General features: G+C 45.7%; 1 protein-coding gene across 2 annotated transcripts; it reads right to left on the bottom strand.

Annotated features, from left to right (window-relative positions):
* Positions 1-15,048: 15,048 nt before the first annotated feature.
* On the bottom strand, positions 15,049-71,561 carry slc35b3 (solute carrier family 35 member B3). Of its 2 annotated transcripts, XM_039754034.1 has the most exons (11): positions 71,160-71,561; positions 65,955-66,043; positions 61,506-61,761; positions 56,504-56,625; positions 54,880-55,034; positions 50,045-50,152; positions 47,009-47,106; positions 44,887-44,979; positions 24,864-24,975; positions 19,636-19,705; positions 15,049-15,504 (listed from the first exon to the last, which is right to left on the bottom strand). In XM_039754034.1, the coding sequence occupies exons 1-11, from the start codon at positions 71,178-71,180 to the stop codon at positions 15,354-15,356; spliced, it is 1,275 nt and encodes a 424-aa protein (XP_039609968.1). In that variant the 5' UTR covers positions 71,181-71,561; the 3' UTR covers positions 15,049-15,353. The 2 variants fall into 2 exon arrangements, with proteins under 2 accessions (XP_039609968.1, XP_039609969.1); XM_039754035.1 differs by lacking the exon at positions 65,955-66,043.
* Between the last annotated feature and the right edge of the window lie 528 nt (positions 71,562-72,089).

Here is a 72,089-nt window from a genome sequence, read left to right as displayed (position 1 = left end):
ACCTCCATGGCACAGTGTGTGACAGCCCTGCCCATCTAAAAGGGGTGCTGGAGTTTAAGGGGTGAAATCACTCTGGGACCCACTTCTTATTAGCTATTATTTTTAAAGGCGGACATCCCAGCCTTACCATCCAGGTGACATCTGACTGGCATAATTCATTGGCAAACATAGCACCTGCCCACCTTCATGCCCCACTGGGCATCTAAAAGATGTGTTCGTGTTTAATGGGTTAAATCACCTTGGGATGTACCTTCAAACAGCAGGTCACACTGGCCCCTTGGGGTTCACTTCTCATTAGACGTTCTTAAATTCAGACCACCATTAAACGTTGACCCATCTGTGGCAATGCATGCCCTGAATATGCCTGTCTGAAGAGGGGGCTGATGCTTAAGGGGTTAATTTAAATTGGGTCACAATTCTTATTAGTTTTATTTTTAAAGGTGGACAGGCTGACTTTACGATCCAGGTGACATCCTACTGGCACCATTAATGGTCAAACATGACACGTGCCCACCTCCATGGCACATCATGTGATGAGACTAAAAGAGGTGCAGGTGTTTAAGGGGTAAACCACATCAGGTTGCACTTCCTAGGAGATGCTGTTAAAGGCGGGCAGACCACCAGCATGGCACAGTGTGACCAGACCTAAAGGGGGTTCTGGTGTTAAATGGGTTAAGTGACACTGCCATCCTTCAACAGAGAGGAGTTCTTAAAGTTATCAGTGCCACGTCTCAGTCTATCATGATGGTAATGCCCGCACTGGGCCTGCTCATCTGAAGGGGGCGCTAACGGGCAAAGGCTTAAATCATCTCGGGCTGTCTGGACTTTCTTGTCTTTTCTTTTAAAGAGGACATTTTGTCCTAATTTTGCAAGTGACTTGTGCTCAGTACAATGTGGGTATAACTGGCATAAGGCAACATATGTAGTGCCACACATAGCAAATATTGATTTGAAGCGGGCCTATGAAGGGGTCCAATCACATTGGCATGCTGTTCTCATTAGAAGTTCTTAATGACCATCATGCCACCTTAAACACTTGGTAATGCCTGTCTAGCCGGTGGCCTGTGCAGCACAGCATGTGATGAACCCACCGGCCCAGTGGAGGGCGCTGGTGTTTAAGGGGGTTGGGGGGTTCAGTCACTTTGGGCATTTTGTATTTAAGGTCTGAAAGAGTGCCAGACTACCTTGAAGCCTCAGGTGAGACTGACTGGTCCAATAAACACATTAACTGCTAGGCATGGCACAGGGGCACTTTTGGGGCAGGGGGGTCTTGAGGGGACTAAATCATTTTGGGCACTCTTTGAATTCAAGGTTTTTAAAGATACTCTACAGGTGAGACCTGTCTGACTCAGCAGACACTTGGCACAGGCCCACGTCTGAAGCAGTGGAGACCCCTTTTCACTCCTGTTTTAAGGACTGGTGGAATGTGGGCAGAAGCTGCTCAGATGGCTATGATGAACCTAAACACCCGGTGTGGGGTTTAAGGGGTTAACTGCCTTGATGATCTTTTGCTGTCCCTTTGAGGGTGACATTCCATCTTTGACATTAAGGTGGCATTTGTCTTTTCAAACATTCAGTGTTGCCCAGAATGTGTGAGCCCATTGGTGAGTGAAATGTGGGCACAATTTGAGCCTCTCGCTGCGCCCAGCTTGTCTTGCAGGTGATGATACCCATAATGCATTTGGAGTGAGGGGCTGTATTCTGAAGCTTTTATCACTAGGGGGCCTTCCACGTACACTGGGACAAAATGACTCGCCCATCCTTGTGGGCGCCCCCTAGTGGCCTGGTTGGTGTTCTCCATCATCCCATTGACAGGTGCTTAGCCATCACCTTCTTGTGGTCCCGTGTTTTTGGTTTCTTCTTCTCTGAAGGATGCCACCTGAGGTGCCCGCCGTTGGCTATCACCCTCTGTCAGTTTTGAAGTTCTGAGCAAATCCAATAGCGGGATTAGGATGAATGCTGGGATTAGGACAGCAGCCTGCACTTCCACTGCCACCCCACTCCGACCTGCTGTGCTGTATATAGCGCCTTTCCACACCACGTTATTTTTAGAGCACAGGGGTTTCTCTATTTTAAAAGAAGACGACGAGCTGAAAACGCAGCTCACTGTGGGCTAGATAATGAATTGGGGGCATTTTATATAGCGCCTTTCCTCAGTAACCCTCACCTAGACAAGCTTTACAGGAGACTCCACATCTTTACATGGCGAGTACTGGCAGGTGAAGTGACGTACTGAGGGGGGCAGCAGGTGGGCCGGTGTGTGTGTTATATAGCGCCTTCCCAAGTCCCTTACTGGCAAATTCAACATTATGTAAATCAAATTGTAATGAATGGCTTATATAGTGCCGACACGATGGGCACCCACTGAAGTGTGCAGCTGAAGCCCTGGGTACTGAATGGGCTCGACGTCAGCAGATGGGATTGAACTGGCAGCCTTGGCAACTAGAGGGTCTCACTGGCAGGTCACTGCTGGTCACCTTGTTAGATGCCAGTCTGGCAGACTGTGGGGAAGCTGCTGCTGTTCTCTGACAGATGTGGGTTCAGTGCCTGTGTGGTTCATGGAATGTGCAGACGTGCCAGCCGTGTATCTAATCCACTTCAGGGTCACAGCACTGGGCACAAACAGCCCTGCCAGCCCCTTGCTTTACCCACTTTTGAGGACGCCCACTCGCACACATGTGGGGTCGAGTCTGAGTCAATGATTAACTTGAGAAGTGGGTGGCAAACCCACATGGGCAACATGCCAGTTGCAGAATTTCAACCCAGGCCTGTGCCCAGTCAGTTTTCTGAACGCTCACCCTGGACTGCCAGATGTTTCTCTCTCTCCAGACACCCAGCCAGACCCCCGTGAGCCCCTTTAGGCCCTGGCAGCATGAGCACTGCCGTTAAGGGCCTGGTCACTTGCCCAGATTGGGCAGCTTACTATGCCACACACAGCTTTCCCTCCTCGACCTTCTATTGTTTCATATTGTCACATGCCCAGATTCATCTAATCCCCACTGTGCCAGCATCGCCGTCTAGAGGTTAGTGACCCTGTCTGCCAACTAAAGAGGCCGATTGTTCTTATTATGGAACTGCAAAGCAGGGATGATCACAGGAAGGAGCCTCGAGGTAGCAACCTGCATGGCGCAGCACTGGAGTCCCACTGGCCTGGCATCAGACCTGTCACAGCTCAGCTCCGGTCACTAATGGGGTTCTTCTTCATATCAGTTCTGTGTGTTAGTATATAGCGCCATTCACACCAGTAAAATGCTCAGAGCCCATGAGGCTCCTGTCAGCTGATGCCACCATGCCGTCTTCTTCTGACTGCTGGTGACCACAATGACTGAAGTGGCCATTGAGCAGCAGCCTGGGGTCTTTGACCGCTATGTCCCGGCCCACTCTTTCATTCCATGCCACACTCCCACTGCACCTTTGGTCTCGTGTCCCATCGCCGAGGACCCCCTCAATGGCTGACCACTGCAGCCAGCACTGATGAATCAAATAGAGGGTCCACATTGGAAAAGGCGCAATATGAGGCTGGCATGAATGACTCTTGTCTCTGCATATTCGTATCATGGCCCTCATAGACGGCAAATGACCGGTCGTGATGCCCATTTGATGGTTGGCATAGATGCTGATGTAAGTCTTCTTTTCATTCATCCAGAAAGGAAATGGTCATTGTTGAAAGGCATGCAGCATCTTCATTACAGTCACGATTGAATATAGCGCCTTTCATAGCACACCCATCGCAGAGCACTTTAAAAAATAAAAATAAATAAAACTGGAGACAATGCCTTGGCACAAATAGCAAGCCACAGGAGTCCATTACTGCTTCTGCTGTGCTCACCTCCGAGGGGCACACTGTCCCCACGTGTCCCGTTCAGGGACAGTCTTCACATGCCAGTGTCTGCTGTTGATGTGACAGCAAACGTGGGACAAGTGACTCTGACTGACAAAAATCATCTGGAAAGTCTGCAGCAATTCAGAAGCATGAAGTTCACACGGCCACCACTAGATGTCCACCTTTTCTGCTAGAAAGCTGCCGGCTCGCCAAAAGCGGAGCGCGCGCGCGGGCTGCAAAACGAGGAAGCAAACGTCACAGCACCTCGGGGGCGCGCACGCGCGGTTAAACGAGGAAGCAAACGTCACAGCGCCTCGGAGCGCCTCGGAGCTCGGCGCGCTCGACGCAGGTGACCCGCACTACTATCAGGCCAGCAGCCCGTTGGCGTAGCCTCTTCGTCTGTCTTTCTTATAGCGCCTTTCATCGTGGCTCCGAGTGCTTCTCATGGTAGTTGTTCGGTCTCTCGCATCGCGGCTCCTCTTTCCTTGTAACTTTGCGTTCCTCCTTCTTTCTTATCGCGCCTCTCATTGAGGCTCCTCTTCCTTTTTTTGTACTTTCCTACTTGCTGTGCATTTTATGGTTGTTGCTCATTCTTTCTTCTTTATAGCGCCTTTCATGGTGATTCCTCTAGCATGTCTCATAATAGCTTCTATTTCTTACGTCTGGCGCCTTCGACGGTGGTTCCTCCATCTTTTTATAGCACCTTTCTCAGTAGTTGTTCTTTCTTTCGTTCTTGTTCTTTTCATTTATATAGCGCCTCTCATAGTGACTCTTCTCTCTTTTTGACTTTCCTACTTATGGTAGTTTTTCTGTCATTCATTGCTTCTCATGGTGGTTCTCTTTCTTCATTGTCTCCACCCCTTATAGCGCCATGTAAAGTCTCAACGGTGTCCCCTCGGAGTCCCGCTCTCTGGTCCTTCTGCCAATGTGTTGCTTGTGGAATTCAGGAGGTCCACAGGAAGCGCCAAAGGTCAAATCAGAGAGAAGCGTCCTGAGGCACGAGCTGCTCCAGGTCTTGTTCGTCCATTCTCCATTAATCCATATAGCGCCTTTCATTGGGTGCCCCGTCCCAAGGCTCTTTATAAAGCAGAAATTGACTGCGACATGTCAGGGAGATGTGAAGCTTGTCACAGAGTTCTGGAATTGTCCTGGCATCAGCCTGGCATGTTAAACAATCAACACGAGAGGGCGGGGCTTCAGCCTTGATTTGAATGTCAGGATGAATAAGTCGTCAGGCAGGGGACGCCACGAAGGTGGACAAGAGAGCAGCATTGTGGGACTTTAAGCCGAGTCGACCTTGACTTCCATATAGCGCCTTTCCCCACATCCTTCATGACGAGGGCTAACGAGAGAACTGGCACTGATGGCTGTTCTTTTTAGTCTTTCTAATAAAAGGCACTATATACAACAAAACAAAACACCAAGCAGGTTGGTCTTGAACTCCTTCAGCTCTTCAGTGCGCTCCTCTGCTTTAAAAGCTCAGACGTGGCATCCTGCCCTTCCCTCAGCGACTTCTCACAGTTTGCCTGCAGGGCGGCGCCCTCACACCGGGGTCACATTACGCCAGTGGTGTCTCTGTCTTTGGCGAGGCCTGTGCCCGCTTCATCGGTTTGTTCATCCCTGATGCTCCAAGTTGACTGGAGGTGCACCACCGAGCCGTGGAGTGCTGAGAGGCTATGCCGTGATACTTAGTGGTCAGGCCCAAGTGACCTTGACGCGAGCGGTCAGCCGCATTTACCACCCCCACACCCGCCTAACGACCCCATAATTAAAATAAAATCCGCGTCAGCGGCGCTCGTTGACACACAAAGCCAGCGGGTCGGCCCTCAGATCCTCGCTCCCCAGCCGCTGTCCTCCTACACAAACGAACAGACGAGCGCCGCTGAGGCGTTAAATTGCTTTGCATTTGCTGCCGCAGACCCTCGACTCGCTGCTCGTGATCATTTAAAGCTGCCGTGTTGTTTGACGCTTTAAGAAACGAGCCCCTGGCACCTGCCTGCTCAGCCCACAATGCCCACGTGAAAGTGGGCTTTACTCACTTCCACAAACACGCCACACTTTGGAGGGCACACGTGGGGTCGCCCCCTTGTGGCCAAGTGCTGGAACTGTAATGAACAAGGCTTGAGGGTCCCACAGGAGGACCTGCCTTATGATATGAAGGTGCCAGTTGAAATGGTTTCTTTTTTGGAATGAAGGGCGCTATATAGATCAAGTTTCAGACAGAAGCAGCTAACAAGGCACAGCAGTCGGTGGGCCCCCTTGTGGCTAAGGCAGTGAACTGTAAAGCCCGACACTGCGGAGCAAGTCACTTCACACTCACTGTAGTACAGGGCACCTTGGCATTGGGCTCACTCCAGGCACTTTATAAGAGAAGGGTGGTCTGACAGCAGACCCCCCCCAAGTGACTCACATGGTAGGAGAATGAGCCTCAGTGTCCTCGGGTCCACTGGACAACGTTCATTATTGAAAGGTGCTACAGAGAGTGACGCCCACCGTGTGACCCTGAGCCAGCCACTTCACCCCACCAGCCTCACATTTCAAACCTCCTCTGAATGGAGTTGACCGTAGAAAGGCACAGCTTTAAATGAGAATGTCACAGGTCACCAGGTGGGAGTGTCACCAATGGAAGCACCCCGAGCTCTCACAGGTAACATTCTACAAATGGCAAGGAAAACTGATCAAAGTCGGCCTCGGGGACAAATGGACATGTCACTCACAAAGCCGACTGCTGTCTGGAAGTCTTGGACGGCAGATCAGCACTTCCTGGGAGCGACGAGGGGGCTTTGCCAGTCCACTCTGATTGACGCGTGTCCTGCACCGGCCCTCATATCAGCAGTCGCTATTGGCTTCTCAGCTGACCTCACATTTCCACGTCACACAGAGAGGCTTTGGCATGCGACTCAGTCATCAATGATCCTGCCGCCTGTCCTGTGGTGCATCTCTCCAGGTCTCGGACGTTCAGACATTCACATACAGGCATTTAGAGAACGTTTAGGGTCAGGGTGATGGGCCGAGTGTCACAGCTAGGATGGGACAAGGCTGTGAAATTCAAACCCAAGAGCTCAGTTCTTAGCAGGCGCCGTAATCCAAATGCACTCCTTTGAGAGAAGACCACTTCCTGTAGGCCCGTCTGAAGCCTGACTTTCTGTGTGAGCTGCAGATCCTGCCGACTGCTCCATTCATCTGCTCTAAGCAGCCTATGAGGCTCACATTGACTTACACGGAGTACCCTGGACTTCACCTCCAGAGCTCCACAGCCACGGAGATCCTGCTGACTACGCTAGTTACCCACCCTCTGCAGAGTTCAACCACAACAAAGGTTCTGCCGACTACGCCAGTCTGTCTCATCAGCGATCTGACAAGGGTGATTCTGGAGAGACGCAACCGGGCAGATCAAAAGAACTGCAACAAAACCAGGGTGCAAATGACACATCTGATGTTCAACAAGAGGGCGGTGCTCAAACAGGAAAGTTCTAGAGAGGTGGACAACCCGCAGGTCAGATGAGGAAGTGCACCTGCAGTCACCCGACCTTCTAACCTATCTGTGAAGCCACGCCCCTGACAACGTGGGATGTGGACCTAACAACAGCAATCAGTAAAAATTCAAAATGTTGGGCAAAAGAGTCTTGAAATATGAGGGGAGTCGGGGAGCAAACTGCAGAAATGAATTCTCTGGCTTAAGAAACCCCAAGACGAGTCCAAGATCAAACAACAATGCAGAGAACAAAGCCCAAGTCGTGACCAGGTTATCGTCTCTAAGCGACCTGTGAGGCTCACGTGGACCATAAACACTTCGCACTTCACTTCTACACTCGACCACACTTGAGATCCTGCCGACTACGCCACTCATCTTCTCCAAGCGGCCTGTAAGGTTCAGATTTTGCCACTCATACCAGCTGCACATGTAACTCCCTCAGTTCAGTTCTTACCATCCTGCCCATTGCCTGCAGATACAGACCCCAGTGCACATCCTGCCAACTATGCCAATCATTTTCCCTAAGCCACCTGTGAGGCGGACACTCACACAGACTGTCAACTGCACACTGAACTTTCACGCCCAGATGTGACGACTGTGCACTTCATCTGCTGAGCTCCGCCACACTGGAGATCCTGCCGACTACGCCACTCATCTTCCCCAAGCGGCCTGTAAGGTTCAGATTTTGCCACTCATGCCAGCTGCACGTTCACCTCCCTCAGTTCTTACCACCCCATAACACAGACATTTGCTGCAGCGCCTCCTTTCTTTCCTCAGGACTGATCCCTGCCTTTTCAGTGCCCCCCTGATGAGTACAAATCGGTGAGACCCCAAGCCACTGCCTGAAGTCTTTTGTATATAGCGCCCCCCTATGGACAGTCACTTGACTGCCCACCAGGCTCTACAGGATTCGCCATGCCTTCTCCTTTCTCATGAGTGGTCACACTCACCTGCCCATCAGCCGTTTATAGCGCCTTTGTGTTCTCGTTCGTCTTTGAGCAGTCAATGAGGTCTTCTCGGTGCCCTCTTAGCGCCACTCCACACGAGTGTATTGCCGATTTCTGCACCGTTCGCTATTTTGGTTCAAGTGTCCACAACAAGCACTACTGACAGGTAGGGGGCGATAGCGGGTATCACACAAGATGGCCCAGAATTCCCAGCATGCATACCTCCAGTTTAAGGCTGGCATTGCCTTCCAGTGTCGGCCACACACACGCTGCAAACTTGAGTTTTCAAATCAGCTTGTCAACTGGGCATTAAATCTCGTGAATGTCGGCACAAGTGGCATTTGTCCTGAGGTGCCCGCCATGCAAGGTGCTGGCCAGATCGCCCTTCTGGATTCACACGCAGTGTTCCAGTGTGAACGCCGCTCCGTCCTCCCAGGTTGATCTCGGGTCTCTTTGAATGGCTTCAAACTGTCACCTTGGCACATCCGCAGTCTCCAAGGGACGGGGACAGTCGGGGCACCTGAGCAGCAATGGAGACGCTGATCCCGTCGCAAATCTGCCGTCTCAGTGGCGTAATTAAACGCGCGGCTTTGGAGGGGATTTGACACCAGCGGCGCGGGCCCAGAGGGCTGCACTCGCCGGGCACGCGGTGTTTAACATTCCGAATTTGTCCACAGCCGGTAATTTATTGGAACTCATCTGTAACGAGGCCTGGCACTGATTTATACGTTGATTTGAAAAATAAATAAAAGTGATAGAAACCTGCATTTGGTTTTAATGATAGACTGTTGCAGCGTGAAAAAGTACGGATATGAAACATTGGGAGGAAATTAGATATTATGCCCCGAGGACACGCGCAGCCAGCAGCCCATTAATTATTAGATATTTATTATTAAAAATTTCTCTTCATGAGTGACTGCCGAATATTCCTGCCGCTCGCGCTCGAGTCCTGACGTGAATGAAGTGCGCGCAGCTCATTTTTCTGTTGTTGTTGCTGGGCGCTGACAGGGCAAATCCGCACTCACACATTCAGCGCTCGAGCGCCCGGGCAAACACATGTGGCACTTGGGGTGGCACACAGCCACCTCTTTTTTTTTTTTTCTTCTCCATTTTCTTTGTTGGGAAGTTGGCGGTCGGTCACTTTGTGTCTCGTCCGCTCAGAGACTGGATGACCCCTGCTGACCCCACCATTGATGTCTCTCCACAGAGAATGAAACAAATGACATCTTCACCGTCGGCGGCCACGAGTGCCGCTTGGTGTGAAAGGGAGACGACGAGACTTGGGGGCCTGGGGGATTCTGATGTGACAAAGTACCAAGGGGCAGGCTGACGGCTGAATGGAAGGTAAAGCCCCCAAGTCCACGATACCCCACGTGACACCTGTACAGCCCAGGACACTTCAGTGGTCATGTCGGCCAACATGTCCTGCCACGTTCATTTGGTGGCATAGGTTGGACATGTCAGTTGACACTGAATGAGGGAGGTCTTCAACATGATGGGCAGTGCGAGGGGCACATCTGTGGCCCTGATGGTGAGGGCCTCACAAAGCATTCTGGGATGTTTAGCCTGAGCTCCAAGGTCCTGTAATACTCTCACATCCCATAATAAGGCTGTGTGTCCTGACTTAGCCTCTGGGCACTGAAGAGCAAAGTCTGCCATGGCGCAGAAGATGGCCGGGGTGTTCAAATGGATCTTCTGAGTGACACGCAGTGGCACAAACTGGAGGGCGGGAAACAAAAATGGCAGATTTGTGGCTGACTGGCAGGTGGGCACACCTGTCCTTCAGATCACGTTTCCTGTCCTCTTCCAATTTGGAGGCCTGGAGTAGGCAGCAGGTTGTGGCCAACACCTAGAAGTGACTCCATCATTCGGTGGGCTTCTTCATCAGCACCAGGCCTCAGCCCACCTCAAGTAGTCACAACCCTTGAAAACAATGAAGGAAGCGACTTTACTGACAACAATGTCCCCCAAGACAATACGCAACGTCACAGGGTGCCACATCCGAAAATCCAGCTGGACGCTGGCACAATGGCTGGAGTCGCTGCCTCAGGCAGCCCGGGTTCAAATCTCAGCCCCTGTGCTTACTACTTGTTCCCGATGGACAGCCTGGCATATACAAAATGCGTGGGCACCTCGTCCAGACTTGACCTCCTGCTGCTCGGACAGTCACATAACCCTGCAGAAAAGGAAGGGGCAGTCTGTGCTGTGAGTGAACCCAGGTCCCTGTAGTGGGGAGGCATTGATGGCACCCAGTGTGCCAACGCTCTGGCCAAATCAGGGCTGCTGACCGCCTGCCTTGACCTCCTTCAAAGTCATTAGAGACTGGGGCATCTCCCTTTGATGCTTGCCCACCTGCCAACAGATCTGTTTGAACCAACAAGAGGATGCCATGGCCATCTTGTGACACTCAGACCCTGGGCACACGTCAAGGGGACTGATTGATGTCAAGGCAGCCTGGCATGCAAATCAGGAATCAGTAAGCAGGATCTGCAAAATTCTGACAACCATCTAGGGGTCCAAGTGAAACAGCGCTGGGTATAAAGCAGAAACCAACCCTGCATGAGATGCCACCACACCACAGGGCACCAGAATCATATATGCCAGCCACGCATTAGGGAAGTCTCAATAGCATGAAGGAAGAGGCCCAACTGACCATGTGGTGACTGGTGGGCTCTCTTGGTTCACGTGTGCCCTTGCTGAGTCTCAGTCAAAGGACTTCCTGTGGCAAGCTGGCAAACCTTCGGGATGAAATCTCCTCAGCTGTACCCAGGGTGCCAATCCCACTCCTGCACAACGTTGCCCATTAACTTCATATGTAATTGTGGGATGTGGGAAGACAACCCAAAGAAAAATCCAGATGGGCACCGCGACCAGGCATGGCATTTGAACCCAGGACTGCACCCTGAATCACGCCCCCCCTGGCTGGTCAGTTTACTGCCTCTTGGGACATTGGGTGACTGTGCACAGCTGGCAGGTGGTCTCAGGTCAAGTGGGTGCCCCCCTTGTCTCTTGGATTTTTTGTTCACAGGCCAAGTTAACATCTGTCAGGATGAGTTGTGGGTGGTCTGCATATAGCGCCTTACAGAGTGTGAAGCACGACGGGTTGAAGACAGTATAGGTGCCAACAGGCCCTCCCTGCCTAAGCCTCAGCACAGTGACAGGTCACAACTTGTTACCATGGTGACAGACTGGCTGCATACCCAAAGACAGGTGGGTTCAATTGGCACTCGGCAAGCGCGGTATCAGCCACCTCCTTAAAGGGTACTTTTAGATGCCACCCAGTACTCACTAAAAGACAGAATGGCCACCCAGAGCACCCGAGGCGAGTTTCAAAACGCAAACACCCAAGGAATCGGTGGCCTGTGGCGGGGTGAGGGGTCCGCTCGGGAGCATCCGGGGAGAAGCAGCAGCAGCAGCAAAACGGCGGATGAGACGCGGCGCTCACGTCCAAGGACAAACGAGCTCTCCTTGGCAGAAATAAGCGAGGTAATGGATAGCCTGCCAGCCCTCCCTGCTGTGGCAATTTGGAGACGACGACATGTTATATGCCGGCCTATTTGCTGTTGTGATGAGCTGCAGACATCTCCCATTATTTATTACACAAGGCTGGAGAAAAACCGCAGAGGTCACTGATCCCGGGGAAGCGGGTGGCATTAATAAAGCGGAGAGCGCGAGGCGGCCGCGGCACAGCGCCGGAAAACAATCTGAGGAGGATCTGCCGCAGCCGAGGAGAACGGCGGGCCAAAGAGGGAGAACAGGGGCGTCTGCCAGCTCTAGGGGGCTAAAGGCATTCAAATCCACTAAAGCTCTAAACTCTGAAATGCACTGCTGTGAGAAAGGCGCTATACGAACATCCACAGGGACAGAGTGGGGAAGCGGGCAGACGACCACCCTCAGGCACATAACTTGAATGAGCAGCACCGTACCACCGCTGGCTAAAGCCCTGCTGACTGCCCACTAGGACCCCCATTCTCTGTTCTGTCTCATAGTGCCACTGGCCTGGACTGTCATATAACAACTTCCTGTCTGCAGAGGGTACCTTTGAGGTTAGCGTGAGGCGGGCATGGAGCTCAGCTATGGTAGAAACGGGGACACAGCGGAATGCACCGTCGGGGGTCCAAGTGTGTGACGTGGGGCAAATGGCCTTCAAAACGTGCAGAGCAGGTCGCCCACTCATTCACATCACATACACACAATGAACTGGGGGATGGCATATGCCCACCTCTGACTGGCAATCAGCACAAACTAAATGTGAAATGGCACCCAAACATCTGCCCTTAGAGAGACCCCCAGGCCGATATGGCTGTTCTGATGATCGACAGACCCCCCAAACCCCACCCCATCAGTGCCGCACAGCAATCCGATGTTTTCTTGGCTATCATTGGTCATTCTGAGCTCCTCCCCCTGCCTCCTATTTTAGCAGGCCATCGTGTGCTCATGTTGACTTGAATCCCCAGGCTGGCCACCGTGCCCACCACCATGCACGCTGGGACTCGCTGATGACGCCTTTCGTGCCAATCCTGATAAATCCCTGTCCCAAGACCCCCTCTGCCTTTGATCCCAGGGTCTCTCCTATCACTTTTATGGATTGTTTGTCATTTCTTTGTAGTTAATTTGGTTCTTTTCTTAATTTCGTTGTCCTTTGGTTTCAGGACACAGGCTCTGCAGAGCACCAGACGTCTACCGAGAGAACGTTCAGCTGCGGCTTTGATGCTCCACCACAGGATGGAAAGGGCAGAAGAATTCAAGAGCAGGAAAACTTCACGAGGGACAATCAGGAAAAGTCAGATGGGCCGTACAACAGGACAAACAAAACCAAAACTCAACGTCACATCAGAAACGGTCACACTGGGGAGTGAAAAGCAGTCCCATCACATCACGTCACGCCTAATGGACAGGTGGGTCTGTCAGTCCAAACTTACCTGCCAGGCCTGAAGGTCACAAGATGGCTGCCACGTTAGTAACAAGCAGGCCTGCTGCAGTTTGACTGACATGGCACTGAGAGGTGAACAGTGTGAGGCCGAGTCCCCAAATACCTACAGACATGGTGGGATATCGTGGGGCATGCCACTAGCAGACTAGATAGGTGACGCCCCTAAGCCCACGGTGCCCCAAGACCATGATACCCCTTATGACGGGCACTCCGTGCTGGTAAACTTATTCTCGACCAACACGTGTGCCAATTACAACGTCATTTCTAAGAAGACGCTCTTGTAGGCTTTCACTTCCACAGCCCCCCAAGATCCAAAAGCAGCTGGGGGTGCCCGTTGTTATGGAGACAAACTTCTTCAGAAGGAGCAGGCGGTGACACAAAGCCTTCACTCGGTCAAACCACTGCATTTCAGGTACCCCTCATTACTCAGAGGGTAACAGTCAGGCAGGACTCCGCAGCCCCTCACTGGACCACCAAATGACATTCGTCTTTGACCCACAATGCTTTGAGATGACCCCACAGGACACATTCCAGTACCATTTAAAAAGTTTTATGACTCTTGGCACCACCACACCAAGCCCCGGGTTCAAATAATTTATTTTCCCAAACAACTTCACACAGGTTATTGTCAAGCACACACACACACACACACACACACACACACACACACACACACGTGCACAATTCCTTCTTCTTCTTCTCCTCCTCCTCCTCCTTTGTCCTCCACTTCCCAACTCTGACTCCCCAAATGAATGTGAGTTGACTTCTTTTACACAAGACCCTGGTGAACATCCAGTGCCAGGGCGTAGCCCGTGTCCTAAGTAGGGAGAGCTTCTTTGGGTAGTGCCCTCTAGTGACACCCAGGGATGATGACACTGTTGCCCTCTGAGACTACAGGTGTCCAAATTGGGAGCTGACCACAGAAGCAATGCCACCTCCTGTGTTTTTCTAACCTGTCCCAGTCCATCCACTGCACTCCAACTGCCCCAAATGGGATGGGAATCACTAGCCATCCCAGCCAGGCTGCTTCTTCCATTATGGCCTCCTTGCCAGGTAAGGGCTCTACTCTGTCGCACTCACACCTTGACCAAGGTAAAGGAGCCCAGTGGAATGTTCATGGGATTGGCAGCAGTGGTCAGAAGTGCCACTGGACAGACACCAAACTAGTGGCATTCCCAGCGTCCCCATTTAAAACAACCACATCAGCTCGTCTGTTTCGATTCACTCGCCTGCCCCGTTGGTCTCACTTCCACCCTCACGCTCATGTATGTCTCTCCGAGTGCCCATTTCTCCAACATTAGTGCGACTCCAGGCTCCTGTAATTCAGATCTCTGCCCGAGGACTGATGGTCCCCATCAGCGATTCTGAAGATGGCTTTATCAAATTCTACTGCATGTCGCCATTTAACAGTGGAGCTTCATCGTTATGGATGAATTCTGGAGTAATTAATGTCTTACACCTTTAAATCTGCGTAGAAGCCGAGGAGCTCCTGAATTGACTCTGAAACAAAGCATAGCTGGCGAGGCACCACGTCTGATTGTGCAACACGAGCAGTCAGAACCACCAATCACACACAGGCACCATTTTTAAAGGATTTATTTGCACGTCATGTTTGCCTAAGATGGCCGCTTCTGGAGTGGCATCAGTCCCAGTGTTCATCTGTGTCTCAGGGTGCCAGCCTGTGGGCACCATAACTCAAAAACTAATCGCTTCATGCCAATGAAACTGGGCACAATCAGTGTGTTCGTTAAACGTGGTGGGCCTATTGGTTTAAACCATTCCCAAGAGTTTGGTAGTTTTGGAGCACACTGGCCAGCCACATTTGAAGGTCTGGTGGACCCTGAATGATCACCTCACATTCCAAAACATCGTCTCTTAAGTACTGGCCTTGATTTATTGTCATTAAAATAAGAATCATTTATTAAAAAAGCACCTGATTGTAGGAACCTGAAAAGTTAAATAAGGTGGGGATCTGTAAAACGTAACAAAGAAGAAAAGGAAATCACCTGGTAGGCTGAAAAGGGAATCGGCCCAGAGAGCGGTTCGAGAGAAGAAGCTCCCAGTGCCATCAAATCAGCAGTTTCATTTTCCTGTCACCCAAAGCAGAGAGCCGGTCACATCCACTCAGATCTTTAGGCTTTGTGTTCAGAGGCCGATGCCCAGGAAGTCCACGGTTTACACCGTCTGTGACAGCAGCCTCACCTTTGGTCCCGAAAAAAGTCTCTTCTTCAGTTCGGCCAACGACGGCAGCTTCATCCTGTCCTTGTTCTTGCTGTAGACATTCAAGAAAATGCCAAAAACAACGATGAGGCCACTCCATACGTACCTACGTGGAGAAGAGTGAAAGGGGGGTGTCAGGATAGCCAATCAAAGCCCAATTCAGCATTTGGGGCGTCAGGACAGCCAATCAAAGCCCAATTCAGCATTTGGGGCGTCAGGACAGCCAATCAAAGCCCAATTCAGCATTTGGGGCGTCGGGATAGCCAATCAAAGCCCAATTCAGCATTTGGGGCGTCGGGACAGCCAATCAAAGCCCAATTCAGCAGAAGTAATCAGCTGCCTCCCCAAATAGACACCAACATGGCAGTCAGAGCATCCTGACAGGTAAAGGGCGAGAAACAGTTAACACAATAAGCGGTGCTAAGGAAGTCACCAAGACGGGAAACACACATCAGGACGGAGGGTAAGAGAGCAGAATCGGGTCAAAACCAAAACAGCAAACCCTAAAATGTAAAAAGGCACAAAACGTCCAAAACCAAAAGTCAAAGAGCGAAACAAAATCACATGCCCGTCTTTTAACTCAGAAAACTGGACATGTAGAAGGAGGTGTCACCATGTTTAATATAACTGAGATGACAATGATGATGATGTCACCACAGGATAGAAAATGGGGTGCCACTGACCACAGCAAATTGCACAAAATGGTGCCAACTGCAGCTACTATAAAATGAACACTTCCACCCACCATGTCACCTCTTAATCTTCAGATTAAACTAAAAAGGTTCAACTCCAACCCCACAGTCCTGAATCAGCCTTGCTGTCCTCCTCAGGTCCTTCTCTAGATCTACGGTGTCATTTTATTCTAATATGGAGACCAAACCTTGACACAGCGCTTCACATGAGGCCTCGCCAGTGAGTTACAGAGGGGCAAAAAAGTATTGAACATGTCAACGTTAAATTCTCAGTAAATACATTTCTAACTAGCTGTCCCCTTTGGCTCCGCCCACGTAGTAGTGACACAGGACAGCGAGGAGGGTCTCACCCAGCTCCCTACTCCTGACGTCATGCTAACCCCACTCCACTTGGCCCTCAGCCTCTGTTTAATCGCTCCTGCAAGCAAACTGTAATTATTAATGCGATAAGAGTCGTCACAAAATCAACCGGAATGTTCCAGCAAATTCTGGAAAAAAAAAGGGATCTAAATCCATGAAGTAGTTCACTTGTTCGCTAGCTAAGTGGAGGTTCCAACACATGGCAAGAGGTAGAGCGACTTGAACAGAGGCTGGCACGTGAATGAGGAGGGCCCTGACCGCCTCTACTGGGCCTGCTGCGTGTCTCTCAGATTCACGTAAATAAAATCGGTACTGCATGAGAGAAGTCGCAAAATCAACCGGAATGTCCAAGCAAATCATAGAAAAAAAAAAAAAACCTGATCTAAAGCAGTTAAACAGTTCTCTTGTGAAAAGTGGACAGACATACTGACAGACGTTTCATTCTACCTGTATATACAGTGGGTACGGAAAGTATTCAGACCTTTGTAACTCTTTGTTATATTGCAGCCATTTGCTAAAATCATTTCAATTCATTTTTCCCTCATTAATGTACACACAGCATCCCATATTGACAGACAAAAAAAAAGAATTTTTGAAATTGTTGCAGATTTATTAAAAAAGAAAAACTGAAATCTCACCTGGTCCTAAGTATTCAGACCCTTTGAACCCTCAGTATTTAGTAGAAGCCCCCTTTTGAGCTCATACAGCCAGGAGTCTTCTTGGGAAAGATGCAACAAGTTTTTCACACCTGGATTTGGGGATCCTCTGCCATTCCTCCTTGCAGATCCTCTCCAGGTCTGTCAGGTTGGATGGTAAACGTTGGTGGACGGCCATTTTGAGGTCTCTCCAGAGATGCTCCATTGGGGGGCTCTGGCTGGGCCATTCAAGAACAGTCACAGAGTTGTTGTGAAGCCACTCCTTCGTTATTTTAGCTGTGTGCTTAGGGTCATTGTCTTGTTGGAAGGTAAACCTTCGGCCCAGTCTGAGGTCCTTAGCACTCTGGAGAAGGTTATTGTCCAGGATATCCCTGTACTTGGCCGCATTCATCTTTCCCTCGATTGCAACCAGTCGTCCCGTCCCTGCAGCTGAAAAACACCCCCACAGCATGATGCTGCCACCGCCATGCTTCACTGTGGGGACTGTATTGGACAAGTGATGGGCAGTGCCTGGTTGTCTCCACACATACCGCTTAGAATTAAGGCCAAAAAGTTCTATCTTGATCTCATCAGACCAGAGAATCTTATTTCTCATCATCTCAGAGTCCTTCAGGTGTCATTTAGCAAACTCCATGCGGGCTGTCGTGTGTCTTGCCTCTCCTCAGTGTGTACAGGGATATCCTGGACAAAAACCTTCTCCAGAGTGCTAAGGACCTCAGACTGGGACCTTCCAACAAGACAATGACCCTAAGCACACAGCTAAAATAACGAAGGAGTGGCTTCACTACAACTGTGACTGTTCTTGAATGGCCCAGCCAGAGCCCCCCAATTGAGCATCTCTGGAGAGACCTAAAAATGGCCGTCCACCAACGTCTACCATCCAACCTGACAGGACTGGAGAGGATCTGCAAGGAGGAATGGCAGAGGATCCCCAAATCCAGGTGTGAAAAACTTGTTTTTTTATCTTTCCCAAGAAGACTCCTGGCTGTATGAGCTCAAAAGGGGGCTTCTACTAAATACTGAGGGTTCAAAGGGTCTGAATCCTTAGGACCAGGTGAGATTTCAGGTTTTCTTTTTTAATAAATCTGCAACAATTTCAAAAATTCTTTTTTTTGTCTGTCAATATGGGGTGCTGTGTGTACATTAATGAGGAAAAAATGAATTGAAATGATTTTAGCAAATGGCTGCAATGTAACAAAGAATGAAAAATTGAAGGGTCATCCAGGAGACATAGAGACATTTGAGATTTGGAGGGCAACTGGCTAGGCCTGGAAAACAGAGCCAGTGAAGTGACTGTTGACGATGACGACCCTATGATGTCATGTTATGTGCTGCTGCCAGATCAAATCAATTTCTTTTTGAAGATCAACACAGAGTGAAATTGTCACCCTAAGGTTTCTAGAAGAACACAAGGCCTAAATCAAAGGAAATTCCAGAAGACAAATCTGGAAAGGGTGACAAAGCCATTTTGGAGGCTCTGACACACCAGCACACCATAGCGTGTGTAATATCTCCAAATGGAGAACAGCGGCCTGTCAAAATGACCCCAAGGGCACTGTGAAAAGGACCCCAGCATCAGCTACGGTCAGTGTTCAGGACATCATGATAAGAACGAGCCCGGGGAAACACGAGATTGATTCAAAGTAGAAACCTCTCCAAGAGGAACATCAGTTAAAGAAACACCAAGAGGAACCCCCAAGCCTTATGGAGTAATGAGAGACAAGTCAAGTAGAGCCCTGAATGACACGGGACCCACTGTGCCTGGTGCTCAACAGGAAGAGCATCAGAGCTACGATAAAAGGTGGAGGTGGCAGTGTGAGGGTATAGGGATGCTTTGCAAGACTTTCCATTTTTTGAAGGAACCAGGAATTGTGCACTTGACCAAAATATTTTTAAAGACAATGTCTGCTCATGGGTCTGCGCGCCCTGGTGCTGAAACATCGCTGGTTGATGTAACAGGATGATTCGTCGAAACACAAAAGCAAGTCCAGAAGGTCTGGAGTGGAGTTGACTCATCCTGCAATGGGCCGGTGACACCTGCCGACCTACCAGTGGGTCTGAAATCAAGCAGTTGTGTGAAGAAATGGAGTTGACGTGACAGACTGAGATCAAATGATAGGAAGCGCTTAGCTGTGATTATTACTACAACAAAGAATGGCAACTATGGAGTCAGTGACTTCTTCACATGGGAGCTGGAGGTGTTGGATGACCTCACCAGCTCTTCAAATAAAGAAAGTTGAGATTTCAAACCTGACCTGTGTGTTCTCTCGGGCTCCCCTTCTCAAATACCAGAGGCCATTCATTATGTTACCTCAGTTAAATTAGAGGAGCAAAGGAAAGGAACAAAGGGTTTTACACAGCACGCTATTTTTATTTATTGCTTCTGGAATAAAAATCTAATCTAAATCTCACTCAACATTTAGTTTTCAGCCTTCATAAACAAATGAATCTCTGTTTAAATTGTATATTGAGAACACATTAAGGGTTAATAAGAATCAAAAGCAGGCATTTGATTTCACAGATACTTACTGAAAAGTGAATGGTTTTGAAAAGAACATAAAGGAGAGCACGATTGTCATCGCCTTTCTGCCAGTGGTCACTGAAATGACAAAAGACAAGGTATTCAGTCCAATGGAGCCAACTGACCAGCTAAAACACTGCAATATGATTTAATACAATTTCAGGTTTCAGAATGCCACCCAATGCCAAGCCCTTCTGGAGTCCCACTCTTAGTTTAGGAAATCAAAAAAGCCTCTTGGTCCAGAAATGCTTGGTCAGGTGACCCATGGAACCCAGAGTCAGATTCACAAACTGGCCGCTACTCAACTGCTGTGTCAAGGATGTGCCAAGACCTGAAAGAAGGGGCAGGTGATGACGTGTGGTGGACTTGCATGGTCAGTTCGGCTAAGGACTGGCGGAGCTGCCACGGTTCAGAGGTTACTTGCAGGGATTGAAGCATCAGATACACAATATGGCCAAAGGCCTGTGGACACCTGAGCACCACGCCTATATAAACGTGTTGGCCATTGTCACCTACGTGTGAGCTGGAGCCAGATAGAGGGCTTAAATAATAGTAGTACCACGCCAGACCAGGGGGTGGAGAGCTACACTAACTTTCTCTCTCCGTCCTCTGCAGACAATCCACAGGAAATCCCACTGCGTGTTGGCACCACCGATGATCTCACTTCTAGTACCGCAAACACTGATGACGTCACTTCCCGGCACCAGTGCCAATGATGACGTCACTTCTGGTCTCGAAGACGCCACTTCTGGCACTGGTGTTCCAGCTGACATCACCTCCGGTTCCAATGATGCCACTTCCAGTCTCGGCCTTTAAAGCCACCATTTTTCCAAACCCAAGTCAGTTCGGTTTTGGACATCGTGCCATTCACAACTCATGAAAAAGATACTCATTTTGCAGCCAGGGATATTATAGGGGTGGCTGCCCCAAACCTTTGATGTCCCCTGTCTCTTATTGTTACACCAACTCATGTTAAAACCGTGGGCACTACTATGGAGTCACCCTAAACTCGTCCAGCTACTCTGCAGCCATGACAGCCCCCACTGCATTGTGGGGTGCGTCTGTGGGATTTCACAAGCTGAGGTACGGATGTTGGCTGAGAAGAACTGACTCCCAATTGTCGTTCCAATTCCTCCCAAAGGTGTTCCTTATGGTTCAGAGTTTCGTGTAGGCCACTCGAGTTACTCCATGACTCTATGAACCATGGGGCTCCAGTCACGCTCAAACAGAAAAGGGCCTCCTCAAACTGCTGCCCTGTAGTTGGAAATGCACAGTTGTGTCAAATGTCTTTGTCTGCTGGAACTCATCACTGGAACCAAATCTTGCCATTATCCTATGTCCAGCAAACTCTGCAGTAGGCACTATGCAGTCCAGAAGGTAGCGTCCTCCTGGCATCCTCCACACCCAGATTCACCCATCAAACTGCACCGGAGTGTAATTCATCACTGCTTCAGAGTCCAATGGCAGCGCACTTCACCCAACTCAGCCGACACCTGGCACAGCACATGGGGATCTTGGGCCTGTGCACAGCCACTTGGCCATGGAGACTCACTACATGACGCTGCTCCAGACGTGCAGTTCTTATGTGGACGTCACTTTCAGAAGCAGTTTGGACCTCTGTTGTGAGTGATGGGACAGAGAGTGGGCCATGTTCATGCACTTGGGGGCCACTGAGCCAATGGAGACTGCATGTCTACAGTATGTGCTTGATTTTATGTAGCAGTTAACGACGGGTGCGGCTGAAACGCCTCAGTTCCAGAATTTGGAGGGGTGACCACATACTATTGGCCATACAGTCTACCAGACCAAGAGGTGAAAGGGGCAAAACAAAAGCAAATTCTTTTAAATGGGCAAAAGTCTTTAACAAAAGAAGCAAATAAACCAATCTGCCAAACTCAAGAACACTAGAAATGACACGGGAGGTCCCGACTACCATGGAATTCTTAACTGACCGTTCGTTACAAGATTTACCCACAAACCAGGATACAAACTAAAGCTCGTTTCCATCTCTATACTGGTGGTCAGTGGGTAGCAACTGGTGCCATTTATTAGTGGCAGTAGTGGTGGCTCTGAGGCTCGGGATCTGCACTGGCAATCGGAAGGCTGCCGGTTCGAATCCCGTAAATGCTAAAAGGGACTCTGCTCTGTTGGGCCTTTAAACTGCAACTGCCGAGCGCTTTGAATAGTGAGAAAAGCGCTATAGAAATGCAAAGAATTCTTATTATTAATTAAATAATTGATCACTAACAACAAAACGGCACAAAATGGCAAGTGTGTTCAAGAATAAGACACTAAAGGGCAATTAAAAAAAAAAAAAAAATTCAAAACATAACGTTAAAAATGTAGAAAAGTTGTCTGTGGCAAAATCTGCACAAAGGCCGAGTTCAAATTCCCAGGCTGAAGAGACGCAAATCTGACGTCTTCAGGGCTGTGTGATCTTTTCCAATCAGATGCGTGTCACTTATATGGGTGGTCCCAGAATGGATCTGTATTCAGTCTGTGGGCATGTGACATGACAGAACGGTCAGACTGGAATTCACGGCTTGTTTCTTTCAAATGGGCTGAGCGCCATCATCACCAGCCAGCATTGGCAGAGTGGCAACACAATGGAGGAGAACTACAGCTGTGACAACACAGTCAGGGTCCCACCACGGCTGGCTCCTTTACTGTACCCACATATCTCTCAGTGCCAGCAAAAGCTAGGTGTCTGGCATTTTGTCACCTGACAGCTGACCAACTGTCTGGCACCCTCCAGAGCAAAATGTGACACGTACACTGGCAACAAGCGCAACCATTGTGTCAGTTTTAATATCTTGCATCAGTCGCCTCTCATACGTGAACTTTTTTGTTGCTTGTGGCGCAGATGAATTGTGCAGGAACGTATCAAAGTGCGCATGCAAGCCGTTTCAGAGGACAGATGTGTTCACATTACACTTAAGACACAGTGGGTCACTTGTACTTGTGACTGTGAGCCACCAAGATGGGCAAATCGGAATTTAGCAATGAGGCTTGTGATCTGAACGTAACCAAAATCAGCAACCGCCACAGCATAAATACACCAAAAAACAAACAGTAACCGTACACTGCGTTAAGCGTGTTAAACTCGACCCCATTTTTCTTAATTAGAATTTAAAAACAAATTGTGACACAACCTGAAAACCAGTTGACTCAAGGAGATGAAATGCAAACGTCACGTCCGGGCCGACTCTGAATTCGCTCTTTCAAACTATTGTGTGTTCTTTAAGCAGCTGACCAATATGAGCGGCCAGCTCTGTTGTGATTGGGGCCTCTGAGATAAAGGACGCCTCCTTCACTGTGGGACGATAGAGAGGACGGTACGGTGAATTTGGCTTTGGAAGTCTTCTGCTAAAATTCTGCTGGTGCTGTTTTTTCAAGCCAGTTATTCAGGCTGGACGTGTGTTGTCATCTTCAGCACTGAGCTGCCATTTCAGTCATCTGAATGGTGGTGTTCAGGGATATCTAGAGCAAGGACGTGTGGTCGGGGAGTCATCACGAAAAGTAAAAAAACGAATAATGACAGCTTAAATTAAACGCATCCACAGGTCTGTGCTATAAATTTGTTTTCCGTATGATTCCAATAGTTTTGATCATTTTTTATAGTCAAAATCGCTGACTTTGCGCATTTCCTGTTCAAATACAGGAGAGAATTGTGAGGGGCGACAGCGACGAGCCTCACCTCCCCTCGGGCTGCGCTCTCCTCACACACTGACGGGGTTGATGCCTGCGAGTGGCGCGTGCCTGTCGTTGTCTCTCTGTATGTCGCCAAAAGGAGGTTTGCAGACACGTTTATTATACACTCTGACTCTGAATGTATGTGACATATTTTGTGTTTATGATCGGACATAAAACCGCAGTGAGAAGGCACAAGGCGAGTGAGGCTGACAGCACCGTGCCGCCCTGAAGGGGGCGCATGTGAGCCCAATAGGCGCTCGTCGCTGCTGGTCTTCTACGCTGAGGCGCCAATAAGTTAGCGATATCAGAAAGTCAAGTGCACTGCAGCACTCCTTTTATTTTTTGTTTCGACTGACGGCCAAAATGGAAGATTAAGATTTTTAAAACAAAATGAAAAATAAGGAGGACTTCAACAATAAAGTGACGGAGATTTTCGTGGAGACGTTTAGGCACAGGTTTGTTATCCTTCTGTGGGACAGTTTGTATTAAAATTAATCAAAGCGTCAGAATTAAAAGCTTTTAAAAACTTCTACATATTTCAATTAAGGTCCAAATTGAGAGCTGTTTTTCTTGTACACCGCTCTATACTTTCATTCATTTGTATTGAATGAGTTTGACTGTGAAATTGCAACGGCAAATACATGGAGGTTGAGGAGCAAATGCCCGCCCTCTCTCTCTCTTGCTGTTCTTTCTTAGCCAAATATGCGCCTCACCTGTGTGTGTAAAGAATGAGACATGAAACATCAGCAGTAGTCAGTGTGCCAGCTGAATAGTCAATCAGCGGCTCTTTGGGGTCCACAGATTTGAAGGAGTCACCAGCCATGAAGCTCACCGCCCCTCACTGGTCCAGAGAGCTTAGCCGGTGCCGTAGTTCGCCCTCACAGTACGCTTACTGGCCATTTTACCGGATGTGCTTCTGATTACACTCATGAATTTGGAGAAGACGGACGTCTTTAACTTTCAACTCAGCCCAAAAAGGAAAAGTGTGTAAATAAATTGCTTTTTATGAGGAATGCGAGGATCCCACTGAGCTCGATGTTGGGAAGGGTCCACGCCTGAAACAGAACAACTGTTATGTAACGGGTGTAAACGCTTGTTCTGTACTTTGTGCACTTCTCGTTATTCTCGTCATGTGTTGTGCACAGAGACAGTATGATCTGCTGGCCCTTTACTGGCACTAGATGTTAAAAAATGACGCTAAAATCTGAAAGGGCTAAAAATCCAAACACGGTCTGTTTGTTAGGCAAGACGGCAAAAAGAGAACAGACATTAGAGACACGCCGAAGACAAAAGGCAGCAGGGCTTTACCCTCAGTAGGCCATTCTGTCATCTTTACTGTTTAATCCCACTACTGTCTTTGTGATTGGATACGTTGGTGCATTCTGGGTCAAAGCTTTCACACGAATGCTGAATGCTAAAAGGTCAGAAACAAAAAATGTGAAAATAAATGGAAGAAATGTCCTTCATATAATGCAACTCAGCTGAGGCAATAAAAGACAGTCATTTCACTGGTGAAGTTTTACTATTAAATACTCTTTCTTACCTGTCACTGCAACAAGAGCACCGAAAAGCTTAATCAGGGCCAGGACAAAGGAAATGCCAAAATACCCCGTAAGGGAAAAGAGGAAGGCATAGCCGTACGTCTTCACAGGATGCTGCAAAATAAATAAGACGGTGTGGTCACAACTCTGGCAGAGGGGATGCACATCAGTGAAAAGGAAACATTTACACCTGGTGGTCTGGCAGCCTCCATTCACAACACATATAGAGTACAAGTAAAGGCACAAAGATACTCTCACACAGCGTTTCAGAAAAGAAATCATGACGAGAACACTGGGTGGGTTAGAACAGTTTAACAACCCACAGCGTGCATTAAGACCCCAAAATACTGAAGAAAGTTACAGCGGGGGGCTGCTAAGCTGGTAATATACGAGGTGCCCCTTCAGGTCTCAGCTTTGAAATGCCAGCTGAAGACTTTAAGATTAAAGCGGCACATATTGCATCTCCAATTGTCAGTCATTCACACAAAATTATAAGGAGCAACAAACACTGTGACCCTCCTGTGTGCCACCGTCCTACTGCCAGGCCATGGAGAGAACACACAAGCTACTGGGAGCCTTGGAATCAACAGATGAGCAGACCCGGTCACCATATTCTAGGGTTCATGACAGACTGGAGTGCCGAATGACCAGCTGGCCAAGGTCTCCATGACTGTCACACTGTCTCCCGTGGTCAGTCATGGCTGCCAGTGGACGCTGCAGATCTTTATTTCCCTAAGGATGCTGCTAACTAGAGTTTTTATTTTCCTCTTTTCTGTTGTCATTTCCTTCAACAAATATGTTAATGGCCAGACACTGTTAGGCTTCATTTACGTTAACCAATTCTGAACGGCACGTTTAAAACAAGCCTGTTTAAGTGGATTTATTATGTAATTAGCAATTCCTAAATATTGTAATCGTAATTTACCTGTGAACTTGTTCAGGCCCTCTGAGACTACACTTCGTGAAGGGTGCTGAACTGAGCCGTGTTCCAAAATACAGTGGAAAGCCCGAGGAGCGCAGGCCGTTGAAGATCCTCCACATTAATGCCAGGGCGGTGGAATAAGACAAGGGGGTCCTCATACTTTAGGCCACATAGTGCACAGGCCTCCAACGTGCAGTGAACTGCTCATCTCTTTAAATCCCACGTGCAGTGCCAATGTAGCGAGGCCACACTGAACGTTTGGGTCTCTGGTCACTCGACTGTGGTGTTGACCGTGTGCGGAGGGTCACTGCCGACGTTCCTTCCCAACTTAACTTTACTGAAACTTACAGCAGATTTTCTGTGATGGTCTGCCCTGACAAGTGAGCCAGTGCAAGCTGAACACAAATCCCCTGAGCTGGACTCCTGGATAAGGAGGCTATGAGCAATGGATGGACATGGAAGACCTTTCTAGGGCTTTTCACCTTATTCTAACATCTTTGGCCTTGTCAGACCACAAAAATGGTCATGAAATGGCACTGGAGTCACACAGTCACACATGACTGAACGGGGCTTTTCACGTGAAATGATTTGCACTGCGGCTCCTCTCCTTAATACTGAGGCCTGACCTTCCTCCCAACGTGTCAAAGGTCTTCCACTTCTTACTCTCATCCCTGACTTGTGTTCTGGAGGACAGGGAAAGCTTCTAAAATCTTTACTGGAATTGTGTGTTTGCATCACACGTACAGAAGAGCAGTGATTTGCGGAGTCGTGGCTCACCTGCACAACTATGACAGGGGCACACAATCAAATTTCAGAGGAGTAAAAGTGGGCAGCAGGGCTGAGCACAACTGGAGTCTCTAAAGTGAGTGGCGCTGTGGTGTATTGGGGTGCTTGGATCCCCGAAAGTTTATCTTCAGCAGTGTTTCTACAAACGTGTACCACCGGCACCTCACAATGTCTAACTGCCCCCAGGCTGGCATGGCCTGCTCTTGGTATTTGGCACAAGTGACATGCTGCCAGGTATTCAGATGTGAGTACAGATGTGGTTCTAGGGCTGCACCAATTAGTCGACGACTACAAAAAAATCATCGACGTGGATTTTGTTTATTGTCGACGCGCCATAAACAGAACCTTCAATAGAGACTCCGGTCACAAAGAGCCACATTGATTTTTGTGACTGCAATGCACTACATGAACGTCGGGGGGCAGTATCGTCGTTTGTCAAGACGCACACAGTCCTACCAACGCAAGCATCCTGGAGCTGTGATGCCGCCGCCGTCTCGAGAGGTAAGTTTTAGCGAGTAAAGTTATTGTCACGTGTTAACGCTGACGTTTGTACTATAATGTGTATATCAAGGTTTTGACAATGATCGTTAACCCTTAAACCGACACATACTTGGGGGTTAATGCACCCCTGGATGCCAAATACTTTTTAGCTGAACTTTTTAAGTAAATGTCACAATTCACAAAGAAAATGTGAACTTTTAACGAAACACGTTATTTTTTTTCATGCAAAGGGCATCACAATTACTGCAACGCTGATCATTTTACACGCTGCAAATGAACTGTAAAAACTATAAAAAACAAAAAAGCTACTGTAACACTCCATTAGTACATGTTCAATACGCCACTGGAGTCACTGCTGAAATTCAGATGATCACCGAGCCAACTGCACTTGAACTGGCCGCACACAAACACACAGAAGTAGACGCTGATGCCCGCAGGCTCGTCTAGTGCAGCGGCTCAATCAATCCCAGAGACAGTGAGGCTGCAGTTCTGCCAGGGCCCGCAGTGGTCGTGAGCTGGCTGCTCAACGAATATACGCCACTGACTGATCAGCTCTGGCGTGCTGGCAAATTGGCACTTAGAAACAAACTTTAGCTGGTTACGGAGTTCAATGAATGCACGTCGCCGAATATACTCGGCTTCGCTGTGCTTCCAAACTGCACTGGAAACCGACTCTAGCTGGTTGTGGCATTCAACAAATGCACTTTTCCGAATATACTTGGCTCCAGTGTGCTGGCAGTAATTACCGTGTTACATATTTTAGTCTGTTATTTTATTATTTTGAAATAATATAGTACATGATGTGATAAACTACAACACGTTTCTTTCAGAGTGTGATGATTAAAACATCTTTCTCTGTCTGTAAAATCATTCTTGTGTATTCCTGCTCCCTCCGAGCGTCTCTGCTCAGCAGCAGCTGGGAACACTGGCTCAAAGACGAGAGCCAGCCTCACACCAGAGCACGTCGAAAAGCTCACGTCCTGCACTGCAATCACGAGTACATGAACCGAATCTTTTAGAAACTCTACATTACTGATTTATTTTATTTAAATTGAAGCTTTATTTAAACTTTTGGACTTTATGGCACACCAGCGGCCATTTTGGGCGAAGTTAAATGCACTTTTAGTGTTTAAAGACTACGTGCACTGTAGTTTGTACTGTTTAATGTTTTTCTTTTTTATTGTGATGGTCACATGAATATAAACACATCTGATTATTTTTAAATTCATGTGTTTCACTGGTTGTTATTTTAATTTGATTACTATTCATTTTAATCGTGTTAATGCAGCGACATCAGGGTGACATTCGCAGGCAGACGGACGTGAGCAGATGAGCTAAGACAGGCACTGGAGCCCAGAATAAGATGTGCAACCACAGGTCACAGGCATCAGAATAGTTAGGCATGAAATAATCATGATTAATCGAAAAAAAAAAAAAAAATGAACCATTAGTCGACTACCAAAAGAATTATTATTTGCAGCCCTATGTGGTCGTGCGCACTTTACATTAAAGACAAGTCCCCACTGCTGCTCAGAACATCTTCCACGTCCCACACCCTTGAACAGGCTAAATGAATGAGAGGACAGCTTGATGGCACTCAGCTGCTTAACTAAGGAAGGAAGACATGAAGCTGCTAATCTCTCTGGGGAAATAAGAATGGGTTCAGAGCGTCAGTACTGCCACACGTTCAGAGTGCAGTGTCATTCTTGCTTGCATGTGCTAATAAAAAACCTCTGTCTACCTCACCTGTACCAGGAGTCAGTGCTGTAATGAAAGAAGACCCACAAATTCAGTGAACTTTACTCAGTTTGTGCTTTTATGATGCGACCAATCAGCGGTCAGTCACAGACATTTCCATACGCTGAGACACGCCCACCTCAGTTTGTGCTTTTATGATGCGACCAATCAGCTGTCAGTCACAGACATTTCCATACGCTGAGACACGCCCACCTCAGTTTGTGCTTTTACGATGCGACCAATCAGCTGTCGGTCACAGACATTTCCATACGCTGAGACACGCCCACCTCAGTTTGTGCTTTTATGATGCGACCAATCAGCTGTCAGTCAGACATTTCCATATGCTGAGACACGCCCACCTCTAGTGCCCATTCTGAGAGTGAAGCCGCTCCACTCTGTTCTGCGTTCGGCTGAAACAGGAACCGTCAGCTCTAACATGGACGGGTGGTCTGCCGCTCTGCTCTTTTCATGTCATTAATTGGGCCTCTGTATGCTGCTGTACCTGCCCAAGGAATCCCTCATCCCCCAGTGTACACTACAACACCACAAGTAAAATCAGAAAGGAAGACTTTATTTATTTATGATTTACAAAAATAAAAACTGAAAGTCACATAACTCCAAAATGGTATAAAAGACCACTGGAAAGAACATGGAGCTTACAATCAAGACCGTCTTTAAAAAAAACAAAAAAAACGAGATGTGCATCGAGCAGGCAAAAGCCGTCACTGTTTGCAGCGGAGGTGACTAATTATTTACTGGAGAATCTGATTTCACGTCTTAGTAAGTCCTCAAACGGATTTTGTTTCTAAAGCTGTGGCACCACATAATTTCCATGAGGGCTAATATGCCGTAGCCCCATTTGTTGGAACGCAACCGGTGAACAGATTGTGACAGATGTTAGCATTCAAGTGCTTTATAAATAATGCAAACCATAAATGGGAGACGGGCCGGGTCCCCTTACCAAACTGCGACACACTGCAGGGGTCATCAGATGTTATTAGATTTTCAGATTCTTATTCCGTTTTTAAATTCTAAACTAAAAAATATCAAGAACTCACGTCCCGTGAGACGAGACTTTGTGCTAAGAGATTTAACCAGGCCTGGGGCCGGAAATATAAGACAAAGAGTAGATGACAAAGACAGCAGCTGTACAGGCTTTTAAATGTTCGAAGCGCCACGCAAGATGCAGAGCACTTGGCACAGCAGCAGCTGATCGAGCACAGAGAATGTAAAAGTTAGGCCTTGTTCACACGGGCGTTAAAATCGAGCGTTTTTGCGTTCGTAGCGTCCGGTGAGCGCGGATCAAGCGCCGAGTGTTTTCTACATGTAGGAGTCAATGAGAGTGTTCACACGGGTTTTGGTGACGTGCGTTCGTCCGGCAGCGCGTTTATACGGCATCAAAAAAACGTTGCATGCAGCTTTTCTTGGCGTTCAAAACCCAACGAACGCAAAGAAACCGCTTCTAGTTCGTTTTCTGCGCGTTTATTTTACGCTTCGGAGGACCGGATATTTTATGTTTTCATATACAACATATATATATATATTTTCATATTGCTTATTTTATTTTGTTGCCTCATGTAATTTGTAAGCCATGAACCTATTAATTTATGTTCTAATATAATATTTGATAACGATTATGTAGGGGGGGCAATCCAGTGCATAACACCGGTGTAAGCGCACACTCGACTACTGTTTCCTTACCTCAAAGTGACAAGTAGTCTCTTCGGGGCTAACACCAAGTCGCATATCGGTTGATCGGCGTGCAATGTGGCATTGCCACCAGCTGCAGCAGACAATCAAAAGTTCAAACCGACATCCGACAGTAATTAAAAAACTTGCGCGGAAATTTTCGCATTTCTTCATAAAGCACAAAAAAACTTCCTTTAACCCGACGTTGTGCAGTCAGAGGATGAACCCAGTAGCGGCGGCGATTTTTTTCTCTCCCTACGTCGCCGTATTACGAGTATTTTTAAAACAAGATTAATATCTAACATAGCAAAATGGCCCATATTGAAAGGAGGCACCTCAAATAAAACGACAAGGGCTTTCATGTTTGTTTTGTTTTCTTATTGTGTCTTTCATTTTTCTATTCTTTAATATGTAAAGCACTTTGAGCTACTGTTTGTATGAAAATGTGTGACAGAAATAAACGTTGTTGTTGTTGTTCATATCCAGTTCCCGACACTGCCTCACAGGTTAACACACAAACTACAATTTGGGCTGCATGGTTGGCATTAGACAAAGACAAACGAACGTCGGTACAGAAGTCAATCGATCGCCACCACAAAATGCAACATAAACGTCTAGGACGTTCAGAGCAAGTTCGTTTATCCAAAAACTTAACGCCCGTGTGAACAAGGCCTTAAGGAAGGGGTTTGGGAGGAGCGACCGCGTCTCCTTGGGGTGCGTTCAGCCCCCTCCTTCACAACGCACGCAGCAGAGAAGTGAAGTGGCTGGCGTGTAGCACAGGCTGGGGGGGCTGGCGAGCGAAACAAGCAGGGGGTGAACCCGAGTAATTTAATAAACAGCAAAAAAAAAAATAAAAATCTGGAGTGTTCTCACCTCGACGTTCTCGTATACTCAGATATGAGGATGGAAACATGAGAAGTAAACCACAAGAAAAGGATTACATTTTTAGATTATCTATATTAAAGAACAATCAACAACAAATCAAATTCATAATATATTGAAAAATGACTATAAAAGTAAAGTTGAATAAACCAGACATAGAGGCTGCATGAATTAAAAAGTAGAGCACTTCTGGTTAGCAGAAACTGCTCCAAAGTTGAGAGTGCTAGGGTGTTGCAGCGTGTCAGCCATTTTGAATGTAGTGACAAGTCAAGTAAAGTGAGCCCTGGAAAGATTACAATATGGAGGCTTTGGAGGCAACTCAGGCGAGATGTTCAGGCCCAGTTAGCCAATAAAAGGGCTCATTTTACTTGACTTGTCACTACATTCAAAATACATTTTGTGCCCACTAGTTGTATGCTACCCATGGTTGACCAAATAAGTGAAAGTGCACTTATGTTATCGTGTTTACACACACAGAATGAATTACAAAAAAATGGTATTTTTCAGAACCAGGGAGGTCTAAAATGTTGAGATTCATGAAAATGTCAACAAGGAATTTTTGGATGATTCCAACATTTTCCCTACACGTTGTATATAAAGAAGTAAAAAAGAAAGGAAAGGAAGATGAATTCTAAATACAAATGGCCCACCGTCACCTGCAGGACTACCTAAATGTTAGGAATATTGAATGTCAGCCCATTGAAAAAAACAAAGTGTGCCCTGAGGAGACCCCAAGAGAGGCCTTACTCTGCTGAAGGACCCCCAGCCAGTATATGGCTGTGCATTTTAAGAGAGACCAGCGAGTGCTGAGCTCCCCAAAAGCAAAGGGGTCTCCCCCACCACAAAGAGGCCAACGGTGGGCGGTTTGGGGATTTGTGTATTTTGGACGTCTCTTTTTATTTTGAGCCAAATCACAAGTTTTCTTCCTTTTCTGTAGTCACCCTGGTGTGTATTTGAGGCAGAGCTTGTGGTTTGTCTTAATATAACAATATTTATTTATTGAGCTTCTGTAAAAAGCCCAATTTCCCCCTGGGGACTAATAACGCGTTTTCTAGTGCCTAGTTAGTGTATTCAGCACCTCACTAAGAAACACTTTTCAGTTCACCCAACATAATATTCAATTTACTAGGGAACAGGGGTAAAGAAAAAAAATTAAAATAAAATCTTAGATGTCCCACAATTCTCTCTTAAATGATTTGGCATTAAAGACTGAAAAACTCCATATGTTCACAGTTACAAAACATTTTAGATAATACAGTACAGTGTGAACAAAATCAAACAAACACTACTGTACTTCCTCAGAGAAATGGACTCTGGAACAATGGCCAAAAAATTAAATGATTGTTATTATTTGTAGAAGAAAATTTAAATGATTAGCTTTTGAAAAACACAACACAAGACACAATGCAAGTAATAAGGCAGCACCCCCTGGAGGTCACAGCAAGGAACTACAACCCACCTGAGGGCTCGTATGAACAACACCGCACATCCTCTCTCTGACGCACCAACACCGAGGACTTTCAAGTAATGACTGACTTAGCAGGAGTGTGTGATGAAACTTGACTGGGGGTCCTTTATACCAAAAGCTTGGATAACCCCTCACTGTGGCTGGGACAGCCAAGTCACAAGTGAAAAAGAAAAAAAGGTTGACGTGATTAGCTTCAAATAACAACACAATACACCAGAAGTGTGCATACGAACGTCAGCCATGACTGACAACAGTACCAGGCCAATCAGATCCACTCTTCATCTCGCAGGTGACCACATTAAAACACAGGCTGTTAATCCCCTCACGATCGAGTCGATCACACCACATGCAGAAGGGGTGACGGATACACAGCAGTGCCCCCTCATCTTACAGTTGGCAGGTAGGGCAACCCTTTCAACACTGCTAGTGGAAGTCACTGGCAGGGAGAAGATCGAGCAGCAGACATCCAGAACAAGGTGTGTTAGCAAATACTCAGCACGGGTTCGGATGAGGAAGGCCAACATGCTGGACGGACCCCTATGAGGAGCCAACAAAAGAATCTGACCAGAGAGGTGCACAGGATTTCATTGATCTGCACCCCATGAGAAGTGGGAATTCAGGGTTCAAACATGGGAACAAAGGGCAATGTAATGGCGAGGGTGATTGGGTGATGTTAGCAGTGGTGTCCAGCAGGGGTCAGTGCTTCTCTTTTTAATATCCATAAACAATCCGATGGGAACTGAATCTTGTTAGGCTTGCAGATGATACAGGTCAGGACACCTGCAGAAATTCTCAAAGATGGTTCTGCACTTGGAGGATGAGACAGAGGAGAGCAGTCAGGTGGAGAACCTTGAGAACTATCTGCAGTTCTAAACATCAGCAAAACCGAGGACCTGCTTACGGGCCAAGACGCCTCTAAGTCCGGTCACTAGAGGTAGTGAACTCCTACAAGTACTTGGGGGTCCTCATTAATGATTGGATGGACTGGTCTCATAATACAGAGGAACTGTAGAAGAAAGGGCAGAGCAGGCTCTTCTCCCTTGGGAGACTGCAGATGTTTAATGGTAGTGAGATCCTTCACATCTTCTACAACTCTGTGATGGCCAGTGTGGTGGGCTGGTCTGGGAACACCGCGTCAACAAGCTAATTATAGGGGCAGACTCAGTTATGGGGCACACTCTGCACCAGCTAGAGCAGGCGGCGCCAAATCCAGTCCTGGAGGACCACCGTGGCTGCAGGTTTTCATTCTAACCCTTTTCTTAAAGAGTGACCTGTTTTTGCTGCTAATTAACTTCTTTTGAATTCACTTGAACTGCGTTGCTCTTGAAGACTCACACCTCTTAATTGTTTCTTTTTCCTTAATTAATAGCCCAACAATAATGAGATACAAAATTAAAATAACTGGTGTCCATCATATAGTACCTGCAAATAAGGAAAGGTGAAGGTCTCAGGAATGTCCATCTGCTCAGGTCCCTAAAACATTTTAATGGCGTTCTTAGAAAGAGAAAAATCAGTAATTAAGTAAATGTCTGCTAATGCACCACAAGAGGAGCGACAAGCCACGGAATTAAAGAACGAGTTTAATTAACAGCAACACTCGGCGCATGATTAAGCAGCTGGTTGGAGTGAAATTGGTTGGCGTTTGAGGCCCTGACGTAGTTAGTCTTCTGTTGGCTCCCTCACTTCACATTTCATTATGGTTTGGGTGTCATTTAAAGAAAGAAGTGAAGCAATTCAGAGCAACAACTCTTAAAAAAGCAATTCAATTAAAATGAATTCACAAAGAAGTTAATTAGCAGCACAAACAGGGCACTCATAGAATGAAAACCTGCAGCCATGGTGGTCCTCCAGGACCGGACTTGGCGACCCCTGAGCTAGAGGTTCTAGCAAGGGAGAGAATGAAAACAAAGATGAGTGCCATTAAGAACAACGCTACACATCCTCAATCAGACACGCCAGCACTGAGGACGTTCAGCCAACGAAACATTAAGTAACAGTGTGTCAGGATACACAAATGGGGGGGTCCTTCATGCCAACAGCAACATGTACGTCTCTGGGACTGACAATTTAAAAAGTTGCCTTTCTTTTTAGCCATTTTGCTGTATTTTTAGACCATAGTTTGTGTGTGTGTTTGTGTTTTCTCTCTCTATCTATCCATCCCTTTATTCACTTAATGAGCTTCTGTGAGAGAATAATTTAGATGTAACAGTAAATATTTTGCTTTGCAGTGTGTACATTGAAATATAAGAATCGTTTTAGGAACAATACTGAAGAGTAAATAAAGAATGTACCAGAAGAAAGGCTGATGTGGCATACAAAATGTACTGAAGGATGACTGAGCGATGACTAAGGAGTCAGCAGATGTCCTGCACCATCAGAATGGACACTTGTGACATGCACAGAAATTTCAAGGGTGGTGGCAAATCTTAACACTAGAATTACCAAAGCCTACGAAAAAACTCGTAGATCCGTCCCATCTTACATCGCTTCGCACCTCTCCGTCAGCGTCTTTTGTCTTGTAAATGTGTCAGTAAGTTTTCTCAGCTCAAGTCTGTTTACCTGCATGTCTGTTGCTTTGAGTTGTATAGAGTGAGAAGTCAAGCACAACGACACCTTTTATAAATACTAGATTGTTATTTGGCACACATGCATTTCACGTGTGTTCCGTGTCTACAACAATCTATGTAAACACATCGTTAAAACAGAGACGTTTTTCATGTTTTAATAATAATTGACAAAACGTAGACATGAAGTGTATAATGTGTGAAGCCTGAAGTCCAAATATGAAATAAACACTTTCAAAAAAGGTGCAAATATAAACACAACAAGTGCGCTTCTATTCAAGAATTAAACTGCAGAAAAAGAACCCGCGTTAGGGTGCGACATTCACACTCCTTTGATACGACCACTTCGGAGGCGCGACATTATCAACTGTTGACTGGTAATCAAAACTGCATGGGTTCGACCTCAGACGAGTCCGTTATGACAAGTGAGCTGCTCTTATTCTTACTATCTCAGAATAAAAACATACATTTGATTTCAGTCTGTAACAGCCGCTGTAAATGTATGATACTTGGAAAGACTAGCTTTGCTTTTTTATTTTTTTATTCAGTTTTATTCTCTCAGTTGCGTTCACAATCCCTCCTCTGACACCGCTGTTTTCACATAAAGACGAGTTATAACAGAGGTGAACTCAGATGATGACGACGATTCTACATCGGAGAAAGAATTCACGCTGCACTTTTGACATCGCTGTACTTTGTATAAGTACACAGGAAGCTCTGCAGTCTACTTGTGACTTTACGCTGTAGGAAGTAAGTAAATAAATAACGTTAAATAAGTAAAGAACATTCGATCTGGGCTCTTATATACAAAGTACAGAGATGGCAGCTTCCATCTGCAGCTACAGCCTCTTTGGTACGCGAGAGACTCTCCACGCTAGTGTTTAGATCATCTGAGTTCACCTCTGTTATAGCGCGTCTTTATGTGAAAACAGCAGTGTCAGATATTCGTGAACGCAACTGAGACAATAAAACTGAACCTTTCCAAGTATCATACATTTACAGACTGAAACGCTCTGCCTGTGTATTGCACTAACATTTTTGAACCTTTACGACGGTCTACTGTGTCTTCTACTATTTGTCTTTTACTTCCGACCCCACCTGGAGCTGAGAGCACAAGAACCGTGTCCGACAATAGCATTGACACGAATGACAAGTGATTGGACAGTGGGCGTGGTTGTCAATGTTTGAGAGGGGGGTGGGACTTGGAAAAATCTCTTGGCAAAAAGTCTCGTCTCACGGGACCTGAAATTATCTCCGAGAAAGTCTTGTCCCAGGATTTTCTTTTGGAATAGAGAGATATAGCCGAGCATGATGGACGAGGTCATAGGGCTGAATGGCCTATTCTCTCTCAATGTTTCTAATGTTCAGTCCCTCACTGATGTGGACATTTTAATTCTGAGCAAATCATACCTGAATACAACCCATGGCGAAACCCTCGAATTTCTGCTTAGTAGCAGTTTTACAACACAATTTTTAAAACGCAAAAAACAAGGAGCAGTCCAATTGACGGGCCAAGGCCAAAAATACCAATCGTCAAAACAGGCTGAATCAGATTTTCCGACTACCTAAAACCCTTCACTAGCATTATGCTCATTCGCTGGACAGAGATTCACACACATCGTCAGTCTTAAATAGTCACCGATGGACATCAGGAGTCGTCACAAGTGGTGAAAACATAATAACAATGGTGTACTGCTGTCGCAATATAGAAAAGTTCCTACTGCTGGTAAGCAGGACCCAAAATGAAATAACAAGTAACCTTCACAGTCACAAATAAAGTTTAAATCAGAAACTGCACGTGAAAGAGAATACTAAGTGATCGTCACGTTGACATCCTGACTGATCCGAGTGGCGTCGGCACATTCGCCCTTAGTCTGTTCACATTGTTTTTCACCCAATGCCCAACACTTAATGGCACTTCTGCCCTCTGGTGGATAGGGCCAAGTCCTGCACTGCCTTTGGTGTTGCTGGGATGTGCTTCGGCTCATCATAACCCCACAGACGGGACTCAGGATGGATGCTTGGCCTACAATATAAAAAGCACCGCATTTTTTTTTTTTCCTCCATTCCAGTCAAGTCTTCTCTCAGGCCTCCCAGGTGGACAGCCAATGATAAATAATAACATTCCTAGTGTAAAGAAATGGCCGGTGTATCGCCTCCCCTGACAAAAAAAAAGAATTTATGGGCCAATATCTTAAGAAACCAAAGCTTATATTTTCTTGCCTTTGATGATGAAGCTTGTTCAAATGGATGTCGCAAATCTTTTATATGTCAAGCTGATTGCTCCAGAGTTCCACGGGTGCCCCCTCCACCAGTTTACTTCCTCATAATATGTCACTGCAAAACTGGTCACTCTGGAGAATGCTAAGTTATTTGAAGGAAAAGGAAAAAACTTCCAAAAATGAACCCATCTAAAAAGCACCCGGAGAGTGGGCACTTCTGATTAGCTGCCTCCTGCGTGAAATGGTCACAGCCCCAGGGTGCTCAGTTCAAGAAGCAGGACCAGAATGCAAGAGCGGGGAACCTAGCAGAGAGAGAGAGAGAGAGAGAGAGAGAGAGAGAGAGAGAGAGGGAGGCAGACTCGGGAAGGGCCTGGAGGGGGCGCACTCTCGTCTTGATAGAGACGGGAAATACCACCAGAAACAGAGCGCTCACGGAGGTAAGCTGGCAGCCACCCAGGGCCACATGCTGGAAAATGACTCCCGCAATGTGCAATCCTTCAGACACGTGTGAACATGTAGGCATGTGAATAGGAAGTACGCCCCCGGAAACGTTTTGCTCTTTTCTTTTTTTTCCTCATATGTGGACATTTCCAGATTTGAGTGCGGCCAATATGAATTGCACTGGACTACTGACATGAGGATGGCCTTTTAAACATTTGATTTGTTGTCTTATTTATAGCTTAATGATAAAGTATGTACTTCAAGAAACTCATAGCCTGCTTTACCGACCACATACCTAATGAGACAGACAAAGATTGAATAAAAAATACTTCTACTCAGGAATGTGTGTCCAAATCGGGGACTATGAGAACAAATGTAAACACGCAAGGACAAAAACAAATTTGACGAGCCGAGTTGGTAAATACAGGGTGGTCCAGATCTAATTACGCAGATCCAGATCGTCTGGATGACTTTGATTTATGCAGGGACGATTCCAGTTTGGCGCAAAGCCGATTCTTCATGTCGTCAGTTCGCACACGTCTCGATGGTCCGGGATTTTTCGGCCGATTTTCTACGTAATAAACTTAATAAGTTATAGCGTAATGAGAATTGCATAATTAGATCTGGACCACCCTATAGGATTGGTCAAGGAACACGTGAGGGGAGTTGGCTGTACACTGGGAAGTCCTTAGAGGTACATCAAGGAAGGTCAAGAGCAGCGTGAATTCAGGCTACTAGAGAAACCCAGGACATCTGTCTGTCTGCGTCTTCCCTTTCACTCTTGCCGATACCCGTCTGTCACAAATCACTCCTGACACTCTTCTTCACCCGCTCCATTCTGCCTGCACTCTCTTCTTCACTTCTCTTCCACAATCCCCATTACTGTACTGTTGATCCCAAGTATTTAAACTCATCCACCTTCACCAACTCTATTCCCCTCATCCTCACTATTCCAATGACCTCCCTCTCATTCACACACATGTATTCTGTCTTGGTGGTCCTACTGACCTTCATTCCTCTCTTCGTATCTCCACCTTTCCAGGGTCTCCTCCACCTGCAGATCACAATGTCATCAGCAAACTTCAGTCCACAGGGACTCCTGTCTAATCTCGTCTGTCAGCCTGTCCATCAACATTGAGAATAAGAAAGGGGCTCAGAGCCGACCCCTGATGTAATCCCACCTCCATCACAGACCTCACCACGGTCACAGTTCCCTCGTTCATATTCTATACAACTCTTACGTACTTCTCTGCCACTCCCGACTTCCTCATACAATACCACAGCTCCTCTCGGTCACCCTGTCATTTGCTTTCTCCAGGTCCACAAAGACTCAATGAAACTCCTTCTGGCCTTCTCTCTACTTCTCCATCAACATCCTCAGAGCAAACATCACATCTGTGGTGCTCTTTCTTGGCATGAAACCATCCTGCTGCTCACTAATCATCACCTCACTTCCTACCTGATCTTCCACTACTCTTTCCCATAACTTCATGCTGTGGCTCATCAGTTTTATTCCCCTGTAGTTACTGTAAGAATAAGGGGGCTGTACAGGAGTAAATATCAGCCCACCAGTACACTTCTTCTCCACTCCTCAGGCATTCTCTCACTTTCCAAGATTCCATTAAGCAATCTGGTTAGAAACTCCACTGCCATCTCTCCTAAACACCTCCATGCTTCCATAGGTATGTCATCTGGACCAACAACCTTTCCATTTTTCATCCTCTTCATCGCTGTCCTTACTTCCTCCTTGCTAATCCATTGCACTTCCTCATTCACTGTCTCCACATCATCCAATCTCTTCTCTCTCTCGTTCTCTTCATTCATCAGCCTCTCAAAGTACTCTTTCCATCTTCTCACCACACTCTCCTCTCTTGTCAGTACGTTTCCATCTTCATCCTTTATCACCCTAACCTGCTGCTCATCTTTCCCAGCTCGGCCCCTCTCTGTAGCCCACTTGTCCTTTTCTCCATCCTTAGTTCCCAACCTGTCATACAACTCATCATACACTTTTTCTTCAGCCTTCGCCACCTCTCTCTTCACCTTGTGCCTTATCTCTTTGTACTCTTGTCTACTTTCTTCATCTCTCGGACTCTCCCGCTTCTTTGCCATCCTCTTCCTCTGTATGCTCTCCTGTATTTCCTCATTCCACCCCCAGGTTTCCTTTTCCTCCTTCCTCTGTTCAGATGTCACGCCAAGTCCTCTTCTTGTTGTCACCCTTGCTACATCTGCTGTAGTTGCCCAGCTGTCTGGTGACTCTTCACTACCACGCAGTGCCCGTCTCACCTCCTCCATGAACTCAACCTTGCAGTCTTCCTTTTTCATCTTCCACCATTTGATCCTTGGCTCTGCCCTCACTCCCTCCCTCTTTTTGATCTCCAACGCCATCCTATGCTGCTTAAGTGACAATATTAAAACTGAAAACGTTAAGCACCACCTGAACAGTACTTTTACAACACCTAGTTTGGAAAGCTGTGGCCTACAGTTTCAGAAACATTTTAAAATGTCAAAATAGAAGAGGAGATCCTCCTGAATTTTACAAATTGCGATCTTCAAGATTTTCTGCCCGCTTACCACTTGCATATTTAAGACATTTTCAACAAAGCTGCGCTTAGCAATGAGGTCTCCAGTCGAGTCTTTTCTGCTGCTCTCCCAAAGCACCGAGTGTGTACTTTAGACAGGTGGTACTCTCTGGGCTCCGTCCCTCCTCCCCTTACATTATAATTAATACTCTTTAAGGCCTTTTTAGCTTTGGAGTTCACGTCTGTCAGTCATTTTGTGTCACTGACTTTATAAAAATCCCATTTAAGGAAGTCTGATGAGAGAAGTGCTGTGCCAGGGCTGAATCTTTGTGAAAGTTAAACAAGGCTCCTCTGCCACCCAACAACTTGTGCTGCACATCTATCACTCACATCTCACTAATGGCCTCCTTGGACGCACGCCTATTGATCTGCTTTCTGTTGTTTCAGCAAATGCCACCAAATATTATTTATGAGATTGTTTACCTTGACTTTGAAAAGGCTCGGATGACGAGCCTCTCACACAGCACTTTATCAAAGTACACAAGGCGAGGATCAGCGAGAAGAACTGGCCAAACTCTCCAACAGCTGGACACGACTCAAAGGGCTCTAACCCGCTTGGTCCGATTCACGGTCACAGGGCTCAAGTGGGCTGTCTTGTTATTTGAATACTTTTACTTTTCAGAAGTCGTCGTTGTTTTCACTCTTCCTGCACTCTACTTACTTACCAATGGCTATTCCATACCATGTCAATGATGAGCAGGTTGGTTTCCCACTCTTGCCATTGGTCATGGGAGGCGGGGCCACCTAACGCTGCAGTCACCATACTTAAGATCTCGTGCTTTGTGCTTTCCTTCCGATATTGAATTTCCAGGTTTTGAGCCCCAATACTCCAGCTTTTGACTTGGAATTTTTTGCTTTTGAAGGTAAACTGATTTTATTTTCCTTACTTTTATTTTTTTGCCTGGCCTGGCTTTTGATGTGTTACACTTTTTTGAGTTATTATGAAAAAGCAGAAACAGATTTGCATCTGGAGCAAAAGCAGGAATCCACTTTAGACCAAGTGCCATTTTATAACGGGGTCCACACTCAAGGACACACACACACATTTCAGACAATTTGGAGACGTCAATTAGACTTGCATCTTCTGGGAGTGGGAGGACAACTCGTACGGACACCAGAAGAATGTGCAGATGAAGCACGGAATTTGCTCTGAATTAGGCCGAAGTAGGCTCCGGAGCTTGAGCTGCTGCTTTTATTAAATCATACAAATGACTTGCATGAAAATGAAACTAAACTGCTGATCAAATGCAGCACAGTTAGCAAGACACCCCCTTTGATGTCACTTACAGAGGGACCTGGACAGACGCTATACACACATCTGAATGCCAAGTTAACGGAGACTCAAAGGAGAAAGACTTGAGAGAAACGTCACCGTCGGTCAGACGCCACATTCTAGAAGCGCTACTGCAGGAAAGTGTTAGAAAACGCCTGGCATGTTACGTGGCACGGGCAAAAGCATGACTGTACAATACTTTTTATTGTCTAACAGGCTACATAACGGTGGCACAATAATTTCATTCTGCTCTTACAGTGTATGTGACAATAAAGATCTGTTATCTCATCTAATCTATGAAGAGAACTGCATTCAATAAAGAAATGACTGACTTAACCTTTGGCTAAAATGTTCAATAACCACATGAGCAGAAGCAGTGAAAAGTGCACAGCAGGTCTTCACAAAGGTACAGAGGAGACAACAATGAGCTAACCAAACAGTGCAGGGTCTGCGTGAATAGGAATATCTATACACACAGACAGAGCAAATTATCAAGGTTAGGGAAGTATGGGTGTGTATGTAAAGGATTGTCAAAAGCTACGATTCTGATCAACTTGACTGGGAATTTTTGTATGTAAATCAAACATTCTACACAAAGATGAAAGAACATTATAAATAATTAAAAAATAAAATTCTAAAATCTGAACGTCAACAATTTTTGGTAAGTACTCCATCAAGGGTGATGTCTTGGACACGTCTGAGCCATGAACCTCCTCTCCAATGGCAGCTCCAGACTTCTCAATGACCGCTGGCGTCCCAGTAGCCTCTCTGACCAGTGACGTTCTTCAAGGCGGCCTGACACGGCAGAGCGGCTCACGTTTTGGATTTTCTTCCCCTTGTGTTGCGAGGTCAGTTCAGTGCCTTTTAGACAGTCTTGTGCCCTCCTTGGGATCTTTAATTAATTCTCTATAATTGAACCCCTGGCTCATTTTGAATGCAGTTAAGTTACTGCCAGGCTTTGCTCTCCGGCCTATGTTGTTTTTAATCTACTTTGTTTTTTCATGTAAATTTTATGTTTATGCATTTAGTACTCACATATTGTGCATTTAACTATGAAAGCATTCCTAGTGTGTGTGTGTGTATATATATATATATATATATGCCTAAATCACTCATCACGAAATCTCCTGAACCAGGAGGACTTGTGGGTTACCCTCAGCCCATACTGTAGGTGCTCACGAAGAAATGGTTCTAAAAATTTCATGGTCCAAGCACAAACTTTCTTATACTCTCTTTCTAAAATAAATTTCTTTAAAGTAAATTAAAAAATACTTTCATTTTTCTGAAGAGTACAAGTTTTATTTTGATATTTTTGACTTTCCACAAAGCGTTTATGATTCGCCATTTATTTATCTTTTTAAAATAAATTTAGTTAGGTTGTTGTAAGGCATATTAAAGCAGTTTTGTTTTTTGAGGACTTTGATTTTCAAACGTTTTTATTTTATTCTTTTCCATACTTTCTTCACAAATTCTTCTATTAAGTTTATACCTCTTTAAATAAACCGGTAAAACTATGGCCGAGGAAGAGAGGATTTATATTCATGAAGTAATAGTCTTCACTGCGAGGTGCGGATGAGCGGTGATGGCGCCTGCCTGTTCTCCTCGCTGGTCTGCCTTGTGCACAGCACCGCCTCAATCCTTAAACCAGCTTATATTTGAGCAAACCATTTCAAGAAATAATTCGTAACCGATTTTGTTTCGTTTATGTGCTAAATTTTGCCTTACGACCCTTCCAAAATCAAATAACACTCTTTATAAATAAATCAAGTTTGACAAAAATAGGTTTGAAACAAATCAACCCCCCAAAAGTATTGACTTTTAACAAAGTTTAGAATCTGAGACAATACAATGTGAACTGGTTTTGGGTTTGGTGCACTTCTTGTAGCCACAAGCTTATATATGAAAATAAAACGTCGTATATTCCTGCCTGTGACTGAACCACATGAGGACTGCGCTAGAAGGTGTTTGCTCATCAAAACGGGCTCAGTGTTAACCTGCTCTGTTTTTCCAGGAGGAGAAGTCTGAGACGTTGGAGATGTTCACGGACATTAGCAGCACAGACTTGAAGGCTATTTAGAGAAAAATGAACAGTGAAGGATACGAGGGAGTGAAACTGCTTCATGTGCCACGACAGCCCCAGACGCCTCTGTTGTAGTTTACGCTAAAGGAGGACATAAAGCCACCAAGGGCAGAGCAGGAAGGACGTTCAGATGAAATGAGAGCCAATCTTACAAAGTTAAACTCCGATCTACTCTAATTTCCTCTCCTAGCAATAGATTATGGAGGAGCCTGTGAGTTAGTAAGAGACAGGACTATATCTATATATCTAGCTATATCTGTCACACGGAGTGTTCATTGAGTCAGTGTGCGTTTTTGCTAGCAGGGACTGAAAGACCCATTTGCAGTTTGTAAGTGGGACAGGCGCACAGTTTTCTGACCGTTTAGAAACACTTAAAAGAAATGAAACAAGATATATAAGCCTTAAACAGAACTTTATTTTTGTGTGAAGTGTTTTACCTTGAAGTTTTACTAAAGCTTTTAAAAACAACGATATTTTGTCTGTGGAATCATTTCAACGTGTCCAGCTATTGCTAGAATCCCACAAAGCAAACTAAAGCTGCAGACCTCCGGTGATTTTGGGTAAACGCAGCTACACTCGCTTGAAGTCAATGACCTGCCTTGGTTCACCATTTTCACTTGGTTCATATTTATACTGTTTAATCCTTTTTAAATAATCAACATTACAGTAAGGACTTCCTGGTCAGTCAACACCAAAGCAGCAAGTCTGGAGGACACCAACTGACTTGCTTGCTATAATCGAGAACAGGCCTTGCCATCTGAACAGCAGCAAGTGTGTTATACAAGTTTACAGAGTTAAAGGTCGGACATTTGAAAACTGGCTTTCTTAGCTCAAGAAATTCTTCTAAAGCCGTAAGATGTGAGACAAACAAACGTGCATACCTGAGAGCAAAACGCCACAGCAGGTCCCAGTCCGCCGATGGTGGACAAGCCGACTAATATGTACACAAAACCTATTGAATAGGAATACAAAACCTGAAATTGTACAAGAATAATTTCAAGATTAAAAAGAAATGTGGTCAGATTTTAAACAACACTAACAACATCAAGTATGTAAAAAAATGCACAGGAAGGATGTGGCACAAACTGCTCAAATTTTGATCAAAACTCAAACCAATGAACAACTGATCCACTTCTCTTACGCCCACCTGCCAGTCTCTGGAGGGCACTTAGTGAAGCAGATACAAGAACTTCTGGAGTGACGAGGCATTAAAACAGTGGAATAAACAAAGGCCTCATGTCAGCTACCGTCCCACTCGTCCACAATTACGGACACCCTTCAATTATGAGAAATATTTCCTTACCCAGAAATTATTTTTAACAAAACCACCCATGGCCCTACTATTGGCACCCTGCAGTTAACTCGTTGTACAACCTCCCTTTGCCAATAAAACAGCGCCGGAGTCTACTCCTAGAACGTCTGAACAGCAGGGGTCCCTCTTGGCAGACTTTCTTCAGCTCACCCCACGGGTCCAGGTGTAGGGACTGGCACGGCCATGGCAGGATCTCCACTTTGTGTGCCTTTAGCCATTTGAGTTTTGATTTGGACAGATCTGTCCGGTCACTCAGCTGCTGGAAGATCCAATGACCACCCAATTTTACTTTCTTGGCAGCATCAGCCGGATTTAAATTTAAAATCTGCTAGCATCTCATGGAGTTCATGATGCCAGGCACCCGAAGAAGGTTCCCAGCGGCCCTTTGGTGGAAAAACAGCCCCACAACATCACAGCACCTCCATAATAATTCAACAACCCTTCTTTTTTATACCAAATCCAGCCAAACAGCTGACATTTTGTTTTATCTGACCAGAGCACAGGCCTCCAATGGAAGTTCCAGCAAATTCCTGTCATTTAAGTTTGTGAATAAATGACAGGCAAGGTTTTTTTTTCCCCCCCTGGCATGCCTTTCAACTACTCTGTTGGCATGGAGGTGGCATCTGATGGCAGTTTTGCAGACTCCAAGGTGCTAGTTTTTTTTCTGTACCTCTCCAACAGTGATCCTTGGACAATATTTTATTTTTGTTAACTTCCTTTGCCATCCTCCTCACTGTATGTGTGGGCACAATAAGCTGGGTCCTCGTTCAGGTTAGCAGCTGATTTGACCGTTTGAATTACTGCACTAACTGTAGATGTGGACCTTTTCGGCCGAGTGGCTATTATTAAGTCTTTTTTATAGCCACTCCCCGACTTATGAAGGTCAGCTCACTTTTCTCATATGCTGATGAATGAACAAAGGAATCTGGCCTCTATTTATACCCGAGTGATACAGGATGGCATGGATTCCAGCTTAAGGATTTCTATCCACTCTGATCAAACTAAAGTACAATATACTGTAAATGGAGATGATGCTTCTGTTCCACTTCTTATATATAAATGTCTACACGTGGAAGAGTGTGTGTGTGTGTATCCGTCTGTCTGGCCTGAAAGTGGAGTCAGGATGAGGGCTCCACCTTTGAGGAAACAGAAACTCGCTTAGCCGTTAATAACACAAGTGGGGCGATCACGTCAGCAAAATGAAACCTCAGAAGACAAAGTCGCTTAGTCGCTAACATCAGCAAACAGGTGTCCCTTTTACTTTTCCTCCCACCGCTAATGCACAAGCGACGTGAGTGTGTCGACAAAATGAATCCTCCGTGGAGAGAGACGCCCAGAGGAGTTCCTTTTGATTACCTGACGTCTCTACATTTCAAATTTTTTGAGTTTCTAGGACACCCTTTGCTTTTTACAACTAGTTGTTTATAAGAATTTCTAGGGCAGCCAATATTCACGGCACATGTGGTTTTGTTAAAAATGATTTCTTGATAACAGATTATTTTTTCTCAGAATAAACACACTTAAATTAAAGGTTGGATTTCTCACATTTATTTTTCAGTGTAAGATGAGTGTAATTCATGGACTCTTAATTCACATTTCCCAGTAGTCCCCCTTCACAATTACTGGCACTGTACACATAGCAGGAACGTCAATGCTGTCATGAAGAGAGTTAAAAATTGAATCCAACGTACCATTTCAGAATTTGAGCCGTTATGAAGCTTCATTGCTTTTTCCTGCACGTTTCCAATAGCAGCGTCAGCACAAAGTGCAAGTGAGATAAGAATGACTCCTGTTGTAAAGATAAAGCACTTCGTTAACAACTTAGCAACATGAAATCGTGGCACTTAATGCACCCAACATGACAGGTGTGCCCAGCTTTCCCAAACAAGGATCCCCCTGGGGCACGGCAAAGAGGAGACGTGTGCCAAGACCTTTACGTCAGTGCCCAGAGGGGACTGGGCTGGCGGTCTCATGGTCTGGAATGCCTACAGATTATATTTTTTCTCCAGCCGTCTGGAGTTTTTTTGTTTTTTCTGTCCCCCCTGGCCATTGGACCACCTTACTCTTATTCGATGTTAAATAATGTCGACTTATTTTATTTTCTTACTGTGTCTTTTATTTTTCTATTCTTTATTATGTAAAGCACTTTGAGCTACTGTTTGTATGAAAATGTGCTCTAGAAATAAATGTTGTTGTTGTTGTGACGCCTAACCTCAGGGGCTGATCTGAATGTGCCGGGCCTTACGCATGTCCAGATGACCGTACCCCCCGACTGAGAACGTGTTTCAAACCGATGCACCTCAGCAGGGAGAAACGAATATCCTCTCTGAACACAAGCATCGTCATTAAAGGTCTTCTAGGGAGGATGGCTAAAAAATAAAGGCGTAAAATCAAAAATACAAAGTCTTTATCAGGAGACAGAAGTGGTAAATGGCTCTGCACTGTGGGCTGCCTGGCCCGAATTTTTTATTTTTACGTCAAGCATTTTTATATGAATAATGTGACCTGACATGTAATAGAAATAGCAGGCATGATGTGTGAGTGTGTAAAGAAAATTGGCTGGAATTGTGTGGCCCCTCTGCCATATGTGAGACCATCGAAGATGGAGAGAAATGCTTTAAACAAGGGGTGGGCTTGCTAACTGGCTTTTCTCCTAGTGCGCCCCTGGGATTGGTTTCATTTTTCTATAGCCACCATTAAAAGTTAATGATCTTTATTTCTTTGTCTTGATTCCTGAACAGGCTGCCCACTGCAGAGCGGCACAACTGGATGAATGTGCGTGTGGACAAGCTGTAGGTACAGTCGCTGACATGAAACTATTTTAAGGAATTCACAAAATGGCAAGCACCTCTGGACAGGAACTGTGCATTCTGGAGTACCACATTTCAATTGGGCGGTTACTGGGATTTCAAGACGACAAGATAGTGGGCAGCTAGAGCCAATCCAGGTAGCACAGGATGCAAGGTAGACCCCAGAAATGAACCTTTAATCCTATAATACGCTCAGAAGTCTGAAAGCGGAAGATCGGAGAGAAGAGAGCTTCCCCCTTTTTCGTGGTGCTACAGAAGTTGTCTCTTCATTTGTGTGAACTGCTTTTACTTTGAAGGTTAGTGGAACTCTCAATGACATGCAGCTATAAATTTAAATTTAGATGAAGATTTGAAAATTTGGAAAGGCATTTAGAATTTAAATTGTAAAAACAGTTCAAGGTAAACCCAGCGATGCAACGTTCAGACTATAATTGGTATTAAGCAGATTGCTACAGAAAGATCGGGAAGAGAAGTCCATTGCAGGACAAAAGGGCCTGTCCTACTCTGAGAGGTTAAAGGAATCCAATCTCTTTACTCACAAGCAGTGAAAACTGAAGTAGAGCCTAATTCACTTCTTCAAAAACTCCCTTCTCAACTTGCTCCGCATTAATTCAGTATTCTTCTAACGGAGTGCCATTAACTGGCTCAAACCCGAAGAATACGTTGCTGTTGAGGTCCTCTCACACGAGCCCCAGCGTCACACACATCGCCTACTTATACTTCAGAACGGTCCTGGAGACTCGTCTTCATGTTTCAGAAGCACCGAGGTAAGGAATGCCCTGCCCTGGACACGTGTGCATGTCTCAGCAATGTATGGAGAGGAGCGGGCATAGAACACAGTGAGCAGATATTCGCCTACTGAAACAAAGATCCTCCGACTTAAGCAATTTTATTAAACTTTTATGTGACAAAGCTGAATTTTTCTCAAGACATCTTGAAAAGAGCAAGCTGTACACATTTAGAACATTTTTAGTTTCCCACTGAAATTTCAAATTTGCGAACTCATCAAGTTTAAAACAGAGAGACACTTCAACTTGTATACTGTAAATGTTTTCCTCGTCCAACAGCCGCTCCTGATGGCCAAACCGTGAAACGATGGGAGAGGCAGAGAGGGACAACAGCAGCATCACACGTCTCCTGCTGCTCAGGGAGCCTCAACTGTAAAAGTGAAAAAGTTGCTTATGAAGAGACGAATGTAAGAGGAAAGGAATTACGTAAGAAGCGTTGGGTGAGCACAGCGTGAACAAAGACGTGTGTCCTCAGTTTGTTACACGATGCTAACAGCAGCAGCTGCACAGCTGCATTCTGGGCACATTCTCATGAGTTTGTTACACTGATAAATGATACAAATCAGTGTAAGACCTGCTGTCCATCGTAGGTCAAATCGACCAACGCCGTCATCTTGGGACTTTCCTCTCCATTGGGTACTTCTTTCAAAAATGTTACATATGCGAATTATGAACTACAATTAGTCACAGGCCCCCCAGAACTAACAGCAGCTTGTGTTGGACTCCACTGTCTCTTAAAGTGCTCGAGCCCCCACAGGCCTACCTGGGCTACAGTTCTAACAACATGATGTCAAAAAGTAACGTCAATGCATGTAATTACATTCAACTAGCACTGTCAATATGTAATAAACAAAAAGGACGTGATGACTTGTGGATGAATGAAGAAGCCTTAAAATGCCCCACCGTTCAAATCACTTGATCAGCACCATCTTCTAATTTAGCCTAACAGAATCCCACAGAAGGACACATTTTTTCTTATAAAATAACTTTCAGCACTTAACACCAGCCTAACTTTCTTAATCAGTCTGCGTTCAATCAAAACATCAATTAGCAAGCATAGCTTAAAATGAGAACCAAACACCTAAAGCAGTTAAAGCTTTGTGCAGCTTCATCAGGCCTAAACGCTTACCAGTGACATTGAAATTGGGAGCCACTTTGCTGTCTGCCAAGGTGAACCAAATGAGGCCCAAACTCATACACAGAGCCGCAGACACGTCTGTAAAGTTGTAACGCTTTCCTGCAAGGAAAGAAAAAAAAAAAACAAACTCAGCTCAACAAGATGCTGAAATCCTGAGAAACGCACTGTTGCAGGTTACAAAATCTCTACATTTTGGTTTCTATTTCCATTCTGTTTTATTCAAGACAAGACAACAGATGAACTTCAATCAGGACAAATCAAAGCAGGTCTTCTTCCCAGTTATACCTCACTTTTAAAAGAGGTGTGCCAACAAAGAAAGGAAGACATGCTGGTGGCTCAATGACTTAATAACCTGAGAAAGTATGGACATCTATTATTATTTTACAGCCTGGGAAAGGAAGACCTGCTGATATCTCAGAGAACATCAAAAAAGTTTTATTGTTTGGGAAAATGGAGAGTGAATTCATTCATCATATTGACAGGCAGCCAATCAGAATACCTAACAATTACATCTTGCAAAACCCCCCGGTAGAATTTTAGAATAAATATGCCTCATCTGAGGAGCGATACAGGAGGGAGGAAGAAGGAGGGACGAAGACGTCAGAAGAGAACAGAGCGATGGCAACGTGCGGCTGTTTCCATCTGATCGTCAGAAAAGCATCTCATGAACAGCTACGAGTGCGAGATCACAAGCCGCCTGAGACGTTCATCCTTATCATCTTTACTTTTTCGTAAGCTTTTTCTAAAGAATATACAATATCCAGACTTTACTTATTTTCTGTTATTCTTTATTCATGTGGTATTATTATCATTTCTGTAATAAATACCATGCTGCTTTTAACTTTCTACGCTTTGTCTTCATGTCTAGAGTGATTGAAGTAATAAATTAAGATTTCTTTGAGCACCTGGTGCAGCCAGAGGTTGGCCATACGCTTTGTGCTGCGAGGTTTATTAAGGTTGAGGGTGAGAGCTCCACTCAATAGTAGGGAACAGGATTTAAAGTAAGGCATTCTGGGCTGATAATTGGCCGATAGTCAAGAGTGCTGAGCCTTTGTATGTTTAAATGTATTCTTGGAGACCCAAAAGAATATTTAGGTCTGAGATATCATTAAAATATCAAATATCATTCGTGCCGATAATAAGCAAGTCTCTTGAAGTGCTGTGAGGGTGACAGTCACTGTGTTATTCCTAAGGCACCTGTGTGGCTTATAGCGCCAGAGGTTAACCAGCTGTGTGTGTTTGTCATTCATTGGGCACTGCTGTGGCGAGGGTCTGTGTGCATGCGTATATCTACAGTATCTCACAAAAGTGAGTACACCCCTAACATTTTTGTAAATATTTTTTTTATATCTTTTCATGGGACAACACTGAAGATGATGCTTTGATACAATGTAAAGTAGTAAATGTACAACAGTGTAAATTTGCTGTTCTCTCAAAATAACTCAACACACAGTCATTAATGTCTAAACCGCTGGGAACAAAACAGACTGCGTGAAGAGTCCGAGTGTCTGGGCTTGCGCGTGTCCTGATAAAAACCATGAGCCAGGCCTTTAATGGCCTCTTGGGCATGGCCATCAGCAGTGTGTCTGTTTGCGGAGAGTGTGTTGAACTTGAGAGGTTTACTTACCTTGGCAATGACATTCATGTGTTTCTGGTGACTCTTCCTATGAAGTCAGTAGACGGATTGGGAGAGCATGGTGGGTCATGAGGTCACTGGAAAGGGGTGATGCTCCCGATATCTATGCAAAAGGACGATGGTCCAAGTTTTTAGACTTGGTACTTCCCATCTTGCTATATGGTTGGGAGACATGGACACTATCCAGTGACCTAAGATGAAGACTGGACTCCTTTGGTACTGTGACTCTCTGGAAAATCCTTGGGTACCGATGGTTTGACTTTGTGTCAAATGAGCGGTTGCTCATGGAGTCCCGAATGAGGCACATTACCTGCATTGTGAGGGAGCATCAGTTATGGCACTATGGCCATGTGGCGCGTTTCCCCGAGGGTGATCCGGCTCGTAATGACCCATAGAGGGTCATTTCCGGAGAGCGGGACTGGACCGCATGTCTGCCTGGGGGGTTGCAAACCGGGATCGTGAGTTGTTTCGCCGTGTAGTGGGTGCGGCAACACAGTGTACCAGTGCATGCTCCCCAACTTGACTTGATCCTATGAGTTATTAATTTTCATAGGAAAACCTATACTAATGGGAAAATGCAAATGTTTTGATATGAATGGCATATCGAAATCTCCTTTGGTGTCTCATGTTATCCCCTGAAGAAGTACTACATTACCTTTGTTGCCGCCTGTTCAAATTTGACATAGCAGAATTGTTCGCCCAATTTTCAATACAACTCATCTTGTCCCATTGCATAGCCCATTACTCAGACATAAATTACACAATAACATTACAATACATCCTTCTGTCAACAGTAATTCATGCAGTGGAGGGTTAACGGTTGTAGATATTCTTCATGATATTGTAAGTTGATGTTTTCATCTTCCTCACCATCACCACCAACTGCTTCAGCAGAGTCTATTGATATGCATTTAACCAATTTGCCATGTAACGAATTGACAATTTTCACGCTAATTAGTTTGACTTCATCGTTATCGCGGTGCTAGGATTGCCTGTGTACCTATTTCTTCTGTTGATAATCCTTCGCGATTAAATTCTTCAATAAGATTTGGACAGAATACGTATTCTTTTATTGGGAACTGAAAGTGAGGAAAACGTAAACATTTATAAGAGCTGAGAGCGCAGGAACGGAGTCTGACAAAAGCATTCACACCAATGAGAGGTGAGAGGACTGTGAGAGGGCGTGGTTTGAGAGGAGGGTGGGACTTGAAAAAAACTCTTGGTGATAGTCTCGTCTCTGATTTTCTTTTATAATAGATATCTCTGTGCTGACTGATTCAGTCTGTCAATGGAAAGAAATCAAGGTGGTGGAATTAACAAAAATATGGAGCAAATGTGAACTGCCAGTACAGTCCCTTCTTTTCCTTTGTAGATGGAAATGAGGAATCTCGTCTCATCTGCATATATATAATATATATATATATTTTTTTTTTTTTTAAGTGTCTAATAGGCAGATGCTGACATAAATAATAAAACATCTCCCTCTCTGCCTTCTGAAATTGTAAATCCATTATTTCAGATTGAAACCCTTCATGTCACAACTCCATCAGTCCTGGCCCTGTGTGCAGAGATCTCTCCTCACAGATACAGTACGGCAATGAGGATTGTGGGCAAAGGCTCAAAGCATCCGCTCTAATAGCTCTATAGCAAAAGTTAGACCTCATAACATTGCAAGATGCTGAAAAACGAGTTCACGCGTTTCTTCTCAGTCGACTAGATTACTGTAAAGCACTCCTCTCAGGACCACCAAAAAAAAACATAAATCACTTGCAACGAGTGCAGAATGCAGCTGCTAGAATCTTAACTCAAAAGAAAATCCGAGCACATCACCCCAGTTTTCATGACACCACATTGGTTACCTGTGCCATTTAGAATTGACTTTAAAATACTGCTTATGCTTTACAAAGCCTTAAATAATCTGCTCTGTCTTATATTTCGGATTGTCTTGCACCTCCCCTCCAAATTGTAACCTTAGACCTTAAAATGAGGGTCTACTTAGAATTCCAAGAGCTAAAATTAAAATAAGTGATAAGGCGGCCTTCTGGGGTTATGCACCTAAAATCTGGAATAGCCTGCCAATAGGAATTCGCCAAGCTAATACAGTAGAGCACTTTAAAACACTACTGAAAACTCATTACTGTAACATGGCTTTCTCAGGGCTTCATCTTAGCTAAATCCTGATGCTCTGTATATTCAATTTATTATCATTACTATTCATGGTGGCTCCAAAATCCATACTAACCCCTACTCTCTCTTCTGTTCTTTTTCTGGTTCTCTGTGGTGGCGACCTGCACCACCACCACCTGATCAAAGCACTGTGATGTTCCTACGATGACAGATTAAAGGCCAGAAGTCTACATAATCATCATCATTAAATTCTTCCATGTGAACCCTGAATACAATGAGGACTGATTGAGGTCATTTATGTTAGGTAGAATGCCTAGAGGGGGCTGGGTGGTCTCATGGCCTGGACCCCCGCCGATTTTATTTTTTTCTCCAGCCGTCTGGAGTTTTCCTTTTGTTTTTTTTTTCTGTCCTCCCTGGCCATCGGACCTTACTTTTACTCCATGTTAATTAGTGTTCCCTAATTTTAATTATTTAGTTTGCTTTTTTGCTCTTTATTCATCATGTAAAGCACTTTGAGCTCCATGGTTTCTATGACGATGTGCTACAGAAATAAATGTTGTTGTTGTAAATTTTCATTTCTTTTTCTTGCTATCATGAGCTCAAACCAAGAACCAAAGTAGCAATCAAGGGATGGGCTGTCAATTCTTCAATTAAAAGACAGAACTAAGTGACTGTTCTCCCCGATTCTTAGGGGTCTCTGAGCTCTTCTGCCAGCTCGATATTAGACCAGTGACGTCACCAGTCTGTTCTTCTCTGGCAGTTGCACCACACCTTGATATTTCCCAATGTGTCCACAGGAAAGCGCACAGGTCACTATTACAAAGTAGAACAACATGGCAACATAGAGTAGAAATAAGTCTCTTAAATGACCTAAACACCGCTTGTAGTGAGCAGTCAAGCACAATGACACCTTTTACTTCACTACATCCATAATGGCTAACACGGTCCAACACCCTAGTACTACTAAACACTCCTTTGAAATCAGTGAACCAATTATTTAAAACAAGTTATCAAATTGTGAATAGAATTCCATTTATATAACACACAAAACAAATGAGCCTACCTTGAATAAAAACCCCTCCGATCATGACAGGAATGAGCTTACAGCACTTGAAGATAACTTGGGTGGGGTAGTTCAGATATCCTAACGAGGTGTTCGACAGTCCCATGGTGCAGACGGTCAAGAAGGCGATTAGTATGTAAGTTTTCCCAGGTATTCTACAATATCAGAACACACTTACGTGAGCTCTTATGCCGTCCTAAGTAAAATATGCTGCAAAATAAAACTACAAGCACAATGACAGATTATTTTACTGTAACATTAAATATCCTTCAATTACATAATTCCTCGTAAGCTTAGTATTTTTCTTGAAGACGCTACAAAACAAACCAAAAGTAGGCTGTCATCTTAGTATGTCGGATACAGATGGGATGATCGACATTGCTAGACTTTCTCAAATTGTTCAGTTTATTAAAGATGGTGCTGCTGGGACCCTGACCACGACACACAGTAACCCCAGGCCTCGAGTGTTTACACTGGCTTCCAGGTACATTTAGGATTTGTCTTCTTGCATCTAAAGTTCTAAACGGCTTGGGGTCTACTAACTTACCAGAACATGTCGTCATTGGCCAGGTGAGTGAGAGACCGGAGTGGAGTTGGGGGATAACTCACCTGAAGAGGAGGAGGAGGGAAAGGAAGACGACAACGCTTTGGCTGAAGGCTTGTTAAAAGTTGCACTGTTGAAAATAAAGGGTCTTCCTCAACTCACACGCACACATTAGTAGTTCACATGGATTTATCTTACAAGTCTTTGAAATGTTCCCCTGTCCATGTTCGGCCAGACATACTCTCCTCAACCTCGTCTGATGCTTTCTCATCCCCATTGCTTCGCTCCTGTTCCTTTGATCTCTCAACCTCCATGTTAGTATCAGCGTGTGCTGCACAAGAACCCGTTTTATTAACTGCACCTACCTGACCGTTTATTTAGATTTTTAAAGTTTCCGGTGCTTATGGCACACCTTTATCTTTATCCTTTTCATATCAGCCAATCAAAAAACAGACAGGTGTAACATTTACTAGCCTACTTTTTATAAATTTGAAATAGAGACTATGTAATAAACCTTGCTTCTTTAAACCATATAAAGAAATTAAAAACAAACATTTTATGCACACTTTGCACTTGAAGGTCGTGGAGCACAAAGAGGGCTCAAAGTCAGGGGTGCAGGAACTGAGCTTTGGTTTGTCCATCCATTTTCTAACCCGCTGAATCCGAATACAGGGTCATGGGGGTCTACTGGAGCCAATCCCAGCAAACACAGGGCACAAGGCAGGAACCAATCCTGGGCAGGGTGCCAACCCACCGCAGGACACACACAAACACACCAAGCACACACTAGGGCCAACTTAGAATCGCCAATCCACCTAACCTGCATGTCTTTGGATTGTGGGAGGAAACCCACGCAGACACGGGGAGAACATGCAGACTCCACGCAGGGAGGACCCAGGAAGTGAACCAAGACGGGTCTCCTAACTGCGAGGCAGCAGCGCTACCCACTGCGCCACCGTGCTGCCCGAGCTTTGGTTTGCTAAGGTAAAAATTAAGAGCTGTAGATCTAAAAAAGTTACAAATGTAAATGCTGAATATGTACAAACACACACAGGCAGGCAGGCCTTCCCTTCAGCTTACCGTCTCCTCTTGTCCTGTGTAAGCTGAAGCTCCACTAATCCAAACAAAGAGTAAAAGCCAAACTGCACTAACGTGAGGTACCATCCAAAAGGTCGAAATCCTTCAACTGAAAATATTAATTCCTGTAGAAACAAGAAATACAAAGACATTTGTAATTTGAAAGATGACTTTCAGAAAGGCACATATGACCTCAGGTACATTAGGAAGCTCCATGTAATACGTTACTGTGAGGACAGTGTGATGTAAGAAAAACAATAAAGGGGCATAAACAAAGCGCACAAACATTACAAAGTTTTCTTTATGCATATATTGTGTTTTTTGTACAACATTATAAAGTTTTCTTTATGTACATTTTTTTTTCTGTACACTGTATTAAGGGGAAATTCTCTTTTCATATGACCGGTTATTGAGAGAATTGAAATAAATAAAAAAATAGGCTACTGCTGCAAAAATGAAATACAATTTTCCCGACGTTTAATGTAATGATTTAAGGAAGTCCAAGTACCAGACTCCTTTAGGTGCCCAGTATGGTGCCTCTGCTTCTGCCATACCAAACCCACGGTAAGGGTGTGTGTATTAACCTGACGTAGGTGGCTTCCTTTATCTTTTCTCAGAGGTCGGGGTGCCTTACACATTGGATGTGACAGAGGAGGACGTGGGAGGCACAGCACCCTGAAGCCACAAGAAGACTTCATTCTGGGGACTGAAAGCCCTTTGTGTGTGAGGTGACGCTCCCTGGTGGAGTTTAAAACTGGCAGGCAGGAATGAAAATTCTTGGGCCAGGAAACCGGCTGAGCAGACATCTCTATGAGATACAGAGACGACAGAGGACGGGAGGACTGAGAACCCGTACAAATATTGAAAGGCTGTTCAACAGGCCCACGGGTGACAAACGGGCTTTTTGTTTTTCCCTCTTTGCTTTTAGAGTATTTGTGTCAGAGCGAGATGCAGGACCACACTGCCAGAATGTCATAATTCAGAAACATTATTGTCTCCAGGTATTTGTTCAAAAAACTTGTATTTTTCAGTGAAGAAGTCCGTGGGTCCTGTAACTCCTGGACACTTACCGAGGAGGTCCGCAGTAATGAGGGAGAAGTGCTGTGTAGATTAAACAGGCTCACCAGGACCAGAACACATTTATCCCAGAGTGCTTCAGGAGATTCGCGAGTACAGATATAAAAACCTTGATGTGCACTTTCAGAAAAGGTCACTGCACACGGGGAAATCCTAAGGACTGGAGGCCAGCACATGTTCGGTCATTATATAAAACTAGCCGTGTAAGCCCATGCTGTACAAAGCCCAGGCTCCTAGAAACCATGGATTCTGGCACTTCAATCAATCAATGCTTGTGCATTAGCAGCAAAGTGAGGTTCTCTTTCCTCTGTGGTTTCGTTTTGCTGATGTGCTCGCCTCCATTGTCTATCAGTGGCTAAGCGAGTTTCACTTTGGTGTCGGAGTCGCTTTCTTTGGACTTTAAGCTGTAGCCTCACACTTCTGAGCCGGACAGACGGACATACAGACATACAGACAGACCGCTCCACGCGTAGACATTTATATACAAGAAGGGTGACCAGGCTGATCCAAGTAACTTCAGGCCAGTAAGATTAACATTGAGCATTAGTACATTAATGGAAGGTATTATTAAGGAAATGAGACATACTCTAAACAATTTAGGTTAGAATATAAATGGCAAGCTGGTTAAGTTTGAGGACGTTAGTAAACTAGGAGTGGAGGACAGTGGAGAAACAGCCAAGTCATTATAGATGGACCTGGAGGGACAGATTCATTAAATGATAGAATTACAATTATTTAAATTAAAAGTATTACCCACAGGCGACTGACTCTTCTGGAGAGCAGAATTATTTAAATTAGAATGAAATCTGAAGTTGGGTCATGGTTTATTAACGGGCAAAGGTTGATAATCAGGACACAAAAGCAAAATGGTAATTTAAAAAGCACAGCAGAGGAGTCAAAAAAACAAAAAACAATTTCATGTAACCGGAGCCCCAACAGAACACAAAGGTTGGAGTCACAATGAGAACTCCAAGGCCTGACACAGACACGGTCATGTCGTGCGGCGGCCATTTCTTGTTGACTTTCCCTATCAACAGCACAACAATCGCCAACTAAATGGTGGGGTCTGTAAAATAAACAACATGGCGCTGAAAACAAAGGCACTGAAACTAAAAATTCAACTTATCCACTGGATTCCATGGCCTCAAAAGCCAATGTTTACATTATTTTCAAGAAGCAAGGAAAAGCCAGATACAATTTATTTTTGTATAACCCAAAATCACACAAGAAGTGGGCTTTAACAGGCCCTGCCTCTTGACAGCCCCCCAGCATTGACTCGCTAAAACAAAAAAACAAAAAAAAAAATCTCCCAAAAAAACCCTTGTAGGGAAGAAAAATATGGAAAAAATCTTGGGAAAGGCCGTTCAAAGACAGACCGCTTTCCAGGTAGTGGGGGGTCAATACAACACAATAAAGGGAACAGAACACAAGTCATCCTCAATACAATGGAAATATGACAAGTACAGAGCAGAGTTCAACAGCAAATAATATCCCATAATACAATTTGGATTTGTTCACATAACGACATCAAGATGTAAAAATATCATGTCTGGTTAAAAAAAAAAAAAAAGCAGGTTTTAGACTTAAAAGTACCCATCAGGAGAGGGTCCTGAGAGTCGTAGTGGACTCTACACTGAAAAGAGGAGCCTAAGGATGCCAGCCAGCCACACTGGGTGATATTCTGACCTGCTGTGTGCACCGCAAGTCACGAGAAGTGAAGCTTAAGAGATGAAAAACGCCAGTGAGGCCTCATCCGGAGCGCTGTGTGCCATTTCAGCCACCAGAAAACAAGAGAGACACAGCAGCACAAGACAAAGTCCAGAGATACGAGAAGGAGCCGAGCCTTTACAGAGGACCCCTGCAATTCCTATGCATCACAGGGAATATGGGAGAAACATGTGAAGAGCAACTTTTAGACACCAATGTGAAAACGTTCTTCTTCAGGCAGTGAACAACATATGCATGGGAGAAGTGAGCAAGTAGTGGGGTGGGGTGAAGGACTTTAGGGACCTTCACAATTCAAGTTAATGTTACTTTGAAGAAATTAGTTGATTGAGGTTGGCCAGCTTATTGCGCCGAATGGCCTGTCCATCTTCTGCATCAAAACGGTTCTAATGTTCTAGCGGACCATCTTCAATCATTTTGATTTTGTATTGGAGGGTCGCAGTGTTACGTCCTGGGTGCTCGCTTCGTCTTCTTGTGTCTGTGCAGGATTCATCCCACAGTGCCCAGAGATACAAGTTAGGTGACCTGGCATTGTTAAATTGCCCTGTGTGTGTGTGTGTGTGTGTGTACACTCGGCAATGGGCCTGGCACCCTGATCCTTGCTTGTGCCCAGACCTTACTGGGATAGGCTCCAGCTCACCCGAGACCCTGCTATGAAGAAGCGAGTTAAGAATATGTAAGGATTGATGAGATGGGTTTGAATTGTTGTATGTAACAAAAGCAAAAAAAATCAATCTGCTTTATGTGAGGAGAACAGAGACCACCACACTAAGCAATGTGACGGTAAATGTAAAAGTGCACCTTATGAGAAGTCGTAGTGGACTCTAAGTTATCAACTACCAGACAGTATTCAGAAGCCATTAAGAAGGCTAACAGACTGTCAGGTTATATAGCGCCTTGATGTGTTCTGTGTATTGTATTGTATTGACCCCCTTCTTTTGACACCCACTGCACGCCCAACCTACCTGGAAGGGGGTCTCTCTTTGAACTGCCTTTCCCAAGGTTTCTTCCATTTTTCCCTACAAGGTTTTTTTGGGAGTATTTTCTTGTCTTCTCAGAGAGTCAAGGCTGGGGGGCTGTCAAGAGGCAGGGTCTGTTAAAGCCCATTGCAACACTTCCTGTGCGATTTTGGGCTATACAACAAATAAACTGTATTGTATTGTATGTGTGGAGTACAAGTCACAGGAGGCTCTGCTCAGTCTTTATAACACGCTGGTGAGGCCTCATCTGGAATCCTGGGTGCAGTTTGGGTCTCCAGGCTACAAAAAGGACATAACAGCACTAGAGAAGGTCCAGAGAAGAGCGACTAGGCTGATTATGGGGCTACAGGGGATGAGTTTTGAGTGAAGATTCAGAGCTGAGCCTAACGTGTGCATTAAATTTAGGTCTTCTTAGGTTTAAATTCACAATTGGAGCTCTGAAAATCGAAAGTCGACCTTATGAGGAAAACTTAGGAGTCCTAGTGGACTCAACACAATCAACTGGCAGGCAGTGTTCAGAAGCCATCAAGAAGACTAACAGACTGTCAGGTTATATAGCGCCTTGATGTGTGGAGTACAAGTCACAGGAGGCTCTGCTCAAGCTTTATAACACGCTGGTGAGGCCTCATCTGGAGTCATGGGTGCAGTTTGGGTCTCAGAGCTACAATAGCAGCACTAGAGAAGGTCCAGAGTAGAGCGACTGGGCTGATTATGGGGGGCTACAGGGGATGAGTTATGAAGATTAAAAGAGCTGAGCCTTTACAGTTTAAGGAAGAGGAGATTAGGTGGTGACCTGACTGAATGGTTTGAAATTATAAAGTATAGAGGGTTGTGATGGTTACTTTAAAACGAGTTCAGCAAGATATGGGGAAACCATTGGAAACTTAAGAGTAAATTTTGCACAAACACTAGAAAGTCTTTCTTCACACAGACACATGGAGCAAGTAGCGTGGTAGACAGTAGGACTTTAAGAACCTTCAAAGCTTGACCAGATGTTGTTTTAGAAGTGGACAGGACTGCCAAGCTATGTCAGGCTGAATGGCCTGTTGTCGCCCAGATTGTTCAAACGTAAATACTATTTGCAAGATGGGAACAGGAAAGTGAGAGTGTGTTTAAAGTGAACAGCATGACACCCGCCACTAGTAGTGTCAACTTGAAGCAAAACCAAAGAAAGCTGCGACGCAGTGCAGAGTCACCCACTTTTTAAAGGCCTCCCAGCTTACCTGCAAGTAACCATAGATCAAGTAAAAAAGGAACACTCCGGAAACACAAATGCAAAACTGGGATGGTGGACTGAAAGAGCTTAAATTGAGGCCCAAGACACGCAGGTCTTCAACAGACTTGATATGAGGGGACATGGTCTCGCCCTTGGAAGGGATAGTGATGGAGATGTGCTTTCTAGAGGTGCCATACTTCAGGTCCATGAGTCCAAGTTTAGTGTTCATGGTGGAAACTGGATCAACACCAGGCTTGTCCAAGCTGAAAAACAAAAGGACTCTAGTGATTATTACAGTAATGTACTTTCAAAACAAGTCACAAAAGAGACGGGCCTGATGACATGACCCTGTTGGGGGCTTTGTGAGAGATGATGTGCCACTTAGGGGTTTTCCCAGAATTTGATTTGTAAAGCAGGAATGTGTGACACTAACCTGCAAGCTCATTTACAGTGAACATACAGAAATGACTGATATTTTAACCAGGCAGTTAACGTCACCATCTTCAACACCTCAGCTCATTACAGTATAGACCAGGGGTCATTCGAATACCCCAAATCTCGCTCTTCACTGGTTAAATTAAGATGATAAAATCATATCACATACTTACTGGGCAGTTCACAGCAGGAACAAAATGCTGGCATTTCAAAAGATGACATTTTTAGATCATTTCTTTCCTTCTCACTTGAACTGCCCGATATGTGACAGGTGTGTTGGTCTGGTGTACAAATCCACACCGCTTATTTATATGGGGCGGAGAGCATAAGCAAGGCTTTGCTCCAAAATTTAGTAGGGCAGCGCCAGGTACTTCTGCTTATGTATGCCCGGTGTGCACAGTGGGGGGGAAAAGGAGTCTTTGATCCCCCATTGAATTTGTACATTTGCTCCTTTACCAAATGTTTAGGGGAGTTTCACTTTAATGGAGGGGGCAGAATGTCAACCAAAAATCCAAAACAAAAAACACACACCACATAAAAGTTATAAATTGATTTGCATGTCATTGAGTGAAATATGAATTTGATCAACTACAACCAGCTAGAATTCTGAGTTTCAATCAATCAATCAATCAGACCCTCCCGATCTCAACTCGTGACGTGTCCACAAAATCAATGTCTTCCATTCCAAACTCTCCACCACCGGGGGCAACACCAGAGAGCTGTCAAAGGACGTCAGGGATAAAGCTGGAGTGGGCGACAAGACCACCAGCAAGAGGCTTGGTGAGAAGGTGACAACTGTTGATGCGATTATTTGGAAAAGGAACAAATAGAAAATGTCCATCAGTCACCCTTGGTCTGGAGCTCCACGCAAGATCTTGCCTCATGGGGTGAGGATGACCATAAAAAATGGTGAGCGTCCAGCCCAGAACTACACAGGAGGAGCTTGTTAATTATCTGAAGGAAGGTGGGACCACCACCGTCACCAAGGACACCGCTGGTAACACACTACGCCATCATGGACTGAAATCCTGCCGCACCCACAAGGTCCCCCAGCTCAAGAAGGCACAGGTGCTGCTCAGACCCATCTTAAGTCTGCCCAGAGGGGACTGGGTGGTCTCGTGGTCTGGAATCCCTGCAGATTTTATTTTTTTCTCCAGCCGTCTGGAGTTTTTTTTTGTTTTTTCTGTCCCCCCCGGCCAGTGGACCACCTTACTCTTATTCGATGTTAATTAATGTTAGGGTTAGGGTTAGGGAAGTGGAAGTGTAATTGGGTTACACAGTAGGATAAGCAGCGAGAAGACAAAGCAAGGTGTCAGACTGAATGGCGCGGATGTTTTAGAGCAGCCTAGTCATAGTGCGGACTCGAGTCCAACAGAGGGGACCAGAAATGAGCACCCGCCAACATGTCAGGGGCGAAGCTTTCCTGGAAAGGAGAGTGGGCTACGACTCCTCAAAAGCAATGCAAGTGATGGACATCAAAATGATGGGATGCGTTCTGTCACTGCGGCCAAATCTTGAAACTATGGAGACAAGCACCCGTTACGAGACTGAAGGGGTGTTTGTAGGACTTTGATTACTGAAAAAAAATATTATTGTGTGTTCACTCTGCTACTGTTGTACTAAATAATGTCTGCAGAACGGAGGCCATCAATGGTGTAAAATCTGCAAACACAGATGACATGAGGAACGGGGGGCTTTCTTACAGCACCGCACAAAAGGGGACTTCCAACAGCTTGATCACAGAACGAAAATGAACCCATTTGAATCAATGGTCTGTTGATCACCAATGTCTTTAATAACTTTAGTAAACGTCTTTATAGCTGATCACCTTTTAGGGATGCACTTATCCACTGGGCTGATCACAGCCAGTACAGAACGCCTACCTAAGCTGGCACTTGCGCCAAAGACCCCGCTTTGTACATTAATTTATACTGCAGCCCCCTTTGCTCTTTAAGATTGACAACTTTATTTGTCCTCAGGGGGTAATTTGGCTTTCAACAAAAGCTCTTTCAATAAATACATAAATAAATAAGATAAAAAATACACATATATACACAGGGGAGGGCAAACGTAGGTTTACAGTTATTTGTATGGAAAGAGACATACAGAGGAGGATTAGTACAATTGCTTTATTAACTCAACAGCTTTAAGAACAAGACGACAAATAATGCAAATTAACAATACAGGAATAATAAATAATAATTCAAGAGTACGCTCTTTTTTTTTTTGCGCACTCACTACTGTAAGCCAACTATTGCTCACCCCTGTGTGTCAGTTTCATATTCACGTACTCGTAGTCTGAATCACAATCTGACTGTATGGGTGACGCTTGTGGTTGGCCGACGTTCGAAGTTCGATCCCCGAGAGGGGGTGCAGTGAGTGTGTACGCCTGATGAGCCCAGAATTAGGGTATTATTTGACAGTAAAACTATACATACAGTATATAGATTATATAACAGAAGGTCAGCCCAGCTACAGACGGACACGGAGACACCACAATGTCCAACAGCACACACAACACAACTGAGCGCACCAACCACCCACAATGCTCAGTCAGTCCTGTCCTGTCCTGGTCTTCTCTTCTCTTCTCTGGCCGCCTCCACTCCTCTTTTATGCCACGTCCGGATGTGCTCCAGGTGCTCCTCAGTCAACTTGCGGGTGTGACGGGAGTGCTGCATGCCATGGCTCCGGAGCTGTCCAGGTGCCCCCTTGTCAATGGCCACAGACCACAGCAGGGTCGAGCTTCTAAGTTCCAGTCCCGTGACCCGATGTAAACCAGGGGGGCTGCCCTCTCGCGTCCCATTGGAGGTACAAGATCACATGTCCTCTCCTCAAAAGGGTGTCCCGACCAGGCAAGGAGTCTGGCTGTCCATCACAAATATATGCATGAGGTGTGATCAAAAAATGCAGCGAATAAAATAAAATGACGACTACGGTAAAAGACACATAGCCATTAATCCCCCTCGCTTCAAACACACGTATCCCATTGTTCTCGCCACTTTCTGAAGCAGTGGTGGACGTCCTCTTTCATGAGTGGCCGCTGTTGTGGATGCCTTGATGTTCTGCGCGTCAATCAAGATGCCACATTAAGGTGATGATGATGATGATGATGGTGTTTTTTGACTTGGATGGAATTGCACAAGCCGAGTTTGTACCAGGAACACTACGGTGAACTCTGAATATGACAAGGGCTTATTAAGGCACTTAAGAAACAATGTGCATAGAAAACGACCTGAGAAATGGGACGACGATTTCATCCTCCATCGTGACAATGTTCCGTGTCAAATTTCTGTCCTCATCCACTTTACTTCACTGGATTTGGCATCGAGCGACTTCTGGCTCTTCCCCAAAGTTGAATGACCGTGAAGGGTAAATGTTTTGAATCAATTCAGGACGTTGAGGCAGCCATGACAGTGCAACTAGAGACACTCGTGAAAGAGGACAGCTTCAGAACGTGGCAACAACGATGGGATACGCGCGTTTGAAGTGATGGGAAGTATTCTCAGGGGGATCAATGGCAACGTGTCTTTTACTGGAATGATTTTTTATTTAAATGTTCACTGTATTTTTTCATCACACCTCGTGTGTGTGTGTGTGTACAGACAACCTCATATATATACATACACACACACACAGGTCTAACACACATCAAAATGACGGAAAAGGAAAGACATTTTTTAAAAAGTCCTGCCAAGTCCACCGAGAGGCCCCCCACCGTGCCCACCCAGACTTTGTCTATGTGTTTGCTACTGCGCTGCACTCTTTACACCCCGCGGTTGGCACTCCAATGCGAGTCCGGCTGACTGTAAATGTGTTGTGTCTACTCACCCAGTTCTCACAGTGGGTTTGGAGGGTCTTCACAGCCCTTCACTTTCTCCATGCAAAAAGAAGTCCAAATACAATCATTTGCCATTTTTGCCCACCATCCTACACTCAACAGCCCTCAATGACAAAGTTAACATGAAAGGTTTACAAATGTATTAAAAATCAAACAAGTGAAATCTCTCATTCCTAGTCACACCTTTTGCTGTGGCCCTCCAAATCGTGCTCCGGTGGTCCAGTTTGCTTTAATTCTCCTCGGGATGTTTCTAGAACTTGATTGGCGTCCACCTGTGGCAAAGTGAATCGATTTGACAAGATTTAGAAGTGCACAAGTGTACCTGGGAGTAGAGCTGAAGTCAGGAGTTTCCATACACTTTTCTTAAACGCTCACTTTCTAAGCCCGCTGCTGCCTCGCAGTTAGGAGACCCGTCTGGGTTCGCTTCCTGGGACCTCCCTGCCTGCGTAGAGTTGGCATGTTCTCCCCGTGTCTGCGTGGGTTTCCTCCCACAGTCCAAAGACATGCAGGTCAGGTGCATTGGCCATCCTAGATTGGCCTGTGTGTGTGCGCCCTGCCCCGGATTTGTTCCTGCCTTGTGCCCTGTGCTGGCTGGGATTGGCCCCGGCTGACCCCAGTGACCCTGTGTTAGGATATAGCGGGTTGGACTGACTGACTTTGTAAAGCCGCCACCAACCTACAGATTTTATACTAATAAAAAAATGTGACCAATTATTTTTTAATAAAAATGTTGTTCACAGAGCGCCGGGTATTTCACTTATTGTTGAGGATATCCAGTGGGTCACAAGTTTTATACACACTTAGTTAACTGGGCCTTTAAAAAGGTTAGAAAATTCCAGAAGATGATGCTAAGCCTTTAGGCAATCCGACAACTCACTTCCGATAGCCCAGTAGCCTCACTGGAGTCAACAAGTAGACGGATGTTAAGGCCGACCATCAAACTCGCTGCCGCTCTTTGACTGACAGAATGGGAAGAATTAACATCTGCCAAGATCTCTGGGGGAAAAAAAAAAAATAAAAAAATGGTGGACCCCCACACATGTGGCTCATCCAATTTCCAAACAACAATATGTCAAGCATGAACACCAGGGGACCACCCAGCCGTCACAGCGCTCAGGAAGGAGATGCATTGCGTCTCTTAGAGAACAACGGACTTTGGCATGAAAAGTGCAAATCAATCCCGGGACAACAGCAAAGGACCTTGTGAAGATGGAGGAGGACACAGGCAGACAAGTCTCGATCTCCACAGTAAAACAGCAAGGAAGAAGCCGCTGCTCCAAAGCCGCCATCAAAAAGCCAGACTGCAGTTTGCAATGATACATGGGGACAAAGACTTTACCATCTGGCTCAATGTCCTCTGATCTGATGAACCCAAGACCAGCCTGTCTGGCCATAATGACCACCGTTATGTTTAGAGGACAAACAGCGAGGCTTGCAAGCCAAAGACCACCAAATCAACCGTCAAGCACGGGGATGGGAGCATCACACTGCAGGAGAGACTGGTGCACTTCACAAAGCAGGTGACATCAGGATGAAGGCCAACGATGAAGATACACTGCAGCCGCATCTCAAGAGCTCAGCCTCAAATGGGTCTTCCAAATGGCCAAGGACCCCAAGCAGACCACTTCACTCTGGAGGAATGGGCCAGAATTATAAGAAGCTGGTGGATGGCAAATTAAAAATGCTTGGCTCAAGTTAAACAATTTGAAGGCAACGCAACCAAATCCGAACAACGTGGATGTAAAACTTGTGACCCGCCGGAATTGAGAGATCGTCAATAAAAAGTGAAACACTTGGTCGGTGAGCACCGTTGGAAAAAAAATGACTTTTGCTCTGCACAGAGCAGACGTCTTAAAGGATGGGCCAAATTTACAGTTTGTTAGTAGAAAATCTGCTTATAAAGCGAGTTGGAAAGAATTCACCCTGAGTGTATGGAAACTTCTGACTTCAACGGTAGAAAGTCGTAATTCACACATCATGTCAGGACGAAAAGCAAGCCATGAAGTCCAAGGAACTCTCTGTAGACCTCTGTGACCAAATTGTAATGAGGCCCAAATCAGGCCCAGGGCATCAAACCATCTGGAAAGCTTTAGAGAAAGTTCTTAAGACCACAGTGGCCTCGATTTGGGCCGAAACCTGCAGGATTCTTCACCGAGTTGGCCGCCTGGCCAAACGGAGCAACCGGATAAGGAGCGCCTTGGTCAGGAAGGCAGTGGAAAACCAAACGGTCACTCTAGGAGCGCCTCAGGAGACTTCATCTGACATCGGAGAACCGAACGGAAGGACAACAATCTCAGCAGCATTCCAGTAATCAGACGTTACTAGTAGAGGGGCAAGATGGGTGCAAATCTCAAGTTAGAGGCCTACGACAGCCCGCTTGCAGTTGGTCAAATGGCATGTAAAGGGTGCGAATAGGAGCAGGATTGGGAAAGGAAAAAAAAAGATTCTCTGGCATGAAATAATCGTGAGTAATCAAAAAAATAAATAATAATTGAACAATTAGTCGACTCCCAAAAGAATCATTAGTCGCAGCCCTAGTGTGGAGAGACCCCAAGATGGCAGTCAACGGACGCTTCCCATTCAATCTAAGAGAGCTTAAGAGGATCTGACAGGAAGAAGGGGATGAACTGCCCAAATCCAGGTGTGCAAAGCTTGTAGAGACTTACCAAGAAAACACAAAGCTGTCGTCATTGCTGCCAAAGAGGCTTCTACAAAGTACTGAATTAAAAGGTCCGATTACTTCTTGAAATGAAAGATAGGCTTTGATGTTTAATAAATCTTAAAAGCTTTCCTGAACACGATTTCACTTTGGGTTACTGGGTGTAGATTGAAGGACAAAAATGGAATCCCCCTTTAAAATTAAATCTACAGAAGAAGACAAATCTGCAGAAAGTAAAGGAGTCTGAATGCCTTCTGCCTCAGATTCCAGTTGCCATTTTTGCGACTGCTGACCACGTTGATCTTGCTGAGGAGAGTGGTGGTCCTGGCCCTGGGCCTATCAGAGCTTTCTCTTATGTTACTGTGGCTCTCCAGCACCTCACAATAATATAAAACTTTACATCCACTTAAACGACAAATATCACGTATCGGGCCAAATACAAATTGTATCCTGGGTCTTCAACTGGGATACTGGCAAATTGAAGCCTCTTACCTAATAAGCTAAACTCTCAACAGAAATGTAAAAACAGAGAAGGCCTTTCTGGGCCTCCACTTCATCCTCCATTCCAATACAATGGCGGGTGATCGATGCCCAGCTGTCTCTCAGGGCACCAGCAGCCGTACCACGGATCAGGTCACCGTCCATGGGCAGCTAAGCACATTCAGGCCCAGCCAGTACTTGGATGAAACACCAACCAGGAAAGGTCTGGGGTGCTGCTGGAAAGGGTGTTGGCGAGGCTAACGGGGGGCCTTACCCTGTAGTGTGTGTGTGTGTGTGGATCCCAGTGCCCGAGTGCAGTGCTGTGGACACAGTCCTGTAAAAACGGATGAGATATACACTCAAGATCCTGACACATAAAGAGTAGGGCGTATCCCAGGGTCCTGGCTAAATTGCCCACCTCAGCCTAGCTATTCTGGCCCCGTAAATATCTGCTGTCAGTTATGGGATCTCGCCATCACCACCTAACAGCTAATATGTGGTGAGCGTATGGCACAAAATGGCTGCTGTCGCATCATCCAGGTGGTCATTGGTGGTGGTTGAAGTGGCTTCCCATTCACTACGTAAAACACTGTGTGTAGTGAGAAAGTGCTGCATCAGTGCAAATTATTATTATTATTATTATTATAGGGCAGCAGTAGCTCAGTCGGTAGAGCGGGTTGTCCAGCAATCGGAGGGTCGTAGGTTCGATCCTGGCTCCCGGCATGAGAATGCAGCTGGTGTGTCCTTGGGCAAGACACTTAACCTACCTTGCCTGCTGGTGGTGGTCGGAAGGATTGGTGGCGCCAGTGTTCGGCAGCCTCACTTCTGTCAGTGTGCCCGAGGGCAGCTGTGGCTACAAAGTAGCTTATAATCACCAGCATATGAATGTGTGTGTGAATGGGTGAATGACTGTTGTGTTGTAAAGCGCCTAGGGGGGTTCTTGAACTCTAGTTAGGCGCTATATCAAATACAGGCCATTTACCATTATTATTATACTCTTCCAGTCTTGCAGATTCACTCTGGAAAATAATCACAAGATCAGTCCGCGTCTTTAGTGTTTCTCAACCTTTTTGATGTCACAGCCCACTTTTGCCCCCCATGTTCATATCTTTGCATTAAAGTGCACCCCCGTCGATGAAAATACTGCAATCATGACCACAATCATCAAGGGGTGAGATTTAGCGAGATAGTCAGAGCCCCCTGCCCTGCCCAGCCCACTCTGTGACGCCACTACCGTTATAAACGACAGCAACCCTCAACCCACCGGCGGCAGCAGCCCGCAACTCAAAAGCGGGTCTCGACCCAGTGGTTCTGAAACACTGACAGCCCCGACAGAATACGAGGCACAACTCCCGGTCCAGGCTTTGATCCTGTCCCAACTGCGCTACTGAAGATCGATGATGGCAGCCGTACTGGCATGTGTCACCAAATGTTTGGGGGGCGTGTGGGGCACATGGCACTGCTCTTTTCAGATCACCACATTGGCAGATACTGAAGTTCAGATCCTGGACGCTTGTCTGTCAGCTCCTCATACAGATAGATAACTGTGTATGGAGACACCCAAGAGGTCCTCTGCTCCTTCTTGACCACAATCTGGTGATGCCAGCTCAGACTTTCATTACGTGAAGCTCCAAGCTGCCCACCTCCGTTTGAAATTCTGATCCCCTCAATGCGTTTAAGGTGCGTTTGCAGACCCCGTGACTTTGTCACACTGACAATGGCTTCGATTGTTTGTTTTTTGTTGTTTGTTTGTTTTTGTAAACAAGGAAGTGCAGCTCTTCACTTCCATCTTCTGACTGTCCTGTCACACTGATGTCGACCTCCTTTGTTAGTCACTTTGGATAAAAGTGGCCCGTCATTTACTGCGTCTCAGCCCCTTCCAGTCCTCAAGAGGCTGTGCCAGGGACCCCCAAACACAAATATTTACTACAATTCACAATTTGATTCCATCTCGCCAGCAGAAGGGACCCAAGTTGCCTCCAAACCTTGTATATTGTAATCTTTTTAGTTTGCCAAGAAAAGCTGTCATTTTGCTTGACTTCTCACTACAATTCACAAGTAAACGAAATCCGATGGAACCTCCTGACACAGAAAATGCAGAACCCGAGAACAACAAGCAATTAGGACAACGACATTAAAGCAACGGAGTGAACTCTACTGAGAGAATCAGCAAAAAAAAAATAAAATAATTAATGAAATAAGAAACGGCGGTCCGAGCAGTGACACCGGAGACGAGGAGCCCAACTCACCTCCAACAGTCTCGAGCTCATAGGGGCGGCCGGCGTCCTCGGTTCCCCACGTAATTCATTCTAATGCCGTGAACAGAAAGTCCATGGAAATACTGAAGTCTCCCCATCTACGTCCATGGCGAACTTCCAGCAGCCCCGCACTAACGTCCTCTTGTCAGGCGAGGCTTTCTCGACTCTTCCGCGTGTCAAAACGACGCGACCCGTGCGGCTTCACTTCCGGATTGGCCGCGTGCTCCTCGCCAGTTTATAATCCCGCCCTCCCGAAGCCCATCGCCCTACGTGTTCGCTCCTCCACAGCGAGCCTAGAGTTGGAAGTCGCGATAACCGTGACACTCATCCCAGTCCTTCAGCCGAGCCGTTGTCACTGAGCGGCTGCTTCCGCATTCTGCGCGGCGTCTCCCAGCGGCAGCCAACAACTTCCGTCGTGATGACCTTTGAACTCTGACGGGTAGTGAGAGGCTCAGCTGTGGCGTTGCTGCCGGTTCGTGTTAATGAGATTGAATCTGACGATCAGTTAGAATAATCCGTTAATAATCGATATTTGATTACGAGTGTGTTGTTTATGGGTCAGCTCCAGCTACTCTTTTAAATAAAGTTGGGCTAAGTTTCAGGTTCAAGCACTGACGGTGTGTTGCGCTGCGTGGAGTTTTTTGTTTTTTTCTGTCCTCCCATCGGACCTTACTTTTATTCCATGTTAATTAGTATTTGCCTAATTTTATTTTTATATTTTGTCCTTTTTCTCTTTCTTCATCCTGTAAAGCTCTTTGAGCTACATCATTTATATGAAAATGTGCAAGTTGGGGAGCATGCGCCGGTACAGCACGTGGCCACACCCACTACACGGCGAAACAACTTAGGATCCCAGTTTGCAACCCCCTAGGCAGACACGCGGCCCCGTCCCACCCTCCAGAAATGACCCTCTATCTGTGG

The sequence above is a fragment of the Polypterus senegalus genome, chromosome 5 (genome assembly GCF_016835505.1).
Source record: "Polypterus senegalus isolate Bchr_013 chromosome 5, ASM1683550v1, whole genome shotgun sequence".
NCBI lineage: Eukaryota > Metazoa > Chordata > Cladistia > Polypteriformes > Polypteridae > Polypterus > Polypterus senegalus.
This window is presented reverse-complemented; position numbering and strand designations above follow the sequence as displayed.

Coding starts and splice junctions, on each gene's coding strand:
- slc35b3 (XM_039754034.1), bottom strand. CDS start 71,180: ATGAGCTCGAGACTGTTGGAG. Junction 24,976..44,886: donor CTGTGGCGTTTTGCTCTCAG/GTATGCACGTTT, acceptor TTTATTTTGCAG/CATCCTGTGAAGACGTACGG. Junction 15,505..19,635: donor TCAAAACCATTCACTTTTCA/GTAAGTATCTGT, acceptor TTCTCCACGTAG/GTACGTATGGAGTGGCCTCA.